Genomic DNA, 60,843 nt, shown 5'->3' on the forward strand with positions numbered 1-60,843 from the left:
TGAAGTTTCAACTTCAGCATCAGTCCTTCCAATAACTATTCAGGACTGATCTCCTTTAGGATGGACTGGTTGGATCTCCTTGCAGTCCAGGGACTCTTAAGAGTCTTCTCCAACACCACAGTTCAAAAGCATCAATTCTTCAGTGCTCAGCTTTCTTTATGGCCCAATAGCCTAATACAGGCTATATGGTTTTCATGGCCTGTATTAATAACTTATCTAGATGGCGTCACACAATACGTAGGTCTTTGTGTCTGTTTTTCTCACTTAGCATAATGTGTTCAAGGTTCATCCATGCTGTAGCATGTGTCAGTGTGTTATTCCTTTTCTGGCTGGATAAAATTCCCTTGTATAGATATACATTTTGTTATCTTCATCAGTTGATAGACATTTGAGTGGTTTCCACTTTTTTGGCTTATTTTTTTATTAGAGAATTCAATCCACTTATATTTAGTGTAATTACTGATAAACAAGGACTTCCTTCTGCCAACTTTGCTACTCGTTTTCTATTTGTCTTAAGTATTTTTGTTCTGGGGAGGAGGGAATGTATACATATATTTTTTACTATCTTATTGGTTGTTCTGTGTATTATGAGTAACATCTTAATTTACAATAATCTAGTCTGAATTAATATGCACAGTTTCAATAGCTTACAGAACTTGGCTCCTACTTGATCCCATCCCCACCCCTGTATGTTGTTTTTGTCACAGGTCACAAGTGTGTGGACCATGCGGTCCTCCCAGGGCCAGGGTCAGGGTGGGGAAGGGGAGGAGGGGCTTCCCTGATGCGCTTCCTTCATCATCTGACACCGAATCTCAACCCCACACAGAGTCACACACGTCCATGGCAAACAGCCCAGTGCCAAAAAGAAGGCAGGACGAAGCCAAAGCTGTCAGCCCCCCCAGGACTGAAAGCCCTAATGGTTGCTTGTTTCTTCCCTCTGGTACCCAAGAATGAAGGCCTGGTTGTAATAAGGAGGCATTTATTTGGGGTTTGTTTGGGGTTTGCAGCCCAGATCCAAGCACTGGAACTGTGTCCTGCAGCCTACAAGATGAGGGCTTAGAAATGTAGCACATGGCTTGGCGGCATAAAATGCTTCCCAAGAATCCAGGTCGGAGCTGGAAGAAGTGAAGTGAGTGTGGGTGGGGACTTTGAAGCTGCAAGGTTGCAGCTGGCAGCTGCTCACAGGTGCTGCTGCGAAGAGGGCTGGTGGTGTCCTTGAGTTTGACGCGCCTCAGAGACCTGCAAGCTCTCGGCGATGCAGGAAGTGTCTGAACCACATCCACACTGGACGCCTGGCTGCTCTGTGGGTGCCTGGACCATGTGTGTGCTTGGGCTCAGTCTCTTCAGTCGTGTCTGACCCGCTGTGACCCCACGGGCTGCAGCCCGCCAGGCTCCTCTGTCCATGGGATCCTCCAGGCAAGAATACTGCAGCAGGTTGCCATTTCCTCCTCCAACCTGGACCATAGCTACTCCATTTTTATTTTTTACAAAAATCATGCTAAATATGTCCCCTCCTCCCACCCCCCTCCCCCTCTGCCTCCCCTCTCCCTCCCTCTGTGACAGGAGCTTGGGGTGTAAGAGCGTCTCAGCACCGCGGCTCTGAAGACAGTTTAGCTCTGAAGACAGACGGTCTTCAGAGACAGGTGGACGGTCCTGCCTGCAGGGCGGAGGAGCGAGAACTGTCACCACAGCAACAGCTGAGCCTCCTGCAGCAGGGCTCGTCCAAAGGGAAGGAAAGACTGCATTTCCTAGTAAGGTGGTGTTCGCAGAGAACTGGGCGGTGGCAGCCGAAGCGGGGCCCTCCTCAGAGCCCAACCAACTTGAGTCACCAGGGCCTCGGCTCAGCAAGCAAAGCTCCTCTCCCAGCACAGGTGCCCCAGGAACCCCCAGACCCACCGGGGGCAGGAAGCCGGTTCTCCCCAGGGCGGTGGGGCGGCCTTGCAGGCCTGGATCAGCTCAGGATCTCCGGGCCCAGGAGTTATTGGGAGCGGACTGAGGTGAAATCAAACACTCACGCACAGAACCAACGGCAGAGAGCTGCCATGTCACGGGGGTGGCACAGGCTATGGAGGCCCCGAAGCCAGCAAATTAGAAAGAGCCCAGACCGCAGGAGGGGGCGAGGATGGCGGGGGTGGGGGTGGGGGGGTACAGGTTCCAGGCAGTGTGGAAGGTGCTGGCTCACACCAGAAACTTGCTCTGAGAGGCACCCAGAGTGACTGGTGTGCGTGGACCTGCGTCCCCCGTAAAGGCACGTTCTACCTAATGTGGGCCGGCAGGTGCAATCTGTTTTGGAAGCTGGGGTCTCTGCAGATGTCAAGTTAAAACAAGGTCCTTAGGAGGGCTTGAGCCAACCTGACAGATGTCCTTATGAGCAGAAGGGAACGTAGACAGACACAGAGAAGCCATGTGGGGAGGGGGCCGGAGATAGGAAGGCCATGGCTGCAAGCCCAGGACTGCCCCAGGCCGCCAGGCACATGGAAGCCAAAGGGCAGGAAGGGCCTGCCCTGGAGCCGCTAGGGGCCTTGACCTCTGGGCCCGGAGCTGAATGAGCGCCCCCGCTGCGTGGCTTTGATGCGGGGGGCTGGCAGAGAGCTCACTCTCCTGTTGCCTTTCATCATCTTTATTCTTAATTTGGAGGGGCTTTGGGGAAACAAGTATCTCTTTGTAGTAGAAAACCCACCTCTGCCTTTCACCAGTCTGTTACATTCCCCTTGCTTTTTTTCTTCTGTTACTTTGATGGAAAACAAAAATGAATGCTATGAAACTAGCACCTGCTTTGCCACAGTCTTGTGATGGAGTCACTTCTGTTTTTATCTGCCCCCTTCATCCTCTTTTTTCCTCAGCATTATTCGCCCCCTAAACGTGGGCTCTAGTGCCCTCCAAAAGGACCCTCACCGGGTGAGAGGCGGACGGCGGGTGAGGAGCTGGCAGCTGCTTTTGGAAGTTTGATACTTCCCTGTTTCCTGGGTTGCTATCATAAGATTGCATTATTTTTTTATTAAGAACAGTACTATCTGAGCAGATTTAAAGAACTTGGACAGACCTGGGAGCTGCAGGTGTGGAGCATGCTGCTGGGCAGGACAGCAGGTCGCTCGGGAGCCAGCGCCCACAGAAGCCCCTCTTTCTCACTGCTAAGTGTTGTTTTGTGCTATTTCATTGATTCAAAAATCTTGAGAGAAAACCATCTTGACCTGGTGTGTTGGTTCCCTAGTGTAACCAAGCAGGGTCCTTCTGGGCCTCGGGGAGGCCACATCCCTGGCCTGCCTCTTGTTTATAGACAAGCTTCAGCCTCCTAGGCCTTCCCTGAATTCCAAAGAGCAAATTTAACTGAAGTGACAAAATGCACAAACAAAAACAGTCAACAAGACAAAATAAGAGTAGCTTAGATGTGAAGTCGAGGAACTTGAGTTCTTCTTCCAAGGCTGCAGGTGACACCCTGAGCCCTATCTCTGAGCTGTCATGCCCACACTGAACGCCCCACCAGGTGGGAGAGGTTATACATCCTGCCTACCAGGAAATGCACTGCAGACCCCAGGCCGCTTGGAATCAGAAAACTGATCGCTGAGATCCTGGAAACGTCTCCCGGTTGCCTCACCCCCTACTAATCAGAGAACATGCAGAGGCTCAGCAGGCAGCCTGCAGCCCCCACCGAGCTGCCCACTCTCCTTGGGGGCTCCGTGCTGGGCGCCCGACAATAAACGCTGCACTTTCCTTCACCACGACTGGGGCCGTGGATGGGCTTACCACACACGGGCTGGAGGGTTCAGGTTTGCTTCCAGAAGTCCAGGGTACCGTATGTGGGTAGCATAACAATGAACCCACAAGCCAGGCGGCTTCTGACAACACAGGTTTATTGTCCTGCAGTCAAGGAGGGCAGAGGCCTGAGATCAAGGTGGCTTTAGGGCCGCACTCCTTCTGCATTCTCCCAGGTAGGGTCCTTCCTGCCTCCTCCAGCTTCTGAGAGTCCCAGTTCCCTGGATAAACACTGCAGACTCCAGTCTCTGCCTCCATTGCCACACATGCTCTCGTCTTTCTTGCCTTCCTATAAGGACACTGGTCATGTTGGACCAAGGGCCCACCCTATTCTGGTATGACTTCATCTTAATTGTATCTTCGATGACCCTGTCTCCAATTCAGGTCACTTCCCGAGTTCCTGGAGGTTAGAACCTCAGCATATCTCACTGCTGGGTGCAATTCAACCCCCAGTACCTGGTTGGGGTCCAACATGCCAGAGGGCCTCTCACTTCCTCAGCAGATCCATCTTCCTCCAGAGCTGTCCATCAGAGCTGGTGGAGATGTCCCCGGCCCCAGCCGAAGATACCAGGTGTGGAGAAGTCCAAGGGTGGGCACTGGCCAGCGACTCAGCACTGCAAGACGATCTGGGGGTCCACTGTTCATACGCGCTTTCTATGCATGTAGGGTTGCCCCCATGACCTTTGCTCACGTGCCCCTTCTATGTTGATATCATCTATAATCATTATCATTATTAAAATCAAAGTCATTATTTTTAAAGGCACAGATAATTGTTTAAAACTTTATTTTTAAAACCCACCAGCTCACTAACATACCCTTAAACTCAACTGTAAACAACAGCAATTTTTTGCTCATCGTTGCTCCTTGTATGCAAGATTTGGTTTTCTTTTCGCTTTAATGATTCTTTCAGAGAGCTTGAGCATTAAATGGAATCCTTGTATGCCAGGAAACAAGGCGTCTCCTGGCCGGTCCTGAATGATCCCTTGGCTGGGCGTAGAATTCCAGCTGCGTGTTCTTTCCCCTCAGCATCTGGAGATACCGCTCAGTGGTGCTGAGGAGAAGTCTGCTGTCAATGAGATTACTGTTCATTTGTGGGCAGTGGACTTTGATCTCTAGTGGCTTTTTTGACGGGATATGCTACCACAATTCACTCATTCAAAAATATTAATTGAGCACTTCCTCTATGCTGGGGCCGCTCCAGGGGCTGGGCACATGGCCAGCAACAAGAAAGACAAAGCCTGGCTCGTGGAACTGCCAGGCCACGGGGCACAGACCACAGATCCCATAACGCCAGGCGCTGACAAGGGCCAAGAAGAAAGGCCAGGAAAGAGCAGCTCCGGGAGGAGGTGGGGCGTGCAGGGTGTCCCTCTGTGGAGAGGGAGGGCGAGGGCTGCCCCCGCCCCTCTGCTCTATTGCAGTTTGCCCCCTGCTCAGCCAGCGGCCCCTGCAGCCTGCTGGTCAAGGCTTAGGATTCCGGAGGATCCAGCCCCTTTGGGTCCTGCCACTCGCGCCGCCCAGCCCCTGCAGCGCTGCCAGAGCGTGAATGCTGCTGCTCTTTGATTTGTCCTTCTTGCTTTCTTACCTGTTTATCCCCAAGTACTGGATTCCAGAAAAACTTTTGTGTGCTTGTGCTGCTAGCTCCTTGGCTGCTCAGCAACACTTTCCAATCAACCCAGCTTAACCTAAAAGAGAGTAATCTCCGCGGGTAATGGATTCTTCCCCACGCCAAGCTGCTCTTGTTTTGCAGACAGAACTCCTCCTGCTGACACAGTGTTTAGGGCATGGGGGTCGAGTCGGGTGCAGAGTAGCACCCAGAATGCCAGCCCTTGTGGCATGGGCATGCCTGCAACCCCAAGGGTCCCCAGCTGCTGGGTTCTGACCGTCTCTCCAAAACTGCTCCCCCCCGGCCCACCTGAGGGAAGACCCCTCAAGCTGGGGGAAGGCGCACAGAGACCGCTGGCCTGGCACTCCTCGGGCCCTTCCTGCTCCAGGCTCCACGTTCCCTCACCCCCCATCCCCGGCACAGACACCCTCTGAGCCACCCCGCCATCCGTCTTGGCCAACTTACTTGCCCACTCGGGGACCCGCCTGCCTGCAGAGCCCTCTGTGCAGCTCCTGCTGCCTTCCCGGCCTTCCTCGGAGTTGGCCCTTCCCAGAAAGGGCCTGTTTCCACTACAGTCCATCCCGAGGGGCCCAGGCAGGCTGAGGACACAGGGCCTCTGACCAGGGGGCCAGCTTCTGGAGCTGGTGGATGGCAGGTCAGGCTTTGGCCAAAAGGGAGGAGGGTGGAAGAGGCCTCTAGCACCTCTGGGTGCCATTGCGGTTGGTCTGCTGGGAGGGTAAGGGGCAGGGAAGCTTTCTCACTGAGCAGAAATTGCTTCTCCTCCTCCAATAGGAAGCGTGGGGTGGTGGTCCCTGGGGATGGCTGTGGCCATGACTCGGGAATGAACATGGGGAGACCCTGGGTTCCCCTGCCCCCACCCCGTCAGGCGCAGAAGCGACTCCACAGGCTCAGGGGAGCTGCTGTCTCCCCCCGGAAACCCTTGCTGGGAGGGTCAACAAAGCTTCCCCGGCTCCTTAGACCCTCACTTCCCCATTTCAAGCTTAGATTGTTCAGTGAGATGAGATCTGAGCCTTCTGCACGGTGCTGAGCACCCGAGGAACCAAGGCGACCAGACATGCTGACCACACGGGAGCCGGGGATGCCACCGTCTCCCCCGCCCTGGGGGCGGCACCAGTGGACATCGGGGCTTGGGAGAGGGCCTCTTCCTCCGGTGGGCAGACGGGGACGGAGCATGGATGAGCCAGGGTCCGCCGGCTGCTCCCAGCAGAGCCCACATCCAGATGAAATCCCTGGAAAGTGCTGTCCTCTGCATCCCTCGCTGGTCAGGAGGCCTTTCCTGCTGTCACCTCCAATCTCTGCTCCCGTTCTCAGCTCCTAGGTTCTGCTCAGATAAACTTCCGGTTTCCTTTCCAGTTGGTTATCCGGCGTCTGTGACATATCCATGTCCACGTTCCTGAGTCCTGTGGAAAGCTGCTGTTGTCAGGAGTGGAACATGGGCCCCAGGGCTCCGTGCCCATTTGGTTCTGAGGCCTCCGCTCAGCAGCAGGTGTGGCCAGGGGCTCATGGTCTCTGAGCCTGCTTCTCCACTCGTGGCAGTGGAGGCCGCAGTAGCACCTTCCTTGTGGGCAGCTGGGAGTTCAGGGATCTTAGTTCCCTGACCAGAGATCAAACCCGTGCCCCCTGCAGTGGAAGTGCGGAGGACTGGACTGCCCGGGACATCCCCTCTTTGAGGGCTGTTGGGAGGATAAAGAGGGCTGAGAGAAGATGGGTGTTTGACAAGATTTTCTTGTGGGCAGCTGGAAGGTTAAAGTACGTTGGTGGGAAATTCACCCCCACAAATTCGTCCCCACAGGTGGGGCGTTGCTGTTGCTCAGTCGTGTTGGACTCTGCGACCCCATGGGCTGCAGCATGCAGGCTTCCAGGCTTCCCTGTCCATCACCAGCTCCTGGAGCTTGTTCAGACCCATGTCCATCAAGTCGGTGATGCCATCCAACCACCCTCTGTCGTCCCCTTCTCCTCCTGCCTTCAATCTTTCCCAGCATCAGGGTCTTTCCCAGTGAGCTGGCTCTTCTGGCCAAAGTATTGGAGCTTCAGCACCGATCCTTCCAATGAATATTCAGGACTGATTTCCTTTAGGATTGACTGGCTTGGTCTGCTTTCAGTCCAAGGGACTCTTACAGTCTTCTTCAACACCACAGTTCAAAAGGATCAGTTCTTTGGCACTCAACCTTCTTTATGGTCCGACTATCACATCCGTACACGACTACTGGAAAAACCATAGTTCTGACTATATGGACTTTTGTCGGCAAAGTGATGTCTCTGCTTTTTAATATGCTGTCTAGGTTTGTCATAGCTTTTCTTCCAAGGAATGAGCATGTTTTAATTTCATGGCTGCTGTCACTGTCCATAGTGATTTTGGAGCCCAAGAAAATAAAATCTGCCACTGTTTCCATTTTTTCCCATCTATTTGCCATGAAGTGATGGGACTGGATGCCATGATCTTAGTTTTTTGAATGGAGCCAGGGGGAAGGAGACAGGAGGGGGTGAAATGGCAATGGAAAATGAAGGCTATGACCTCTTGCCTCTTCCTAGCCAGGCATTGGCAGTGGTGGGCAGGATGTGGTCATTTGACCCCCGCTAGGCCCTGCGTGGGGTCTACAGAGGACCAGGCTGACATGCTTGGAGGGCACAGTGCAGGGAGGGCAGGGAGGAGTGCTGCCTGCATTGGGTTGAAATACCAGCAGGAGTGTTCATGGGTGGACTTGGAAAGGGCTTCTTACCAAAGAGAACCTCACCTGCGCCCTGAAGGGTCGGCCCTGAGGCTGCCGATCTTCTGCCTTTGGACTGGTCTCCAGGGCCACCCGATGACCCTCCCCAGTCTCTCTCCCAGGGTGCACCACACCAGCACCATCTCAGCCCATCTAGCAACCCCCAGCGTCTCTCCCACCCGTGAGCGAGCTGTGGCCGAGCCCACTGGAGAGAACCTCAGGGCCCTTGCGGCACCCTGGGTCTGCGTGTCCTCAGGCTGTGTCTACAGTCTGCCCACTCCGGGACCTCTTTCTTGCACCTTCATCCTTTCCACTGGCCCTCATCATCTCTGTGCATGTCAGATTTTGCTGGCTAGAAAGTGGAATCAGCACAAGAAATATTTAATAAGATACTTAGATTATTCTGAATTAATGAACAAAATGGATCCCATAACAGAACTTCTGACCCAACATGGCTTCAGTGCAGGCAGTTATGATCTTGCCAACAAGAGTCCAGAGGCTCTGGGGTTGATTAGTTTATTTGGTCAGCAAGGGCGGATCTTTGCACCAGCTCCTCTGGGATTCTCCTTAGCTCTTTCCTCACGGTCTCACTTTGGCTGCTACATCTCCTCCCATCACATTCTCCCTACCAGGTCGAAGGAAAATGGTGATGATTGATTTCCACCACCCGCCTTCCTTTAAAGAGATGAAACTTTCCCAAACACCATCTGCCTCCTAAACAGGCCTTCTCTCAGCTCTATTGGGCAGAACTAGGTCACGTGTTCTCCCCACCCCCACCAATTCCAGCAGAGGAAGGAGAGGGCCATGCCTGCTTTCCTCCAGTCAAGATTCATCCCCTGGGGAAGGGCCTACTTTCTGTGAGCCCATTTCATCAGGAGACCAGGACAGCTGACATTTTATGTATTAGTATTTATTGCATTAGGCATAGAAGAAACAGCTGCTGGGGGAAAGAGCAGCAGTGTTTGCAATGGGAGGCAAGAAGTTCAAGCACCAGAAGCCGAAGTAGAAAACAGACTGTAAGGTGGAAAATACAGACAGGAGGGTCGCGGTGCCAGCAAGTGGGGCTGACGTCTCCAAGGATGAGTGCGTGACAGTGAAAGGGCAAGTGTGTGGTGGGGACAGGCATGGGTGCAGCGCCAGGACAACTACTGTTACCAGGCAGCAGTCACCAGGCAGCCACTGCTGAGAAACAGCCGGGGTGGTGATTAAAGGACTGCTAGGCCAATGGTCAGGGGGGTGGAGGTCTTCAGGCAGGGAGGGAGGTAAGAGGCAGACTCCAGCCTTCACTCCGGAGCCCTCCTGCTCACCCGGCCTCAGGCCAGTGGATGGGGGTGGGGGACAGGCTAGGGGCTCTGTCCTGCTGGGCTCCAGAGCCCTCGCCAATGCTGCCTGCTGGCCGGGCCCAGGCTGAGAGGCCGCAGTGAAGCTCTCCCCAGTCCCCACACTGGGACCGAAGGGCAGCAGCAGTTTGCCTGGTGGGCCGTGCAAGAGACCTGACCCCCTGCTGTTTGGAGGGCCTGAGGACCAGCTGGGTCCTGGGTGCCTGGCTCCCTCAGAGATGACAGCTGGACAGGGTCTGGGGACCTGGCTCCAAGGCAGCACCAGCTGAGATCTGCCTCCTCAGCCCAGCCTGGGCGCTAGTGGGAGGACCCAGACTGGGTGCTGGATGAAGACTCCTGGGCAGGGTGACCGGCCCTAGCAGGGACTACCTCCTCTTAGCCAGGACCTGGACCTTGGAGGGTGAAAGTTGAGCCTTGAGACCTTGTCTTTTCTTGTCATAACAGAGGATGGCATTCATTTGGTAGAGATTTACAGGAACACTGTTATCTGACCATGACCTGACCTCAAGAACAAAGGATCTGACACCAGGAAGTTTGCAACGACTTACCACGCCTTCTCTCACTTTTCCCAGGAAAGGGCTTTGCTGAAACCTTTGGGAAGTTTGGGGTTTTTAAGGTGGGAGCCACATGTCTCCTAGCATCGTGCAGCAATAAACCTTTATCTGCTCCAGATTCCGAGGACTGGGTACCATTTGGCCTCGCTGTGCCAGGGGCACACAGACTCACCTGCACCGGAGTGCTGGGATCCGTCTAGGGAGCACACACCCGCCTGACCAGATGGGCCACCCGTTTGTTTCCTCTGCTGCCCCGGACCCTCTGGTGTGAGCCCCCGCCCCTCTTCCCAGCATCTCACCTCCTCTATCCTTCTCCACACCTCCTTCAGCCCATCCCCCTGCACACCACCTCTCTTTCGCTGACCGCCTCTCCTCCATCCGCTATCAGACGCTGTCAGAAGCTGAGACACCAAAGGGAGCCGTTGGAGCGTCAGGATCCAGGCCGGTTCAGTGTCACCATGGCAACCCCTGGAGCGCCCTCCACCGACCGGCTCTCAGATGCACCGCCCCGCCCCCCAGGGTCTCAGGGAAAACGCGGGGAGCGGGGCGGGGCCAGATCTTGAGGGGGAAGGCGAGAACCGCCCCACAATTGGCCCGCGGCGTGTAGCGGTGGAATCCGCCTGGCGATTGGCCGGCGGCGTGCGTGACGTCACAGGGAGGCGGGGTGACGCTGGGGCGAGTATAAATTCGGGGCACCGCCCAGTCTCCTAGGGAGAGGAGAGAGGAGAGGCGAGATGGCGGTTGTGCTGCGGCGGCTGCTGCTGCTTCTCTGCCTCGCCGCCTCTTCGGCCGCCCTTCTGGCGACCAGCGTCCATTCTTCCTGCCCCGGGCCCCTGGCCCATACCGTGCACTCCACGTTCATGTTCGCGGCAGCTTTCGCTCCTCTCTGCGGGCTTGCGAGTCCGCGCATCCGCACGCGGCGCCTAGCGCACCCGCTCCCGCCGACAGAGCTGGCCCGACTCCTCGCCTTGGTGTTCCCCTCCCGCAGCGGGAGATCGGGCGCCGAGAACCGGAGCACAGGGGACCCCGAGACCTCCGGGGTCGCACACCGGCTCCGCACAAGCCAGCGGAGCGCCCCCGAAACGCGCCTGGCCTCCAGCTCCGCGCTGAGCACGGGGCGGCCTCCAACCCCAGCTCTGAGGCTCGTCGATTTTGCAGCAGCGCCGTACAACAGGTCCAGGTGTGGTAGCCACCCGTTCCAGGAAACAACTCACTCAGAAGGACAATGCAGATGGTGGAGAGTTACACACAGGCAGGCCCAAGGCCGTCTCTTAGCCAAGGACCCGACCAGTTTCTGTGAAAACCTAGATACACTAGTGTCCGTGTGCAAAGCCACCTCCCCAAATCCCTTGAAACTAGTCTGGAAAAGGTAAAGAGAGATACCATCGAGGTTAACCCATGGTTCATGTGTCACAAGCCTAGATAGTTAAACAGTGGACATTTATCAATAGGCCTGTGGTCATACCCCGATAAGCATAATGGGATTTACAACTTTGTTCTGTTAGAGATAATTAGTATATTCTTTTGGGCGAGGAGAGTCTAGGTACAAGTCCGAAGGCTCCTTCATCTAGGGGGGGTCTGGTTTTCCATTGGTATGTCATTTCCATAGATACTGGGCATATAGCTCAAAGTCCACAGTCCGGCCCGAGATGGAGTCCTGCTTTCAATAGAGCCTGTTATGTTTCCTCCTTCACAGGGTCTCCACCTGGAACTTCCTGCTCCACCAAGGACAGCTGCTGACTCATAGGGAGAGTTTCTGGGACTCCTCCCCACGGCCAGCAAACCTCACAGTGGGCTCCTTGCAGAGCAGAGGGCAGCCACAGACCAGCGGTCACAGGCTCTTGTGTCGTGACCCACCCAGGACCCTTAAAACCAAGGTCCCCTTGGACTCCAAGCCGGGCAAAGGTCAACCACTAATGCACACTGGGATTCTCCTGGCCCCCGCTGAGCCTGGGGGCCCTACACCTCATCTCACTGTGCTTGAGTGTCCTCAAGTGGCCGGACAAGCCCCATCCCAAGGTCAGCCATTCTGCAACATCTGGGCAGTTGCATGTTCTCTGTCCAGGGTCCCCACCTTGGATGCCCCGCTGAGTAGGAGACTGCCACTCACCAGCACCAGCAGGCCCTTGGGTGCCCGGCAGCTTGGGGAACCAAAGTCCAAGGTCTCTGGCCCAGTCTCCCCCCAGGACAAGGGGCCACCTTCATATCCAGCTGAGAGTGCCCCTGCAGACCCCTGCCCACCACCCACCAAGCTGCCTGCAGTTGAGGCTCCTCTCAGCCAAGGGCCATCCAGGAGGAGCAGACAGAAGCCCATAGACCCTCATCTTCTCATGGGCTGTGAAGCTGGGGTCTGCACCGAGCACTCCCTGGTCAGCAGAGAGCAACAGTCCCCTCACAGTAAGAGCCCCCCGAAACTCTGTCTGCCTGCACAGCCTCCTTCCAACCTCTCTGCACCTGACTCTGCCTTTGGTGGGGGGCTGCCCCTGGCCTGCCCTGAGAATGCCACATGTGCTCGCCCACCTGCATTCTCCAGCCCCTTTATTCCCAAGGTGGGCTCCCCACTCAGCCAAGGGAAACCTCCCGCCCGCAAAGAGGCCCACCTGCATCTCCACAGCCCTGCAGACCCTCCCTCCAAGCCTTCCAACACTGACCCTTCACCCCCTCAAGGGCAGCGGCCAGTCCCCAAGCCCCCTCATTCAGGACACCACCCACATGCACGCTGGAAACCCAGCCCAGAGCTTTCCCTTAATGTCCCCCGAGTCCTTGTCTGCCTGTGGCCTTCGGTGCCTCTGTTGGGCCCAAGGGAGTTGGCTGGAAGGGGCTGCTACCTGGTGGAAGAGAAATACCTCATCCCTGTCATTGTGCGCCCCACCTCTGAGCGCTCCTCCCAGAAACAGCGCCCAGAGCCTGCAGAGTGTGAGAACGGAGGCCTCGGAACCCTCCGGAAGCCGCCAGGCAACCTTGGCCCCCACCAGCTCCCTGTCGCCCCGGGGACGCCCCAACCCCCAGAAAGGGAAGGGCCGGCTCCGGCAGCCCCTTACCCCCAGCAGCAGTTCAATCACTCGGTGAGACTGGCGGGAGACTGGGAAATGGGGACGGAAGAGCCACCTGGATCCAAAGAAGCAAGGCATCCTCACCCAGGCAGGAGCACCCCAAGACCACTGGCCCAGGCGGGCCTCGGCCTTCCACCACTGGGGCCAGGTAGGCGGCTGTCTGTGCAGTCGTTGGTGGTGGCTCTGTCGCTGGGAGACAGGCTTAGAAACGCCAGCGCCTCGTGGCCTGCGCTTGGAGCCGTGCAGGGTGTGGTTCCCCTGGTGGGCCTCAGTGCTGAGGTGCTGCTGGGCCGCGGGCCTGGAGACCTCTGGCCTGGGACCAGGTTTAGCTGGCTCTTCTGGTTCTGTGTCAGCTGGGGTGTCTTGATCTTCTGGAGAATTCTCTCAGGAGGGCGAGAGGGATGCCCTGCCTTCGAACAGGAGAAGCTGGAAGAGCTGTCAAGTGGAATAGCTGATGCTAAGCAGGGCACCCGTGGCCTTGTCCCGGTAGAGCCCCAGGCCCCCAGGCCTCAGGCCCCACGTACAGAGGACTCGTTGGCTGAGCTGAGGCTGCTCAAGGACAGGTTCTCCCACCTGGAGGAGGAGATGGAGGCGTTACAAGAACATGCTGAGCACCTGGGGCGTCAGGAGGCGCGGGTTCGAGAGCTGGAGGCCTTCTTCCTCACAGTGTGGAGCTTCCTGGAAGCCTGTGCCCCAGGACAGGTTCACAGTACGATGGCCAGTCATCCGTGCGCCCCCCAACCCCAGGAAGGAGGCCTGGAAGCGGGGGCGGAGCTGGCCTGACCTTCACCATGGGTTCTGAATAAATAGTTGTGTTAGAAGGCAGTGTCCCGTGATGGTGGCGCCAGGATCGAGGGCTGCTCCAGCCCACACGTGTCCTCACCCTCTAGCCAGCCTGGTCCAGACGGGTCTGAACTGCAGATCCCCCAGGCTCACAGCCAGTGCCGGGGCCACTCTGATGGGAGGGAAGCCAGCAGAGGGGGGCCGCACCCAGGAATTCCAACAGAGACCCTTTCTGGCAGAGGCATCCCAGCCAGTTGGTGGCAGAACTTGGGTTTGGACCTCGACGCTGTGGCAGCAGGTGCCAGGCTAACGCAGACCTCCAGGGAGCAAATGTGGGGGGGCGTGGCGCAGCGAGGCCAGGCTGGAGGTGGGTCGGGGCGCCGGCTTCTCTGTTGGGGACAGAACACGGGGGCGCCACGGCCCGGACAGCCCGCTCTCAGTGCCCCCGGGGGCGGGGCCCAAGGCAGTCCCAAGACGGAGGATGGGGGTGGAGGGTTGGGGGAGCTGCTGGGTTGTCCACTCAGCCCAGCCGCCAGGCCTGGGACGGAAGGAGCTTGGAGCCCAGGGGAGCTGCAGCCCGGCCAGGCGTCCGCATGGCGACAGAGCATGGTACGCCCGCGGCTTGAGGCCTCACACCCCCATCAGGGGTCTCTGTCATGGGCACAGAGCCTGTGGGCTCGTGGCTTCCATTCATTCTCCAGAACTGATGAGGTATGGCTGTGGACAATCTCGGCAGCAACAGCCAAACGCCCTGACCCGCTGACTCTGGTCCCTCCAGCTGTGCACCAGGACCTATCTTTCCGAGAGGACTGGGCGGTCTGGTAGCTCCGAGGCCCGGCCCCCGCCACCCTCCAGGACTCACCTCCGATGGCACGATGGGCGGGGCCGCATTGAATCGGGTTCTCTGGGTGGCTCTTTGGGGTTCCCCTGGGAGTGATTGCTGGGTCCGGTGTCACTTGCTGAGCAGCCGCCAGCCTGGTTTCCACAGCAGCGGCCCTGTGTCCTTCCCGCTTGCAAAGTGGGTGGGCTCCGGCTTGTCCACACCTTCGCTGACACTTGTTACTTTGTTTTTGGATGGTTTTGTTTCTTCCTGGCTTTGGATTCTGTTCCTGGCAACTGGAGGTCAGGCTTCTTTATCTACTCATCCTTCAGCCACATGGATGTAGGACACCTCTGCAGGAGGAAAGCAGGCATGTTTTATTTATAACAAAATTCTACATGGGCGTGGGGGTCCTCAGAACAGCGCCCTGAGAGGTGCTGAGGACTAGGTGTCACTAAGTAGATGGAACAGAAGAGTGGCGATTTGGGGAGAGAAGTGGAAAGATCCGTGGGGGAGATTTCACGTGTCTATGCACGTCTGCTTGCTGAGTCCTCGCCCAGTCACCCCTCTCTGGTGTCCTCTCGCTGCAGGAGGGTGTCCTCCACACAGGCTCTCACCTCTGCTTTCAGAAAGACAATGGCCATGAGACCGCCCTTCCTGCACCTGCCATGTCTCGAGTGCCTTTAACACAGAAGAGCTCAGAGGCGACCCGCACTGCATGGAGCGGCACGTCTGAGCCCCGCCCCAGCGATGCTGAGCGTTCCTTGCTGTCCTGGTCGCTGTCCCTGTGTCTTTTTTGGAGAAATGTCACTACAGTCTGTCCTTGTCACCGAGTCGAAAGAGCTCTTTTGTATTCTAGACACCAAATCCGCGATTTGCAGGTGTTTCCCCCATTCTGTAGGTTGCCGTCTCCCTTTCTTGATGGTGTCCTTTGATGCACAAAAGTTTTAAGCTCTGATGAAGTGTGATCTCTGTATTTTTACATTTTGCCGCTTGGCGTCATATCTAGGCATCATGACCGAGCTGAGTCCTCGGTCTCTTGAGGGAGGCTCTGCCCCGGCCTCTGTCCCACGCTCCCTGCTCCAAGGCTGCACCTCCGTTTCCACGCGTCCTGCCACACGGCAGCGGGCACACGGACAGGCCTCGCGTCTGCGCTCTGTCCTCCCACTTCCACTTCTGTGGCCACCCCGCCCTCCTCCTCTGTCACCGGCCCGCAGCCGACCCCCGGCTTGTGGGGGCCAGGCGCCGGGACAGCTCCAGGGTGGGTGATGGGGCTCCTAGGCTGTGGGCATCTGCAGTAGGGTCTGGGGGGCAGGACAGGCGTGGCCTGAGATGGACGCCAAGGACCACGCTGTCTGATGTGCCTCCATTCGGCAGCGAGAGTGCAAACCATGCTGGACGCAGGGTCACTTTCCCAGCAGGAAAGGGCTGTATAAGTTGAATTAACCATCAGTACAGCAGGGCTTGGGATTCCCAGCTAGCTCAGCTGGTAAAGAATCTGCCTGAAATGCAGGAGACCCTGGTTTGATTCCTGGGTCAGGGAGCTCCCCTGGAGAAGGGACAGGCTACCCACTCCAGTGTTCCTGGGCTTCTCTAGGGTGGCTCAGACGGTAAAGAATCTGCCTGCACTGCAGGAGACCTGGGTTCGATCTCTGGGTTGAGAAGATCCCCTGGAGGAGGGCATGGGATCCCACTCCAGAGTTGTTGCCTGGAGAAGCCCATGGGCAGAGGAGCCTGGCGAGCTACAGTCTGTGGGGTCGCAGAGAGTGGCGCGACTAAAGCGACTGAGCGTGCATGCGCACGTAGGAGGGCTTACATGGAGACAGGAGGGGGGACCTGGGAGACTTATTTTGTCAGCTCAACTCTTTCCTTCTTTGTCTCATTATATATTCCAAAAAGAGATTTAAAATTACTATTAGTGCTCTAAAGAGATTTTCTCAGTAAAATTCTGCCTGTGAGCTAAAGTGGATAAAATAAACAGGCCTGTCAGAGTGCAGTGGTGATTTAGCATGAAAATATCATCAGAAAGCAAGGAGTTGCTGGGGCTTCCTGGTGGCTCACTGGCTAAGAGTCTGCTTGTCAATGCAGGAGACATGAGTGGGATCCCACGTCCCGCAGGATCCTACGTGCCGCAGAGTAGCTAAGCCCGTGTGTTACAACTACCGAGCCTGCGCTCTCTAGGGCCTTCAGGCTGCACCTTCTGAGCCCACACGCCCAGAGCCTGTGCTCTGCAATAAGAGAACCCACTACCGTGAGAAGGCTGAGCACCTCGGTGACGAGCAGCCGGTGATTGCCCTTAAGCACTAATGAAGACCCAGCACAGCCTAAAACAAATACAAAAACCCGGAGTCACAGTGTGAAATGTGGAAAACCTAGAATGAATAATTACCCCTAGAAAGCAAAAGGGGTATCCAACTGCAGATGATAATAAATTTAGTTTTATTGTACTTTAGAAAACCATTTTTTAAAGGACTTTTCCAGGTGGTTCAGTGGCTAAGACTTCGAGCTCCCAATGGAGGGAACCTGGGTTCGATCCCTGGTCTGGGAGCAAGATCTCACATGCTGCAACCAAGAGCTGATGCAGCCAAATAAATAAACACTAAATAAAAACGGGAAAATCGTTAAAGCTAAATCCTTCCTAAAGGCGTTGGACAAGGCGGGGCTCCGACATCACAGCTCCCGGTGGGGGGATCCCAGGGGGGATGCTGACAGCGGGGTGGGGTGGGGGGTTTGATGGCGGAACATGAGGGATATTCGTGGCGGGGGTTGGGGGGGGTGACACGGGGTGCGTGGGAATCTCTATATCTTCCTCTCAGTTTTGCTTTGAACCTAACACTGCTCTTAAACATTTTTTTAAAAGTAAAAGTGATGTTAGGTTGAACTCCCAAAGAAATTGTTGATATTTTTCAATTTCTGATCTATAAAAGCAGTAGATTGCTGTATATATGTTTGCCAATTAAAATAGAGTTTGGTCTTTAAAAAGTACACAAACATCTGGAAGGCATGTCCTTTTGTTAGAATGGAAAACAAGACGAACTAGTGGGAACGAGGAGCGAGTTAACAGCAGTTGTGGATCACGGGGGGTTCTGTGAGCACTCTGCCCATCTGTGTTCTGCGCGCATGCTTGGTCACTTCAGGTGTGTCTGACTCTTTGCCACCCTGTGGACTGTAGCCTGCCGGGCTCCTCCGTCCATGGGGATTGTGAGCACTTGTGTTCTAGCAGCAATTGAAGTGAGTGACCGTCCAGGAAAGCGAACCTCTGGGTGGAATGTCTATAAGGGTCTCTGACTGTCCACCTGGGCTGGATGCAGTAAGGCCATCCTCCCCAGGAGGACTGAGACACCAGCAGGCCACACAAAGGGCAAGGACAATGTTCTGTGGCCCGAAGACGGACTGACCTGAGGCAGGAACAGGAAGCTAGGAGATTTCTGCAGACCGCTGCACTCAGCCCCCTCCTCATCCCCGCACCCACTGCCAGCCCAGGACACACATGTTCAGCCTACAGCACCCACAGAGGCCTGAACAGTGGGGAAGCAATGCCATGGTCATGATTTAGAGGACTCGGTATCTTTAAGATGTCAGTTCAGTTCAGTTCAGTCGCTCAGTCATCTCCAACTCTCTGCGACCCCATGGACTGCAGCAAGCAAGGCTTCCCTGTCCATCACCAACTCCCAGAGCTTTCTCAAACTCATGTCCATTGAGTCGGTGATGCCATCCAACCATCTCATCCTCCGTCGTCTCCTTCTCCACCTGCCCTCAATCTTTCCCAGCATCAGGGTCTTTTCCAGTGAGTCAGCTCTTCACATCAGGTGGCCAAAGTATTGGAGCTTCAGCTTCAGCATCAGTCCTTCCAATGAATATTCAGGACTGATTTCCTTTTGGATTAACTGGTTTGGTCTCCTTGCTGCCTGAGGGACTCTCAAGAGTCTTCTCCAGCACCACAGTTCAAAAGCATCAATTCTTCAGTGCTTAGCTTTCTTTATAGTCCAACTCTCACATCCATAAGTGACTATTGGAAAAACCATAGCTTTGACTAGATGGACCTTTGTTGGCAAAGTGATGTCTCTGCTTTCTAATATGCTGTCTAGGTTGGTCATAGCTTTTCTTCCAAGAAGTAAGCGTCTTTTAATTTCATGGCTGCAATCACCATCTGCAGTGATTTTGGAGCCCAGAAAAATAAAGTCAGCCACTGTTTCCACTGTTTCCCCATCTATTTGCCATGAAGTGATGGGACCAGATGCCATGATCTTAGTTTTCTGAATGTTGAGCTTTAAGTCAGCTTTTTCACTTTCCTCTTTCACTTTCATCAAGAGGCTCTCTAGTTCCTCTTCACTTTCTGCCATAAGGGTGGTGTCATCTGCATATCTGAGGTTATTGATATTTCTCCCGGCAATCTTGATTCCACCTTATGCTTCATCCAGCCTGGCATTTCTCATGATGTACTCTGCATATAAGTTAAATAAGCAGGGTGACAATATACAGCCTTGATGTACTCCTTTTCCAATTTGGACCAGTCTGTTGTTCCATGCCCAGTTCTAACTGTTGCTTCTTGACCTTCATACAGGTTTCTCAGGAGGCAGGTAAAGTGGTCTGGTATTCCTGTATCTTTAAGAATTTTCCACAGTTTGTTGTGATCCACACAGTCAAAGGCTTTGGTGTAGTCTATAAAGCAGAAGTAGATGTTTTCCTGGAACTCTCTTACTTTTTCTATGATCCAATGGATGTTGGCAATTTGATCTCTGGTTCCCCTACCTTTTCTAAATCCAACTTGAACATCTGAAAATTCTCGGTTCATGTACTGTCGAAGCCTGGCTTGGAGAATTTTGAGTATTATTTTGCCAGTGTGTAGATGAGTACAATTGTGCTTTAGTTTGAACATTCTTTGGCATTGCCTTTCTTTGAGATTAGAATGAAAACTGAAAAAAAAAAAAAATGAAAACTGACCTTTTCCAATCCTGTGGCCACTGCTGAGTGTTCTAAATTTGCTGGCATATTGAGTGCAGCACTTTCAAAGCATCATCTTTTAGGATTTGAAATAGCTCAGCTGGACTTCCATCACCTTCACTAGCTTTGTTCACAGTGATGATTCCTAAGGCCCACTTGACTTCGCATTCCAGGATGTCTGGCTCTAGGTGAGTGAACACACCATCGTGGTTATCTGGGTCATGAAGATCTTTTTTTGTATAAGATATCAGTTGTCCCTGAGACTCACGTATAAATTCAACGCCTGTTAATCAAACCCCCAACAGGACTATTTTTTTTTTAAAGAAATTGGCAAACTTATTCTAAAATTTAAATGAAACAGAAAGCGTCTAAAATAGCGAAGACAACCTCCCTAAAGAGTAACTGCCGTGATCGTTTCCATGCCGGCTGTAGGGGGTCTCTGCTGCTCGGGCTCGTCTCCAGTCATGCTGAGCGAGGGCTATGCTCTGGTTTGGTGCACGGGCTTCTCGTTGCGGTGGCGTCTCTTGTTGAGAAGCTCGGGATCTGGGGCACTCGGGCTTCAGGAGTCCTGGCTTCCAGGCTCCAGAGCACCGGCTCAGTAGTTGCGGGGCAGAAACTTAGTTGCTCCACAACATGTGCAGTCTTCCCGGATCAGGGATCAACCCCAGGTCTCCTGCATTGGCAGGGGAATTCTTTACCCCTGAGCCACCAGGAAAACCCTAAAGTAGCCAAGACCATCTTGATGAAAAAAGGGAAGTTGGAGGGCCTGCACTCTGTGATTTCAGGACTTATTGATTACAAAGCTGCAGAAATCAGGACAGCGTGGTTTGCTGTAGGGATAGACCAAGTGGTCAGTGGAACTCAATAAAGAATCCAGGAATAGGCCAGCACAAAAGCAATCAATTGACTTTACATGAAGCTGTCAATGCAATTCCATGGGGAAAGGGAAACATTTTAAATGCACAGGGCGGAACACCCTCCCCCCACCCCCCGCCCCGTGTCTGCTGTGTCACAGGTTGCAAATTAATTCAAGGTGGAACAGAAGCCTTGATGTGAAAACTAAAGTTATCCAGCTTCCAGAGTTAGGATATTTAATCTCTCAGATAGTCAAATGTTTCTAAATAAGAAACAAAAACCCAGAGGAAATGGCGTTTGATCTGGGCTTATAAATGGGATTAATAAAATGGACTATAACAAAAAAAAAAAAAAAGAAACAAAAATCATGCTCCATAAAAGAAAAAAAATAGATACATTAAACTTCATTAATTAACATTATCTGCTGGGTGAAAGGCAATTTCAGTAAATAGTAAAGCCGAGCAGATTGGGAGGAAAATATCACAAAACATGTTTCTGGGAAAAGGCTTGTGTCCAGAATATAAGAAGAACTTCAAAGAACTTGGGCAAGTCAATGATGAAAACATTTTAAACAGAGCATTTTTAAACAGAAGCAAACCATTTAAACAGCCAATTTACGTATGTGTATGAGTCCTGGAGGAGGGCGTGGCAACCCACTCCAGTCGTCTTGCCTGGAGAATCTCATGGACAGAGGAGCCTGGAGGGCTACAGTCCACAGGGTTACACAGTCAGACATGATGGAAGTGAGTTAGCAAGCTCGCACGCTACGTTTGCTTATGGATAGACAATCATCATATGGAAAGATGCTCAATGTCATGAGTCAGGTGAGAAGTAAATTTAAACCACATGCATTAAAACAACTAAAACTGAAAAGGCACATATTGGGAACTGGAACTGTCTGCTGCTGGTGGCATTAGATGTTGGGACAGTCACTTTGAAAAGCAGTTTAGCAGTTTCTGATAAAGTTAACCCTCCTCTCCCAACATCTCACATGTACAGATGTGAGAACTGGACAATAAAGTAAGCTGAGCACTGAAGAATTGATGTTTTATAACTGTGGTGCTGGAGAAGCCTCTTGAGAGTCCCTTGGACTGCAAGGAGATGCAAGCAGTCCATCCTAAAGGAGATCAGGCCTGGGTGTTCATTGGAAGGACTGATGTTGAAGCTGAAGCTCCAATACTTTGGCCACCTGCTACGAAGAGCCGACTCATTTGAAAAGACCCTTATGATTGAAGGCAGGAGGACAAGGGGATGACGGAGGATGAGATGGTTGGATGGCATCACCGACTCAGTGGACATGAGTTTGAACAAACTCTGGGAGATGGTGAGGGACAGGGAGGCCAGGTGTGCTATATTTCATGGGGTCGTAAAGAGTCAGGCATGACTGAATGACTGAACAACGAACAACCCAACACCCCAGCCGTGACCCAGCAAATCCATCCCCGACACGCTCCCAGAGGTCTGAGCGCTGGGGCACAGCAGTGCTCGGCGGGGACGTCCAACTGGAAAGAGCCCAAACACCCGCCTCACCAGGACGGATGGACGAGCCATGTGCTGGCAACATGAGGGGGTGACCTGCTGACTGATGGACTGTGTGGACCTCGCCTGCTCGCTTGATGGTAGAAGCCAGGTCAGAACGTCCCTGTGTCGTGCGGGTCCATCTGAGGGACAGACTGGGTGGAAGGCAGGGCGCTGCTCATTTCCAGAAGCTTCTGCTCTTCTATGCTTCCTGTAGTTCCTTTTATTTCTTAGCGGTTTCCCTGTTGTAATTTCTTACTTTCCATATTTCTGTCATTTTGGTTTTTTCTTTAAAAAGAGTGTGGTCAGCTAGTAGAATTATCTATTTTATTTTTTGAACAACCATATTCTGCATTTATATATTGCTTCTACTGTTGTAAAAATTTTTAACTCTTTAATTTTTTCTTTGTTATTTCTTCTTTCTGCTGCTTCCTCTTACTGTTATCTTGTCTAAAAAATACAGTTCATAGATTATTCTTTCTTTCTTTTGTAATTAATACAACTTTTTCATTGAATGAAAGAGTCTTTAGTGCTTCACTCTTTCTCCTCCCCACTTCCCTCTCCCCACTGGTAACCACTGGTTTGTTCTCTTTTTCTGTGAGTCTGTTTCTCATATATATTTGCTTGTTTTCTTCTTTAGACTCCACACATAAGCGATATCATACAGTATTTGTCTTTCTCTTAGCAAATTTCACTTAGCAAATTGTTGCAAATGGCAGAAATTTCATTCTTTTTTATGGCTAATATTCCATTGTGGGCTTCCCAGGTGGTGCTGGTGGTGAAGGCCCCGCCTGCCAAATGCAGGAGATGTATGAGATATGGGTTCGATCCTTGAGTCGGGAAGATCCCCTGGTGGAGGGCATGGCAACCCACTCTGGTATTCTTGCCTGGAGAATCCCATGGACAGAGGAGCCGGGCAGGCTACAGTCCATGGGGTCACAAAGAGCCGGACATGACTGAGCAAGTTAGCACGCACATCACATGCCAATGTTCTATTGTATATATAACCCGAATCTTTTTTATCGATTCATCTGTCGATGGACACTTACTTTTCTTCCATGTGTTGGCTACTGTAAATAGTGCTGTTGTGAACATTGGGGTGCATGTATCTTTTTTAAAAATGCATCTCACGCTTCTTACTGAACCTATCATGCTTCATGTAAATGCAGAGAGCTTCAATTTTTGTTTTACTTAAAAAGTATTTATTTATTTATTTGGCTCTGCCAGGTCTCAGTTGCGTTATTCAGGATCTTTAGTTGCAGCATTTGGGATCTCGTTCCCCGACCAGGGACCAAACGGTGGCCCCCTGCATTGGGAGCAAGGAGTCTTAGCCTCTACACCACCAGGGAAGTCCTGGGGTGCATGCATGTTTTTGAATTAATGTTTTTGTTTTTCTCAGATAGATACCCAGGAGTGGAATTGCTGGATCATATGTCAAACTATGTGTACTTTTAGTTTTTAAGGCCAAATTCTTTCACACAGCGACTGCAGCAGTTTACATTCCCAGCAAAAGCCCACAGAGATTCCTTTTTCTCCATGTCCTCCTAAGTGTCTGTTATTGTGCTCTTTTTCTAACAGCCGTTCTGACAGGTGTGAGGTGATATCTCACTGTGGTTTAATTTTAATGCAACTTTTTAAAGCTGTGAATTCACTGTGCTCATTTTTTTTTAAAACTGTTCTCTAGAAATTCCATGTTCTGCTCCTAGCTCCTCCCTGGCTCCAGAGACAGGCTTTGCTGTTTCAGGGGTAAATGCACTTTTTTTCTCCTAGTTTGGGTGCAGCATGATCAAGAAAGCCGAGGGTCCTGGTCTCCTTAGCAACCTGCTGGAGTGCGTGGCCATCTTCCCGCCTCTGTTATAAGCGCCGGGATTATCTGCGGGGCTTGGCTGGTTAGAGTTAGGGACAGGGTGCTGCTGTTCCCCTGCTGTGACCCCAAGGAAGAAGAAAACTCTGTCCATGGTGACCTTGCACCCAGAACACCTGCTCTCCACCCTGGGTGCTGTTTTCTCCCTCCCAACACCCGCTTCCCAAATTAAACCCAGGGCCTGTCTCCAGGCAGATCTCCCAAGACACAGCTTGCATCCTTTCAGGGAGGCTTCACACTGGGGAGCAGGAGCTGCGCACACAACACACACACACACACACACACACACACACACACACGCATGCACACAGCTGCCTGATTTCTTTAGCTGGAGCTGCTTGGACGCCTGGACAGCAGCGCCCATCTGCTTGCGGCTGCGAGTGATGTCGGCCACACTAGTGAGGTCTCAACTCTGTCCTGAGTCCTAGGCTTCTTACTTTCAGGCTCATAGCATCTTCAGACGGAAGGCTCTTGAGCACCCACCTCAGGACCCGGGGGCCCCCTTGGCCCGGCAGCGCCCTGGCCTGCAGCCTCACGACCCTGGAAGCTGCTCCCCTGGAGAGTTTATCAAAATAACAATTATGTGGTTTGGCTGGATTCAGTCTCTACAGTTGTCATAGAAACTAACTATAGGTTGTATTACTAAATAATTTCAGGGGGAAACCAAGTGATGTTATTTTCTTACCAGTAAGCAGCCAACTATGTGTAAAATCCATCATTCTGTGGGGGGCACATGTTTAATTGAAGAGTCAGTTTTTGAAACAGAATTAACAGGTGTTGGCTGCCCCCGACGAGATCGAAATGCAGCTCAAAATCATCAGAGGTTAGTTCCAGTTGGACCGGGCAGTGTTCCTGAGCACTGGTGGGTGGTTGACACTCTGCTGTTCTCTGGGCTGCCAAGATGAAAGAAAGCCGTTGGGTCCAGACAGGGTGGCCCCCACCCTGTGACAGACAGCCCGCACCCTCATCTGCAAAGCCCATGGCCCAGGGTCGAGTTCCCAGTGACCCTGAGCCGCCAGCTTCTCTTCTCTGGGTCCCCTGACCTGCCAAGAAGGGGGTCTCAGAACCCTCACGTGACCCACCCCTGCCTTGGCACAGCTCATGAGTGTGGACTTTGGCTATCAAGATTCTGGAAGCTTGCTGGAGAGGACCCAGCAGCTGGTGGGCACTGAGGAATAACAAAGTCGGCTTTGGCTTTTGCTCCTTGAATCCCTGATAGTTCTTGGGTGACAAGGGTCTTCTCTTATTCACAACCAGCCCCTCCCAGCACAGCTGAGTCTATGCCAGTGAGGTGACTCTGCTGGGGCCCCAAATAGCGTCAGGACAGGGCCGGTTACCAGATGGGCAAAGTGACCAGGGGTGAGAACCCCCAGCCCCCACCCTCGGACCTGGGGGAAGAGGATGGGACTGGAGACAGGGTCAGAGCTCTCGAATGGTGAGACTAGAGAATGGTGGGGTGGTGAACAGGGGGCGAGGCTGCAAGGCTCATGGCCCACCCTTATGCCCACCCCCGCCGGCATCAACATCTCTGTTACATGGGCACCTCACAGTCCACTCAAGCAAAAGGGGTAAGAGCATCCCTCATATCCAGCGGGTCGCAGGACAGACGGTAACTGAAGGTGTTTAAATGAGGCATCAACTTGTTTCCTTCAAAGAATGGGGTTGTGCAGTCCCTGGGCCCTCAGAATCGAAGGGGTGACCATTTCCACAGGGCTGACTGGCCAGAGCACTGGCCACAAAGCCTGGCCTGTCATGCAATATGGCTCCAGAAGCTTGGGTCGGGGCATGATTCATCTTTACGGCACAGGGCACAAAGTAAGTAACTTTTTTAATACTAACAAAGGTTATTAAAAAAGGGCCAAGTAATTGAAATGCAGTTTTAGCTTCAAATACAAGAATTCTGAGAATGAATTCCCCCAGACAGACTGTGGGGGTATTTACACAATGTCTATGACGTGCAAACCTCTGGGCGTTCATGTTCCCAGAGTCTTATACTGACATCCCACCTGCTGTATTTGGAGGTACTTCGAGGCAGAGCCCTCAGAGATGGGATGTCCTAAGAAGAGGGGGTGAGCTGGCACTTCCCCGGTGATCTAGTGGTTAAGACTTCAAAGGAGGCCTGGGTTTCATCCCTGGTGGGGGAACTAAGATCCTACAAAGTGAAGTGAGTGAAATTCGCTCAGTTGTGCCTGACTATACAGTCCATGGAGTTCTCCAGGCCAGAATACTGGAGTGGGTAGCCTTTCCCACAGTTCAGTTCAGTTCAGTAGCTCAGTCGTGTCCAACTCTTTGCGACCCCATGAATCACAGCACGCCAGGCCTCCCTGTCCATCACCAACTCCCGGAGTTTACTCAAACTTGCCCATCGAGTTGGTGATGCCATCCAGCTATCTCATCCTCTGTTGTCCCCTTCTCCTCCTGCCCCCAATCCCTCCCAGCATCAGGGTCTTTTCCATTGAGTCAACTCTTCACATGAGGTGGCCAAAGTATTGGAGTTTCAGCTTCAGCATCAGTCCTTCCAGTGAACACCCATGACTGATCTCCTTTAGGATGGACTGGTTGGATCTCCTTGCAGTCCAAGGGACTCTCAAGAGTCTTCTCCAGTACCACCGTTCAAAAGCATCAAAAGCATCAATTTTTCGGGGCTCAGCTTTCCTCACAGTCCAACACTCACATCCATACATGACCACTGGAAAAACCATAGCCTTGACCAGACGGACCTTTGTTGGCAAAGTAATGTCTCTGCTTTTTAATATGCTGTTTAGTTGGTCATAACTTTCCTTCCAAGGAGTAAGTGTCTTTTAATTTCATGGCTGCAGTCACCATCCGCGGTGATTTTGGAGCCCAAAAAAATAAAGTCTGACACTGTTTCCACTGTCTCCTCATTTATTTCCCATGAAGTGATGGGACCAGATGCCATGATCTTAGTTTTCTGAATGTTGAGCTTTAAGCCAACTTTTTCACTCTCCTCTTTCATTTTCATCAAGAGGCTTTTTAGTTTCTCTTCACTTTCTGCCATAAGGGTGGTGTCATCTGCATATCTGAGGTTATTGATATTTCTCCTGGCAATCTTGGTTCCAGCTTGTGCTTCTTCCAGCTCAGCGTTTCTCATGATGTACTCTGCATATAAGTTAAACAAGCAGGGTGACAATATACAGCCTTGACGTATTCCTTTTCCTATTTGGAACCAGTCTGTTGTTCCATGTCCAGTTCTAACTGTTGCTTCCTGACCTGCATACAGGTTTCTCAAGAGACAGGTCAGGTGGTCTGGTATTCCCATCTCTTTCAGAATTTTCCACAGTTTAACTTTTCAAGCCACTGGCAAACCGCTAGGTGGGAAGACCCTGATTCTTGATCAGTGATGCTTTCAAGGAAAGATCTTGATCAAAAGGAGAAATTGTGGAATTCATTAAGGAGTAGTCAGCTAACCTTTGGAGTTAAGGCAGGCCTGTAGGAGGCGCTCTCACACCCACCTCGTATGTCAATTTCCCTAACTGGAAGAGACTTCTACTTACACTTCCCTCCGCCCCTGCCCCAGCAGCCCAGCCAATCAGAGACGGCAGCAACTCAGCTAATCGGTAGAGTCCAAGCTTTGCCCCTCCAGTGGACTCTGGCTATCAGAGCCCTGCCCAGATTTTTTTTTCCTATAAAAACAAGTTCCCAGTGCTTGTTCTGTGGATTTGACTGTGGTCGGTCCTTGTCTGCGTGTTCTGATTTATACTTCCTCCACTGTTTTTATTATAGCTAATCTGGTGGTTGAAGTGGTATCTCTTTGTGGCTAATGGTATTGAGGATCTTTTCATTTGTTCTTTAGCTGTCCATGTACCTTCTTTGGTGAAATGTGTTGCCCACGTAAAAAATTAAAGTTATTGTTAACTTACAGATCCTTTTATTCTGCACTTCCCTGGTGGCTCAGTTGGTAAAGAATCCGCCTGCAATGCGGGAGACCTGGGTTCGATCCCTGGGTTGGGAAGATCCCCTGGAGAAGGGAAAGGCTACCCACTCCATTATTCTGGCCTAGAGAATTCCATGGACTGTGTAGTCCACGGTGTCGCAAAGAGTCAGACACGACTGAGCGACTTTCACTTACTCACTTATTCCTCGTTTTCTGATGAAAACAACTGGCTGTCATATTATTACAGCTGACAGAGGCTTCGTTAGCCTTGAGCTGCGCAGACTCTGATTGCCCTGATGCATTTACTCAGGTTGACACGGTCAGATTCCAGGAACTCGGTTTATCCAGGACAGGAAGCTTCTCATCCTCTTGGGGTTCTGTTATCACCAGGATTTTGCTAGAAGCTAGAATGGTGCAGGGCATGGGGGGGGGGGGGGGGGGGGGGGGGGGCGGGTAGTGAGGCTGGTGGAGATGGGTGTAGAGGGTCCAGGCGGCTCCCCTTGCAACAGTGGATTTCTTGAGTCGCCTCAGGTGTGTATGTGTTTTTAACGCTGTTTCTTTTAAAAAATAATTTCAAAAAAGAGTGTGAAATTTGGCTTAATTTTAAAGTCTTCTAACTAGTGAAACCCAATTTAGTTTCTATTTTTGAAAGGACTAAAAGGGGATAAGTATATGGAGTGGTTTGAAAGGCAACTCGAGTCGATGTGGAAGCCAGGGAAGCCGGAGGCTCTGCCCGCACCGGGCCTTTGTACACTGTGGCGGCCTCTTTCCTTACCCAGTTCAGAACCGCCACCTCCCGTCCGCAACGGGGGTGCCTGGGCCCCGCTTCAGGCTGCAGCCGCACCTCTGCTCACCTCTGCGGAGAGCAGCCCACGGACAGGCGCTGGTGGCATGCAGACGTCCTGGCACAGCGGGCTCACTAGCGGAGGCCGGCCCGCGAGAGCCCAGTGACCGCCACGGCCGCGTTGCTCGCGGGAGCCCGCCGCCCGCGCCGGGACAGGAGCCGCCGGAAACCCGGAGCTTCCCGCACGGATCGGCAGGCCCACCCCGCCTCAGGTTCAAGGAGGGACCCCGCCCAGCCGGGCTTCCCGCTGATTGGCTGAACGGGAGAAAGGCGGGCGGTGATTGGGCGGGCCGGACGCCTCTCGCCTCGCGCCCGGTGGCCGCGCCTTCTTCCTCAGCCGCAGAACGGGGAGCGGAGGCGATTGGTGCGGAAGCCGGCCTGCCCCGCCCCTCGACGTCACTACCCGGCGTGCCGCGCGCCGCACTTCCCCTCCGCCCGCTAATGTTTTGGCCAATCCAAGATGGCGGTGCAGGAGTCCGCCGCTCAGCTCTCCATGACCCTGAAGGTGCAGGAGTACCCAACACTCAAGGTGGGATCTGCGACCGCGGTGCGCCCGCGCCTGTCAGGGGCCGCGGGCTGGGCGGCGACCGGGCGCGGGGGGGGGGGGGGGGAGGGGCGGGGCCGAGGCCGGGGCGCGGCCTGGGGCGCCGGGCGGGGGCCGAGGGCTTGGGGGCCGGGCTTCCTCTGGGCCCGGGAGCGGGGGCCCGGGCTCCCCGGGGGCCGGGCTCCCCGGGGTCTGGGGCCTGGGTGCGGTGCTGTCTGGGGCCCGGGCTCCCCGGGGGCCTGGGGGCTGGAGGTCGTGCCCTCCGGGGGCCGGGGACCTGCTGGCCGGGCGGGTGCGGCGTGTGGCCGTCTGTGCCCACGCCTGCCCCCGTGACAGGGCAGGGAGCGCGTCTCCCTTGCGCCCCACTTCGCCCGCTGGAACCCGATGGTGGCCCCTTCGTCCTAAAAAGAACGCGAACCGCATCAGGGACCGTTCTGGCCGTAGGCAGGCTGGTTGCTTTGGAGGCGGGGGTCTCAGGAGTGTGGGGTCGGGGGCACCCAGCTAGAGAGAGACCATAATCGGCGGTTGTGTCCAGCTTTCGTCCCGGAAGCTTCTGTCAGACGGTGTTGACGGATGGCTTCCAGCCTCTCATTAGGGACCTGTGAGGAGAGGCCTCACGACCCAATGGGAGCCCATTTGCGGGGCGTCACCAAACCTGAAAAACAGCCCTTACCGCTCGGTCGCCAGTTGCGTGACCTTGGATGGTCACTTAGGCAAGTCGACTTAGACTGCAGTGGAATCGCTGTTACTGGGAGAGGGACCCCTACTAGTTCTTAACTAGTTAGAGGATTCAGTGGTAATTGGCTACAATGAAATACCTAGGAGTAAATTCCTTCAACGATCAAGGTTATAACATTCCCAGGAGAGCTGCAGCTGAGCCTGCGTGAGTGTGAGTTCCTTTCCCTGGGGGTCAGGTATTGTCTCTGCTCCTGGAGGGCCCAGCTTCCCTATCCACCAAAATGGTGACAGGTGGTGGATCGATGTGGCAAGATTGCTGTGAGCTCTGTTCACTTCCTGGGAGACCTCGGGAGGGTCCTCAACCCCTCGAGATTGTTTACTCCACTCAGGGTGAAGTGCGGACTCCGGCTGTGGGAGGTAGCTGCCACAGTCCTTACTCCTTGAGCCCTGACGGGAAGGGAGGGAGGGAAGCCCTGCACCGCTGGCCTGAACCAGACGCCTGTTTGCTGGACCCCACTTGTAGGGGGTGGTGTTTTTACATGCAACTTGGGCAAGACCCTGCAACTCAGAGGCCAGGGTTCTCTGCTGCCCCAGGCACACAACTAAATGTTCTCCCCACCCAAAGAAAAAAAAGAAGTATGAGTAGGGAACCGCTAACTGCTGACCTTTTATCTCACTCAGACCCCATCAGGCCTGCTGTTCGACTGACAGATGAGAAAGTTGAGAGATGAGAACATGGGAAACACCAGACAGGAAGGCTGTCTCCTCGGAGTCCTTCTCTGTCGTTTCATAATCATGAACGCAGTTTGAGTTCCAGACTTATTAAATAGACTTTGACTAAAGTAGTCATGCAGGCTTCCCAGGTGGTTCAGTGGTAAAGAATCCACCCACCAATGCAGGCGACACAGGAGACATGGGTTCGATCCCTGGGTCAGGAGGGTCCCCTGGAGGAGGGAATGGCAGCCCGCTCAAGTGCTCTTGCCCGGAGAATCCCATGGACAGAGGAGCCTGGCGGGCTGCAGCCTGTGGGGGTGCAGAGTCGGGCATGACTGAGCGCACAGGCACAGAATAGGCATGGCGACCGTCTTAGAGGCAGAGAAATGATCTAGTGTTGTTTCAGGTGAGCTTGCCAGATAGAAATCTTTCCCTTCTTTATTGGAATGGTTTTGGAAAGTGTAATTTTCACAAGGTACTCTCTCCATCTTTCCCTTACAGATTGTTTAGATCCCACAGAATTATAGCTCTCCTCTTGACACATGTGTCACTGCTGGTAAACCTTTCTCACGACTAGTTCCCGGTGGGTGATGAGGAAGTTTCACTGGGAACAAGGGCTGCTCAGGTGGGAAGTAGAATTAAACAGAGCCCAGGAAAGCGGTTGGCTCGGGAGTTCTGCTAGTCTTGTCCTGAGCAGGGCAGAGGTGCCGTGGGGTGGGGGCTGAGGCCGGTGCTGGCAGGCCGCGCTTCTCCAGCGTGAAGGCAGGTCCTACCGCAGGCAGTGGGCACGAGCATGCCGTGGGCAAGCCTCCTTCAGATAGGAGGGCGGTGGGCGCAGCCTGGCTTGAAGCTGATGGCACCCTCTGGCCCGCCCTCCTCCCCCAGCCCCAGGCCTGGGGGCGTTGGGATGCGTCTCTGCAGCGGGGGCTGTGGGAGGCCCGGCAGCAGCCCTGGGCTCCTCCCCGTCGAGCGAGAGCTGCTGGCCTGGATGCCCTCGCTGTGGGGAGGGCGTTCTTCCCGCAGCGGGCGCGGGGGACGTGCTGGGCCCTGGCTGGCAAATTTCCCTGCGGTGCTGTCGGGTGTGGGGTTGTGGGTCGTGCCCCCCAGGCCTCAGGGAAGGAGAAGCGGAAACCTGTGAACTGGAAACACTGTTTTGTCTTTGGAAGTGTTTTCTGATTATGAAAGCAATTTGTGTTTGTTCTCCAAGTTATTTTGCTGACCATCCCATTCGGTTTTTGGGGTTTTTACTTCTGTTTATTTCCCTTCAGATAGCTGAAGGAAAATCATTTTATAGAGGCCTGTCTGTCACCCCACGGATCAGCGGGTCCGCTCAGCCAGGATCGGGGACGTGGCATTGGTGGTGGGAGACCACCCCTGGGCACATGGAGCCTCGTCTGGGCGCCCAGGCCAGCGGGCCCTGCGTCAGCACCCCCTCCCAGCACCCCCCTGCACCTCACTCCTCCCCTGGGTCTCCCCTGGGCCCACCCCTGGGCACATGGAGCCTCGTCTGGGCGCCCAGGCCAGCGGGCCCTGCGTCAGCACCCCCTCCCAGCACCCCCCTGCACCTCACTCCCCCCGTGGGTCTCCCCTGGGCACATGGAGCCTCGTCTGGGCGCCCAGGCCAGCGGGCCCTGCGTCAGCACCCCCTCCCAGCACCCCCCTGCACCTCACTCCCCCCGTGGGTCTCCCCTGGGCACATGGAGCCTCGTCTGGGCGCCCAGGCCAGCGGGCCCTGCGTCAGCACCCCCTCCCAGCACCCCCCTGCACCTCACTCCCCCCGTGGGTCTCCCCTGGGCACATGGAGCCTCGTCTGGGCGCCCAGGCCAGCGGGCCCTGCGTCAGCACCCCCTCCCAGCACCCCCCTGCACCTCACTCCCCCCGTGGGTCTCCCCTGGGCACATGGAGCCTCGTCTGGGCGCCCAGGCCAGCGGGCCCTGCGTCAGCACCCCCTCCCAGCACCCCCCTGCACCTCACTCCCCCCGTGGGTCTCCCCTGGGCACATGGAGCCTCGTCTGGGCGCCCAGGCCAGCGGGCCCTGCGTCAGCACCCCCTCCCAGCAGCCCCCTGCACCTCACTCCCCCCGTGGGTCTCCCCTGGGCACATGGAGCCTCGTCTGGGCGCCCAGGCCAGCGGGCCCTGCGTCAGCACCCCCTCCCAGCACCCCCCTGCACCTCACTCCCCCCGTGGGTCTCCCCTGGGCACATGGAGCCTCGTCTGGGCGCCCAGGCCAGCGGGCCCTGCGTCAGCACCCCCTCCCAGCACCCCCCTGCACCTCACTCCCCCCGTGGGTCTCCCCTGGGCACATGGAGCCTCGTCTGGGCGCCCAGGCCAGCGGGCCCTGCGTCAGCACCCCCTCCCAGCACCCCCCTGCACCTCACTCCCCCCGTGGGTCTCCCCTGGGCACATGGAGCCTCGTCTGGGCGCCCAGGCCAGCGGGCCCTGCGTCAGCACCCCCTCCCAGCACCCCCCTGCACCTCACTCCCCCCGTGGGTCTCCCCTGGGCCCACCTCTGGGCACATGGAGCCTCGTCTGGGCGCCTAGGCCAGCGGTCCCTGCGTCAGCACCCCCTCCCAGCACCCCCCGCTTGGCACGTTGCTCCTAACTCTTATCTGGGGACGGGTTCGCCTGTGTCTTTTAATTCTGCATACAAGTATTTAAATTTTCTACTTTTAGTGTGGTGACAGTTTTGTTGACCAGGTACTTACCTGCAATTTCAAATCCTGGGTTTGTACTTTTCGTGCCAAGTATATGCCTAAAGTTACAACTTTCAGGTCAGTTTTCCAAACTTGGTCTCAGCTGCACTTGGAGGATCTGCATGGTCTCAGGTTTGAGAGGCGCTGGTAGCATGAAGCATGTGGACTTTAGAGACGGGTGTATGGTGGCCGTGGGCTGGGTCCTTACCTCTTTTTTCTTTGTGTGCGTGCTGAGTCGCTTCAGTCTTGTCCAACTCTGTGCGATCCTATGGACTTGGACTGTAGCCCTCCAGGCTCCTCTGTCTGTGGGATTCTCCAGGCAAGGATACTGGAGTGGGTTGCATCTTCTCCAGGGGATCTTCCTGACCCAGGGATTGAACGCGCATCTCTTACATCTCCGGCATTGGCAGGCGGGTTCTTTACCACTAGCACCAGCCAGGAAGCTTTTTACTTTAGGTTCTGTGATCACAGAGTGACCGTCTCTCCCACAGACATTGCAGCACGGTTGCCCTCCTGTTCTCAGGTCCAACCTCGTCACACCTGCAGAGTGCTGTCTGCTCTCACCCCCGAGAGCGCCCCCGGCCCGGCCCTGGCCTCCCAGAACCCACAGACCAAGCGCTCGGCTGGAAGGCCCGCTCTGAAGCCCCATGCCCACCCTGCACGGTCTCCCGGCCCGACACGCCCGCGTTGCTCACTGACGCTGGGATGTGTGACTTGATGGAGGAGACCCGATGGCGTGTCCTCTGCCCCCGGCCCCCGCAGAGATGCAGCTGGGCGGAGGACGCTCGCACGCTGCAGGCTGGCTGTGCTTGAAGTGTCGTTGTATTTTGAACAGATTCAAGTCTGGGAAAGAGCTTTCTGGGCTCAAGTTCCCTGTGTGGCTGTCGGAGCTGGCGCCGACCCCAGCCTCAGGCAGTGCTGGCCAGGGGCCCGCCGCCACCACGCGCCGCAGGCCCCAGGCTTTAGGCGGGTCTGTCATGACTGTGACCACGGAGCTCATCACCTCTGTGCTCTAGTGAGGCTCAGAACACACCTGGGGCACATTCAGGGACACACCCGGGAGGCGAATCCCCACAGGTGCCTCCGTCTCGGTGCACGGTTTGGGTGGCCATGTGGAGGGCCGGATGAGGCCCCGTTGGGACGTCCCCGTCGCACACTGGGTGGAGGCGGCCTCGAGTGGGGACCTGGGGTTCAGGGAGGTCCTGCGAGGGGGTGGGCCCTCGGGGCAGGCTGGCGGTTTAGGGGCGGCTGGGGAGGTGGGTTTGGGGAGGCGCCGCGTGGGCTGAGTTGAAATCTTGGCAGGCCTGACCCTGAAGGTTTGTGGTCCAGCTGGAGCAGGCGGCTCCAGGCGTCCCAGAAGCCCTGCAGAGGGCAGGGCCACTGTGTGCCTGGGGGCCGGGAAGAGACGGGGTGGGGAGATGGGCAGAAAGGCCCAGGGCAGATGTCTGACACTGACCTGCACGTGGCTGAGCAGTTTCCCCCGTAATGGTTGGTGTTTCTCAGGGGTATGTTATTCAGAATCTTTTGAAAATGAGAACTATTCACTGTTTTGATCACTTCTAGCTGTTACTTAACAACTAAATGTTGCTGAGTAGTAACTGCTGAGTTACTAAAGAGGTACCTTAGTCTGTTCAGTTAAAGAGATCCTTTAGTAACTGTCTTTCACTCTGACGCTGGGATGTGTCAGGCTGAGTGGAGGTGCCCTGGCTGGGCCCGGGGCCTCGTGGACCAGAGACCCAGCCTTCGCCCCCTCCTTTCCTCTCACGGCCGCGGCCCCGGCCCACAAGGGTAAGCTGCCCCTTCTCAGCGGGTCACCGGCCCCGTCCGAGCAGACCTCTCCCGGGCCCCGGCCCCCTCCACACCGGGCCCCTGCCTGTCAGAGCCGGCATCCGGACACCCCAGCAGTGGCTGGGCCTGCGTGCTGCCACCAGGACGTGGCCCCCGTGCCCTGGCCACCGCCACGCCCTGGTGTCTTCTTTCTGTCTTCACTCAGCATCTGGTGCTTTTTCTGTCAGACTCTTCTTGGGACCCTGGTCCTCTTGGAGGGGCCGCGTCTGGAAGGGTGCCTGGCCCCGAGGGAGGGAGGCGCCGGGGCCCGCTGTTCTGAGCAAAGCTCCCCTCTGTCCGAGGGGCCCCTCAGGCACTGGCCTCACTTGTTGTTGAGAGCAGCAGTCTGGGTGTGAGGCCTCGGGGGTCCTGTCTAACCCCTCCCAGCCTGCACCCCTATCCTCTCGGAAGGGTCAGCTGACGGGGTGGGGGGAGGGTCTGCTCACAACCCTGGCCCTGGCCCGAAGCTGTGCGCGCTGTGACCGTCTGGGTGACGAGTGGGCAGCATCTCGGGTCACCTCTGAGATGGCCATGGCCCGGCCTCGTGAGCCGCTGGCTCTTCCCCGTTGCTGCCCAGCAGGGCTCTGGCCAGGGGCTCCAGGTGCGCCCTTGACGGTGTCTGCTGCTCACCTCGCCTCCTGTCCCGGGCCCCTCCTCCTCATCCGGCCCCATCTGGCCCCCACAGTGCCACCCGCGTGGTCCTCCTGGGCTCCCGGCCACGCCTCATCCCCATGTCGGGGCCACTCACGGTCTTGATGACCCTGTCTGAGCACCCCTGTGCATGTCCTGACTCCCAGCGGGACCCCTTCCAGCCCCAGAGCAGTGGCCCGGAGCCTGTCAGATGTGCCGTCTGGGTCTGTCCAGCTTCTTAGCAGCTGGGGGTCTGAGCTTGTCCCCGAGCCCGCTGCCTCCCTAGACCCGCTCCCCATCATCCTAGTCCTGGTGGGGAGACTTGGCTGAGTCAGCCCGAGGGCTGCATCGCAGAGCCCTCCTTGAGCCCCATTCTCACACTCGCGCCCTCCTCACTCTGCCTGCAGGACAGACTCGCACTCTGACTGCCCGTTGCCTCCGCTCCCATGGCCGCCCTGGCCTCGCCCCGGCTCCCTGGGCTGTGGAGCGCCCCTCACTGTCCCAGCGCCGACGTGCTCTGCACAGCTGCTGGGCCGCAGTGGCACCGTCCTCCTGACCTGGCAGCTCAGGCCTCACTTGGGCTGAAGTCCAGCATGGCTCAGACGGTGAAGAATCAGTACCGGATACCCAGGGAAGATCCCCTGGAGAAGGGAATGGCAGCCCACTCCAGTATTCTTGCCTGGAGAATCCCATGGACGGAGGAGCCTGGTGGGCTACAGCCCATGGGGTCGCAAAGAGTCAGACACAACCGAGCGACTAACGCTTTCACTTTCCAGGGCTGTTAAGAGTGGCCCCAGGCCGGCGGGTGACTTGACCCCTCTTCCCCTCCTTCCAGCTCCCCCCACCCACCTCCTCCCCTCCCCCACTGCTCCTTCCCACCCCCCCATCTCCCTGCGCCATCACCTCTTCCCCTCTCCCCTCCCCCACTGCCCCCACTTCCTCCCCCCTTCCCCCATGTCCCCTCCCCCACTCCCCTCCCCCACTCCCCTCCCCACCGGCTCCCCCACTGCTTTGGACACTGAGGCACAGTGGCCTCCCTGCTGCTACAGGACGTGCCATCAGTAGGGGCCTGAGAGTCTTTGCTCTTGTTACTTTGTGGAGAATCCTTTCCCCCATGTCCCTGTGACTTCTTAGCTTTGCTGAGATGGACCAGTGGCATGGAAAGACTCCATGCTGGTGAGGAACCAGCTATCATGCTGAGAGGGCCTTGCCCCCCCAGAGAGGGAGCACAGAGGTGCCAGCGATGCCCTTCCCTCCTCCAGCTTTGTCCATCTTGCCCCATGCCCACAGACGTGGACCAGAAATGTCATTTTCTTAAGAAGCCTGTTCAGAAACAGGGATTTGCAGCCCTTCTGTCCTTCACGAGCCTCTGCAGGGGTGTGCTGCGCCCGGGGAGGCCAGCCCAGGACAGGGAGGGGCGTCTGCTGTGTTGGGGTGCAGCCCAGAATCTCAGAGGACTCCCGCTAGCTTTGTGATAAATGTGTAGAATCCTCTTCTGAGGTTCTTGTGAAAGATAAAAAGGTTCTTGTGAAAGATAAAAGGCCTTGTGCCATTGGCAAGATGCTTCCTTCCTGTGCTTGTGAAAGTGGCTGAAAACATGATGACAGATGAAAATGCACTTCTTTGTCAGCAAATACTGTGAGGAAACCCACAGCAAACCCTGGAGAAGGTCTGAAGCAACACATCCTGAAGCAAAGGACAGTGTGTGGGAGGGCGGCCGCAAAGCTGGAGGGAGTTTCAGAGGCTTCTCGCAGGTCTCAGCTGAGGGTGTTTGCCAGGATCTGTTTCAGTTACGAAAACAGAGTTACTTTCTGTGAGCCACTGAAGGGCAAGGAGGTGCTGGAGGAAATAGTTTAACAGCAGCTGTTTAAGTGGAGAAGCCCTGTAACCTTAAAAGCTGCATTGCAACACGTTACCACGGAAATATGTAGATTTGATTAATACAGGTTTAAATCTTTGGTATAACTAGATAAGATAAAACCAGAATTAATTTTTTTATTATTTATTTTTATTTGTTCTGGCTGCCTTGGGCCATAGTTTTGGAACGGGGAGCTTTAGTTGAGGCATGTGGGTCTCGTTCTCTGACCAGGGGTTGAACCTGAGCCCCCTTGCATTGGGAGCACAGAATCTTAGACACTGGACCACCAGGAAGTCCCAAAACCAGAATTCAAAAGCAAATGACAAACCTTAAAAAAATCCACCACATGTGAACCATAAAGAGCTGGTTCCAGTTGATGAGAAAGCTCCAAGACTCTCTTCGTTGTTGAGTGTTGGACTAGGAATACAAACGTAGAAAGAATACATGTAGAAGGAATACAAAAATGTAGAAGGAAAAATGTGTTGAGTTGAATAAAAAATTGCTCTTTTGTAAAAATGATGACTGAATAGTCAGTAACAAGTAAAGAGATTAAAAAAAAAAAAAACCATAAAGAAAAACTGAGGACCTCATGGCTTCTCTGGTGAATTCTATTAAATGTTTAAAGAAAAAGTAACATTGCTCCCTCACAGAGAACCAAAATACAGGAGAGGTAGAACACTGTTCAGCTTAATGAGATCAGTTTTACCCTGATACCGAGACCAGACAGACCACAAGAAAACTGCACCAGTCTTATGAATGAATATAGGTGCTGAAATCCTCAACAGTGCCTGCAGATTGGATCTGACAACATATGAAAAGGATTATGTACCGTAACTAAGTGGGGTTTACCCCAGGAATGCAAGGTTGGTTCAACATGTGAAAGCCAGTGTATTGTTATCCTATTAGTATAAAGGACAAAAGCCACATGATCATCTCAACAGACACAGATAAAAGCACTTAACAAAATCCATCACCCTTTCATGATAAAAACAGTGAACCAACTAGGAATAGAGGAGAATGTCCTCAACCTGATAAAGAGCATCTCTGAGAAAACCATAGCCATCATCACACTCCGTGGTGAAACATGGAAAGGTGAGCAAAAAGACAAGGATGTCCACTCACCATTTCCACTCAGTGTTGCCCTGGAGATCCTCACTGGGGCTCAGGCAGGAAAAATAAATAGCAGGCAGTCAGACTGGAAAGGAAGAAACGACAGTTTGAAGGTGAAATAGTTGTGTCTGTGGAAGATCCCAAGGGATACACGTGTGCACAGCGCACACACATCTCCCGGAACTGATAATCTGGGACAAAACAGTTTCAGGGTACAAGATCAGTAAATAAAAGTAATTTTTATTTCTCCACCCTAGAAATGAACAGTGAAAAGGGAAATGGAGGAAACAATTTTGTTTACAGTTAAATGATAAATTGGATTTCATTAAACCAAAAAAGCTTGCACTTCAAAGGATGCCGTTTAAGGAAGTAAAAAGACTATTCACAGAAGGAAAATATTTGCAAATAATTTCTAAGGATCTAGTATCCAGAATGTATAAACAGCTCTTAGAGTTCAGTAACATAAAAACAAGCCGTAAAAACGAGCAGATGGTTATGAGGAGACACTTCTGAAGAGAGATACAAATGCTGATAGGCACAGAGGAGACGCAGGCATCATTGTCAGTGAAACAGCGAGACCGCAGTGAGGCCCCACTTTACACCCACAGGAGTGACTGATCAGAAAGATGGACAGTACTCATGCTGGATGAGGATGTGGAGAAACCAAAATCCTTGTGCTTGCTAAGGAATGTAACATGGCGCGACCGCTGAGGAAAGCCTTCTGGTTAAACAGTTACATGCGACCCAGCAGTTCCCCTCCGAGAGAAATGCGAACGTGCCCATACAAAACCCATGCAGGCATCTCTCTGAAGTGGAAGCAGCCTCAGTGTCCATCTCTCTACTGGTACAGAAATGAATGGGGGTCCCGTGAGGGATGCCGTTTGGCCATGAAGAGGAACGAATGGGGGTCCTGTGAGGGGATGCCGTTTGGCCATGAAGAGGAACGAATGGGGGTCCCGTGAGGGGTGCCGTTTGGCCATGAAGAGGAACGAATGGGGGTCCCGTGAGGGGTGCCGTTTGGCCATGAAGAGGAACGAATGGGGGTCCCGTGAGGGGATGCCGTTTGGCCATGAAGAGGAACGAATGGGGGTCCCGTGAGGGGATGCCGTTTGGCCATGAAGAGGAACGAATGGGGGTCCCGTGAGGGGATGCCGTTTGGCCATGAAGAGGAACGAATGGGGGTCCCGTGAGGGGATGCCGTTTGGCCATGAAGAGGAACGAATGGGGGTCCCGTGAGGGGATGCCGTTTGGCCATGAAGAGGAACGAATGGGGGTCCCGTGAGGGGTGCCGTTTGGCCATGAAGAGGAACGAATGGGGGTCCCGTGAGGGGATGCCGTTTGGCCATGAAGAGGAACGAATGGGGGTCCCGTGAGGGGATGCCGTTTGGCCATGAAGAGGAACGAATGGGGGTCCCGTGAGGGGATGCCGTTTGGCCATGAAGAGGAACGAATGGGGGTCCCGTGAGGGATGCCGTTTGGCCATGAAGAGGAACGAATGGGGGTCCCGTGAGGGGATGCCGTTTGGCCATGAAGAGGAACGAATGGGGGTCCCGTGAGGGATGCCGTTTGGCCATGAAGAGGAACGAATGGGGGTCCCGTGAGGGATGCCGTTTGGCCATGAAGAGGAACGAATGGGGGTCCCGTGAGGGGATGCCGTTTGGCCATGAAGAGGAACGAATGGGGGTCCCGTGAGGGATGCCGTTTGGCCATGAAGAGGAGTGAAGCGCGTGCTGCGCCATAGACTGAGCCGTGGGAACATGTCGCTCAGTTAAAAGGCCAGACGTGAAGGGCCACAGAGTACATTATGTGTTAGGTCTATACGAAGTGTCCAGCACAGGCAGATCCGGTCAGGTGGACAGGCGATCCCTGCCTGGTTCCTTGACTGGGGGCAAGAATTCTGTAGGCAGGAGTTTCTATTTTGGGGTGATGAGAATGTTCTGAAAGTAGATGGTGTTGATGGTTGCACGGCCTTGGCGATCATAGTAAACACCACTGGATTGTATACTTGAGTTAAAAGGGTAAATTTTATGGTGTCTGAATTATATGTCAGAAATTTGTAAAATAGAAAGCGATGCAGCTTATTGTAAATTGTCCTTATTCTTAAATTGTCTTTCGAAAGGCAGAAATTCTAGTTTGGATAAAGACTAATTGATTTCTCTCTTCCAGTTGGTGCTTTCTGTATCCCTGCGGGGAGACCTTTCTCTGAGGGTCAGGAAGGTTTCCCGCTGTGTTTTCCAGCTGGGAGTTTTACAGTTTTAGCTTCTACGTTTAGGTCTGTGGTCCGTTTCAAGGGAATCGGTGCAGATTGTACGGGGCGCAGGTTGGCCCTCTGCCCACGAGGGGTCCGTCCTGCACCTCTGCTGTGGGCGTGGCTGGCCCTCTGCCCTGAATCGCCCTGCCTCCTAGGTTGGCCACACAGACTGTGCACGTGGGTTCCCACCAGGTCTGCCCCCTCCTTGGTCTCCGAGCCTCCCTGAACCAGTGCTTTGAATCAGGCGCCGTTGTCCGAATGGTAACAAAATCGTTCAGGGTCTTTTTTTACTGTGGTAAAAGCCAGTTGACCATCTTCGTTCTGAGCACCCGGCAGAGCCGCGTCGTGCTCGGAGCTCCGTGCCGCTCTCGGTCGGCTCCCGGTGAGCTGATGGCACGCCGCAGCGCGCGCGGTCCTCCTGCTCCTGGCGGGGGGTCCCAGGGCGGGGGCCCGCACGCCCCGGCACGGCTGCCCGTCCCTGCCGCGCGTCCCCGGTGCGCGCGCTCTGGGAGGCTTGGGGGCGGAGCGCCCGCTCTCACCTGTCGGGGGTGTCTGTCTGCTTCAGAGAAGTGTCGGTTCCGGCCCTCTGCCTGTTTTTTCGGCCGGCTCTTGTCTGTCTGTCTGTCCTGGGGGCCGTCAGGCTCCTCACGCAGCCTGGATGGCCACCCTGTCCTACGTGGTGCACACACATTTCCTCCTGTTCATGGGTTGCCTTTTCCCTCTGATGGTGGTTTCTTTGGTTTCACGGAAGTTCTAAGGTTGAATGTTGCTCATCCCGTTTCTGCTGCCTGTCCTGTCAGGAGTGTGTTGAGGAGTGACGCATTCTCTCTCTTCCCTGGTGTCCACTCTCACTGCCGTGTCTTGTGTCTCCGTGGTTTTCTTGTCTGCACCAGGACTGTCTCTGAGTAATTCTCCTTCCAGAGGATTTGGCAGCTGAGCCAGGAGCCTCGCCAATCTGAAAGCATCTCAGTTTTGCCTTGTTCTCAGTGATACTTTAGAGTGGTTTAGTCTGCAGCATTTCTGAAATTCCATCCCTTCTTTTGGTAAAAGCCCTTCAGGAAGGCGCCTGTGGAGCTGTTGATGACAGGACAGTTGGGGACAGTGGGAGAGGCAAGGACTGGGTGGCCTGGTGTCCCGGGAAGGTCATGGGTCCCAGGAGCTCGTGAAGGGGTGGGGGGGAAGGCCGTGTCCGCGGGGGGCCCGGGACTGGTAGAAGGGGGACTGGAGCGCTTGGCCCCGGGCATGTGGCTTCTGAGTGCGGCCGGGGTCTGCGGTGTGGCAGGACGGCCACACCTCCCTCTGGAGCCTCTGAGCGCAGATGTGGGCCGAGTACGGCCGGGCTCTGCCAGATCTTGAGTCGGCTTCTTTCCCCAGAAGGGCCGCAGTCAGCTTAGTTACTGCACAGTGTGAGCTGTGAGCGTGAGTCCATCACAGGCGTCCTTTTAGATAAAAGTGAAAAGCCGGGTCCGCAGCCTGGGGTGACCGTGCCGGTGTCCAGGCCCACGGCCGCACGCGTGCCGTGCGGAGGAGCGCCTCTCTCACGGCGGTGTGTGAGAGGGGGCGTGCTCCGTGTGTTCTCTCGTGAGTCCACTCGCTTCACGGACAAGTTGGTCCAGCTCAGGTTGGAAATACACAGCGTGTCCACGCAGCCGGCCAGCAGGGCGCGGGCGGGGGCGGGGGTCCCGCTCACTCGGTCAAGCAGCGGAACCAGCAGTGCCACCTGGGTCTAACAGACTGCCCGGGTTCTCGGAGGGGTTTGCTGCCATCAGCAAACCGTCCACCCCACAGCGTCTCTGGTGCTCTCACCCCGCAGGCTGCTCAGCGGCCTGCTGGGCCAGCGTGGGGGCCGGGTCGGCCTTGAGGCATCTTCCCCAGTGTGGCCGTGCTGTGGTCTTGGGGGCTCTGCCTGCCGCTCGTCTCCTTGCAGAGACGCCCCCAGCCCCAGTCTGGTCTCCCACAGGCCGTGGTTGGAGGCTGGGTGTGCCTCGTCCCTCCAGAAACCCCTGCCGAGGGTGTGTCTGTGGGAGTCACTGGTGGGTCGTCTGCCTCGAGCCTGGTTCTGTGTTGGGTGCTGGCGCAGTGGTCACTTCCTGAGCAGTGGACCTCTCAGGAGCCTCCACTTTTCTTACAGGAGTACTGGGTCCAGAGGAGGCGGCAGTGGGGGGTGGACCAGGGGACCAGTCCATGGTCTGTGTGGGGAGCCCGTGCTGTCCACCACTAGCAGGGGCCTGAATGCCCTGTCAGGCCATCGCCCATGTCCACTGGGCCCCCTCTCGTAGCTCAGTTGTGTTTTGAGAGCCGCCACTCCCCGCCCGTGGTCATCAGGGAGCCCAGGGCCCGGCAGGTTGTCTCAGCCTCCCACTGCTGAGAGCCGAGGTGAGGGCAGGCATGCTTCCACGCTGAGGGGCGTGGCAGCCGGGGGGGACAGGTGGTGGCCTTGCCGGGTCTCCCGGTCTCCTGGCCAGCCCCCGCCCCGGCCCCGCCGTCGCCCGGGGGTCTCTGCTCCTGGGAAGCCCAGGCTCTGGGTCAGGCCCCGTCTCCTCCCTGCCCAGCACAGCACCTGGCACGGGGTGGCTCCCCCTGAGTGTCGGGCGGCTGGCGGGGCCCCCGCGAGCAGCCCTCCCCGGGCAGGGCGGGTTGGGGCAGCCGCTGCACAGCTCCGTGGAGACCTGCCCTGTGAGCTCCATGTGCTGGGGGGAGCCCCCCTCGTGGCGGGGGAGTCCCTCAGAGTCCCCAGGGCTCCTGACTTCAGAGACGCTTCACGGGTTGTGTGCCGTCCTGTGTTCTGGGGAACAGGCGTCCTCTGACTGAGAGTCCGTGGCCTGTCCTCTCTTGTGAGCACTCCCGCCTCCGCTTTCCTGACCGACGTGTCCACGGGGCTGCTTCCTGTCTGTGCTCCGGGCCTCAGCAGCGTCCCGGCCGCTCCCACCGGGGCCATCACAGGGTCATCGTGGGCTTTCCCGCCCCCAGCATGGCTCTCCGTTTTGGTCTTCTCCTTCACTCTGTGTTGTCGAGACGAACGCGGGGGCCCTCTGGTCACCGACAGGTGGAGGTTTTGGGGACAGTGGAGGCTGCCCTGCGTCTCGTGGGCCGGGCGCAGCTCAGCCTCGTGTCCTTGTCCAGGAACGCGGGTGACCCTCGCTTACATGGGCCTTTTGTGGGGCTCAGACAGGTTTTAGAGGAGACACATTTCTAGCGAATGAGAAGCCGAAGCCTCTTGCTTCCAAAAGTGCCACGAAGGAGGCCACCGTTCGCGTGGAGGACAAGCGGCCCCGCCCGCTGAGGGCACGGGCGCAGCGGTCTTCTGTCTCCTGCAGGTGCCCTACGAGACACTGAACAAGCGCTTCCGTGCCGCGCAGAAGAACATCGACCGCGAGACGAGCCACGTCACCATGGTGGTGGCCGAGCTGGAGAAGACCCTGAGTGGCTGTCCGGCTGTGGACTCTGTGGTCAGCCTCCTGGATGGTGTGGTGGAGAAGCTCAGCGTCCTCAAGAGGAAGGTCAGTGCTCTCCCGGGCCGTGCCGCCTGCCCTGCCCCAAGCTGCGGGCACCCGCGGGCGCCCCCTTCCCCGCCTGCCCCTGGGGGAGCTGTGGTGGAGGGTGGCCCCCACCCTGTCCTGCTCTGTCTCGGGAGGCAGCCTTCCTGACCCCCCTTCCAGTTCCTGTCTCCACCTGTCCTGGGCCCAGGGTGGGAGCAGGTTTATTATTTCCACCATTTCATCTTAAAACAGCACATTGGCTTTCTTGTTTCTGAGGATGGTAGATATACCCCCAAAGTGAGATAAGATATTTGAAAACATTTTGTCGAAAGTACCAGGAGCTCATGAGACAGGAACATCAGGTTTGGAGAGCACGCGGTCCTGGGTAGGGTGGGGCAGAAAGCGAGGGACCCCTGCTGCCTCGGGACAGCCCCCCACCAAGGGCCTCCCTGGCCCGGGCGTCGGGCCGTTAACAGTGGGGGTCTGATGGCAGGAGCGCTGTACCTCGGGTGAGAGGGCCCAGAACTACAGCCACGTGAGCTGTGCGCCATGGCCCCGCCCCCAGCCCCCATCTGGTGGGCGTGGTCCCAGCAGCTGCTGCCTCGGGGGCTCCGGTGGAGTGAACGTGGTTCTCCCCTGTGGAGGCTGCTTTCCGCCTGAGCATCAGGTTGTTCCGCGACAGTAGCCACCACAGTGGGAGGGGACAGGGACACAGGACACCGTGACTGAGACTCGGCAGGAATAGGAGATCCGCACAGACTTCAGAGGTAGAAACTAGCAGATACCGCACTTCACTGTTTAAAGGGTGAAAAAACAGCTTGGAGATATCTGCAGGGAGTAGATAGTGTAAGTGATTTGAAGTTTAAAAAAAAAACAGTAAAAATTCAAGAAAAGAAAGATAGCAAATGAAAAACTCAAATTTTACTTACAATAAATATTTTAACATTTAACAATCAGATCCAGCTAAAAAGAGAGTTAAAGAGCTGGAAGGTGGGTCTGAGGAAATTACCTGGAATACAGCACAGAGATGAAAAGAGGGCGAGAGACTGTGAGTGGGCCAGAGCTCAAGGAGGGGCAGACGGGAGCCCCGAGTGCAGGGAGAGTGACCGGGAGGTTTTCACCGCCGGTCCGCAGCTCAGAGACCTCAACACGATAAACAGAAACAAGTGCACGTGGGATTTTCACTCAGACTGAAGACGTTAAAAAAGCAGGTAGAGGAGAGTCCCCTTGTCAAGGAGCAGCAAATACCCTGATAGCTGACTTCTGACGGTGGGATGGGCTGGGAGCAGTCAGGGGCTGACCGGGACTCCAGACCTGGCATCCAATGCGCAGCCACCAGCCACCCGTGCCACTGACGTTCCCATGGGAGATTCACAGACCCACACTTCAGGTGGTCGCCAGTGGCTGCTGCGTGATAAGCAGGTGTAGGACACTGCCAGTTGGCCGTCTTAATTCTGAACTAAACAACCTTTAGAGAAAGTAGTATAAAAGATAAAATGTCAGGTTATAATGACAGGTGGATTCATTAACCTGGAAGCTGGAAAAATGTAAAGTTCTGTGCCTCGGGCAGTGCAGCTTGAGTAGGTAAAACAGAAAGCAATATCCCTGTGGGGAAGGACAGACCCTGCCGTCGCCTTGGAAACGGTAGCTCCTTTCCTCCCCTCTCCTCTTGTGCGGCCCAGGGGCCTGCTTCCCCCTCTGACCTCCCTTCCACCCAGTCTTCCGTGGTCTAGGTGGGCGGCCCAGGTGGGAGTCTGGTGGGCAGTCCGGGTGCAAGGTCCGGTGGGCGGCCCGGGTGGGAGTCCGGTGGGAGGTCCGGTGGGCGGCCCGGGTGGGAGTCCGGTGGGAGGTCCGGTGGGCGGCCCGGGTGGGAGTCCGGTGGGAGGTCCGGTGGGCGGCCCGGGTGGGAGTCCGGTGGGGGGTCCGGTGGGCGGCCCGGGTGGGGGTCCGGTGGGAGGTCCGGTGGGCGGCCCGGGTGGGAGTCCGGTGGGGGGTCCGGTGGGCGGCCCGGGTGGGAGTCCGGTGGGAGGTCCGGTGGGCGGCCCGGGTGGGAGTCTGGGTGGGATTCCTGTGGGCGGCCCGGGTGGGAGTCCGGTGGGAGGTCCGGTGGGCGGCCCGGGTGGGAGTCTGGGTGGGATTCCGGTGGGCGGCCCGGGTGGGAGTCCGGTGGGAGGTCCGGTGGGCGGCCCGGGTGGGAGTCCGGTGGGAGGTCCGGTGGGCGGCCCGGGTGGGAGTCCGGTGGGAGGTCCGGTGGGCGGCCCGGGTGGGAGTCTGGTGGGAGGTCCGGTGGGCGGCCCGGGTGGGAGGTCTGGGTGGGATTCCGGTGGGCGGCCGCGGGTCCTGAGTGCCTGAGTGTGTTGCAGGCGGTGGAGTCCATCCAGGCGGAGGACGAGAGTGCCAAGCTGTGCAAGCGCCGGATCGAGCACCTCAAGGAGCACAGCAGTGACCAGCCGGCGGCGGCCAGCGTGTGGAAGAGGAAGCGCATGGACCGCATGATGGTGGAGCACCTGCTGCGCTGCGGCTACTACAACACGGCCGTGAAGCTGGCGCGCCAGAGTGGCATCGAGGTGGGCAGGGACGGGCCCCGCTGTGTCCTGAGCCAGGCAGTTCCTCCCTCACGTGATGGCTCGGAGGAGCAGGGGTGTGGACGGGGTTGCCCCGCGCCAGCGGCCTCCTGTGTGTGCGCCTCTCTCTGGGCCCGGGTGTGCTTTCCGTCAGTCCGTCTGTGGTGGCCCCAGGGTGCAGGTGTGGAAGCGCTCAATGCCCCAGGCTGGGTGCAGTGGTGATCGGGCCACCCGTGCCCTCCGCTGGCCTCTGCGGGTCCACCCGCACCATGCTGCACCCTTCATGCTGCTGGCTGGGTGCTGCGGGGGCCGATGTCCTGAGGGCGGCCTTCACTGCAGCGGGCCCAGCAGTCAGGGGTGCCCGGCAGGTGGCTGCACTTGTGTGCCCACTTCCCATGGGAGGAGCTTCTGGTGGGAGCACCTCTGTCGAGGGCGATGTCCTTCTCGTCTCTCCTTCCCGTGTCCCGCCCCAGCCTGCTCCTCTGCTGCACTGGGGACCCCCAGGCCTGAGCCTCCTCACCCTCGTGTCCTCAGGCCCCCTGGCCCCCAGCACAATCCCATCCCCACCCAGTGTGCGTGGCTCCCGCCCTGGGCCGACGGGGCTCAGCTCTGGTGGCTCTGAATCCCAGTGTGTGACCCTGCTCCCATCCCAGGAGGTGCCTGGGGTCCCCAGCAGCGTGCCCGGCCCAGCTGCTTCCCACGGGCTCCGTGTCCTTGCCTAGTTACAGCTCCAGGCCTTTCCTCCGACGTGGCTGATATATTTGTGGGGGCGTCAGGGGTGGGCATCCTCCCACTTGCACCCCAGCCCTGGGCAGCTCCTTGAGCTGGGTGTGCCCGGCCCCAGGCTCCTGCTGTGGGTGACGGGGCTGCCAGTCTCAGCTTGGTGCACGGTGGTCCCTGGCGCCCGATCCCTCACCAGGCATGCCAGCTTCCGCCTCACCACAGGCTCTCCCTGCCTCACCTTCCCGGCAATAGCCTGCCCGTCTGTCAGGCTTCACTCCTGTGCCCTCCCCTGCACCTGCGAGGGCGTGGCCAGGCTCACCCACCCGCACTGGCTGGTGAGGCCCAAGCTCCCTGTTCCTCCTGGCCCCCAGGTGTGCTCCGTGGGGGGAGAAGTGTGAAGCCAGACCAGATGTGGTGAAGGTGAGCTGTCTGCAGAGGCGCAGAGGGGCATCGGTGGTCACCTGTCTGCAGAGGGGCAGTGGGGGGCGGGTGGGGGCCGGTGGTCCTCAGAAGAAGGTCAGTTGGCGTGAACGTTGTCTAGGAGCCAGTCCCAGAAGGTGTTTCCCCATGGAGCCCCCAGCCTCACGCTGAGCACAGAAACTCAGCTCTTTCTGAAGCAGACACAGGACGGCATTGTCCTGGCCTTGGGGTGGGTGAGGCCTCCCAGGAAGAGGCTGTAGCGCTGGGGCTCCTCCTCATCCAAAGACACCATGAAGAGGGAGGGGAGCGCGGGCCACGGCAGCGGCTGTGGCGGGCGGAAGGCCTGGTGGAGTCAGCCGTGGCCCCGTGTTAGCCGCCTCCATGGTGGCGCCTCCTGGGAGGGGGCTGTGGGTGGTGCTTGCTCGCTGTGGCTCGCCTCTGGCCAGCTGGTTTAACATCTTTACTGGGGCTCCTGTAGCCCAGGGTCCATGGTCATCAGAGGACTGTGCACAGGAAAGGGAGAGACTTGGAAAGGCCAGACTCTGGGGGTGTGGGCGGGAGAGGCCACCGCTTGCAAGTTAGAAAAGGCCTGGAAAGGATGGGACACAAGAGAGAAGGAAGACAGCGTGTCATCTGGGAGCCTAGCCTTGGCCTAGCGGGGAACATTCAGGAAAAAGAAGACTGTGGCGAGATGGCCAGGGAAGCAGCACCAGAACGCGGCTCCCTCTGTAGGGAGGGCGGTGAGTCAAGGTCTGGATTAGTGAGTCCTGGCTGGACAACCACAGGAGACTTCCTCACCTGAACCCCATGCTCAGGGCGAGGCTGGGGGAGCAGCTGGGCAGAGCATGGGCTGTGGTGGGAAGTCTTGGAGTCTGGTGCTGGCCCAGCCACGCTCCAGCCCTCTGACCGTGTCCTGCCCTGGCAGTCAGGACGTGGAGCTGAGGAGAGGTCGGGCTGGGGCGGTTGAGGGCACATCATGCGAGCCCCAGCCACCGTCCGCCGCTGTCCCTCCTGGGGACGCAGGTGGAGCCTCCCTTCTGTGGCGCCTGCCCTCGCGCTGTCCAGAGCGGCCCCAGTAGCAGCACACCCCGGGCCCTCTGATCAGCTGCTCTTGTGCCCGTGACCAGTGCCCATTTGGGTCCACAGAGGATGCCCCAGGAGCTGGTCCACGGGCACCATCTCGCTGCCTAGTAACAGTACTTGATTATTTTTTCTCGTTAATTTTGCTATAAGTGCCTGGTTTCGTGGCGACGTCATTGACTGTATGCCTCCACTGACTTTCTCTTGAAGTAGAGCAGGTGTCTCTTCCTCATACCAGTAGGGCTCTGCTTCCTTCTGCAGCTCCTGCACGGAGCTTGAGGTGGCTCTGGTGCTGCACATGGAACGTCCGTGGTGAGCTCCAAGCTGCTCTGCGTGGCCGGCCTTGGCCAACAGAGCGTGGGTGAAGCGGTGTCCGTGGACCCAGTGGCCTGTGAGGCCCAAGTGGAGGCTGTGGAGACAGGAGAGTTCCAGGGCTGTTGTGTGCTGGGTGTTCCTCTACCGGATAACAGAAAATGACCAACTCAGTCTGTGCCTGAGGGAAGAGAAATTCACTTTCTGAAATTTTCTTCCAGCCACCCCTTATTTGTCATGTCGGAACATGCATCACCTGCCCAGTGTGGCCAGGGAGGTCCTTCTTGCTGGCTACTCCAACCTCTTGCTTGGGCCCCACACTTCCTGCCCCACCCCACCCCCCTCCGCCGCACTTCCTGGCACCATAGCGCCCCCTCGACTTGGACATGTGGGCACTGGAGTGGGTGGGTTGGCTCCTGTGGGTCCCTAGCTCTGCTGGGCTCCTCTAGCTCAGCGGCACTGGGCCTGCCCGCCCAGATTGCACTCCTCGGGGTGGGAGAGAGGAGCAGACAGTGGAGGCGAGAGACGTGCAGCCCCCCAGCTTGCCCCTTCTCAAAAACCTAAACTCGAAATCAATCTGCAGAGCAAAACCCGTAGAAATTGAGAGTATGGACTACTGGGATCTCCATGTCGGCCCTGTGAGAGGTGGTGGGGCCCCAGATTCTGGCAGGACCTGGCCTGTCACTAGGCCTGCGTGCTGTGCAGACCCGGCCCGTGGCGGGGTGTCCCAGCGCCAGAGAAGGTGTTTGCGTGAGAGGAGGCGCGGGATGCCAACTGCCGGGCGCCATGACCGTCCAGCCTTGGGCGGATCTGGGGTCCAGTGCTCTGAGCCATGGTTCCCTTCACTGCAGGATTTAGTGAACATCGAGATGTTCCTGACTGCCAAAGAGGTGGAGGAGTCCCTGGAGAGGCGCGAGACCGCCACCTGCCTGGCCTGGTGCCATGACAACAAATCGCGGCTGCGCAAGATGAAGGTGCACGGGCTGCGCCGGGGTGGGGCTCCGGGGAGGGGCGGGGCCGCACAGGGGCGGGGCTCCTGGAGGGGCGGGGCTGCACCTGGCAGGGCTCCTGGAGGGGGCAGGGCGTGCCTGGGCAGAGCTTGCAGAGTCGGCAGGGCGGCGCCACCTGCACCAGAGCCTGTTTCGGAGTTGTGTGGATTCATAACGGGCGGGTTGTTGGGTTTGGTGTGGGTTTGGGGTTTTTATATAAGAGGGTGGTGTTGGGTTTTAGGGGAAATTCTCAAAAGGGCACTCTTTGTATTATGGTTTGAACAGATGTTGAGTGAAGTTCTGAAGGCACGTGGTGTGGACCACGCATGTGCTGCCGGGGATTGGAGCAGGGTGGGCCCAGCTCCTACCCACCCACTCACTGACTCGGGAAGGCACCCTGCGAGGAGTGGGTGCCCGCCTGTGAGGGTTCAGAGTTCGAGGCTGGGATTTTCTGGCATACAGCTTCTCTTGAGACCCAGAAGCAGCTTAAAAAATAGACACTTAAACATAAATTGCAGAATTTAAACATGTTTCCTGAAAGGTATCAACGCCTTAGGGCTTGCAGAAATGCTTGATTGTATTAACCTTTCCTGCCTCCATTAGAAAAACTGTGTTCTAAACTGAGTGCCTTTAACGCCGCCCCGTTGAGCTTGTCGTGTGCACATAGTCACCAGCCAAGGGTGACACTCTCTGCCACTCAGGGCCGCCAAAGCGAGCACGACGCGAAGACGGGACGGAAAAGTAGAGTGGCCAGTGGCTCCCCTAAAGAGAGTGAGGATCTTGGTATGGAAACCATAAAAGGAAAGCCAGAATTGGTATGTAACACGCGCCCGCGCTCTGCTCCACCCCCACGGCTGTGCGCTCGGCGGGAACCAGGGCAGAAGGAAAACAGGCCTCCGGTGCAACAGGCAGTTTCTGCACGCCCTGCTCCCTCCCCGAGAACACTGCTGCTTGGCCAGGCACGCCACGGGGGTCGGGTCGCAGCGGGGAGCCTTGCACCTACCTGCCAGGGGGTGGGCTGGCGGGGCGAACCCACCACGGCACAGTCCTGTGGTGTCGTCACGTAACTGAAGGAGCATAAGTAGTTGTCCAGAAGTGCACCTAGAGGATGAAAGGACGTCAGGACGTCTCATTACAAAGTTCCGGCTGAGCACAAGCCAGTGTGCAGGCTCTGCACAGTTTGTACCCTTGTGGGCACATGTGAGCTCCGGTACTTGATCACACATGCAGGCTGGGGGTGGGGGGTCAGGGGGCCCACGCCAGATGCCAAGGGTCCCTCAGATCAGTGGTGAGGCTCTAGGCGAGAAAAGAAAGTTTGAGACCCACATTTCCCATAGTTGAAAATACCTCCAAAGTAGTGAGTACAGCCCACAGAAGTCTCCTGAGTTGAGGCGGGTCTCTGGACACGTCAGGCTGGCAGAGGCAGCGTGCGTGCTATGTGTCTGCAGCCTCAGTGCGGCCGTGAACAGGAGCGCGCGGAGCCTCGCAGGTCACGTGTGATGTGGTCACCAGATGCTGGCCGTCCTTGTCCAGTCTGGACACCTGCGTGTGTCCACCTTCTCAGTGGACTGTCTGAGAGTTAACTTGGAGAGCAAAGAGCCACCATAAATAAGGAGACGCATTTCCACGTGTCGGTTTTCTAGAGCTGACCTAGGGCTTACTGGTAACGCTCCACAGCGGGCAGCCCCAGATGGAAGTGCTCATCGCTCCCTGCGAAGCAGGCGGCGCCCCGGCCTCCGGTCCCGGCTCAGCCCTGCTCGTCTGGCCTCTGAAAGGGGCCGAGTTTTTCTTCACTGGTTTGTGCGGCACCTGCCACGCCACCCTCGCCCTGCCTCATCCATTTGGGGTCAGGACAGGCTGCTGCCCGGGGCTCAGTGCCCTGCACGAGGGTGGGGAGGGGGGCTTGGGCAGGGAGACAGACCACGTTCTCTGAGCCCCTGTGGAGTGGACATGTGGGTACCAGGTGAGTGGTTCTGCACCTCTGCCGTGCTCCTGACGCCGGCGGAACAGCCTGCAGTCAGGTCTGCCCGCCCTCCACTTGGTGTGCCTGGGGCCGGGCTGGGCGCTCGTGGAGGGTGTCCTCCCAGGGTCCCTCCAGCCCAGGTGCTTCCCCAGAATGCAGTGTGTACGCCAGGCTGGGGGGCAGGGAGCAAGTCATGAGGTTGGCAGGCTTTTGGAAGCAGCAGGCGCAGGGCAGCGTTTATACCATCTCCAGGCCGGGGCACTGTGGGCGGGACAGTGAGCGGAGGTCCCAAGCTTGGCCTCCGTGCTGTGTACTGCATGTACTCTGCTTCTGGTTGGAAACACATTTCTGAAGCCAGGTTGAAGATGTTATAGTCTTAGTTTTTTTGTAAAATAATCCAGATTTTTCATCTTAGGTCACAAAAGTTAATTTTACCTGCTTGCCCTCTACCCCTAGCTGCAGGAGTTTTAGCCCAAATTGGGTTGATATTGCTAAGGTTTCAAAGTTCACTTGGGCTCCTTACAAGCTACCCTGCTGATGGCGGCCGTATTAGCATCCCCTGGGGTCTCCTGTGGAGCTTCAGGATAGACGCCTTCCAGATGGAGCTGGGCCATGGCTGCCTCCCAGCACAGCAGACCTGGCCCTGGGGCCCTTGCACCCTTGACATGTCCCGGGCTCTTCCGGGAGCCGGCCCTGACCTGCTTGCCCACCTCTGCCATCTTCGCCTGGTCCTGGCCACATGCTGAGGCCCTGCCCATCCAGGGCCTCTGAGCTGGCTCGTTCCCAGAGTCGCTGTGGCCCACACTGTGAGGGTCCTCATGCGGTGCTCCGTCCCCCCCAGCCTTCAGCGTGGCCCGGGGCTGGAAAGAGGAGGCCTGCGGGTAGGAAGGTGTAGCGACGGCACTGTGCTGACTGTGGTGACGAGGCTGTCACGTCCGCGCAGCCAGCTGCGGCTTGGGAGCACCGCCGATGCTCCTCGCCCCACGTCCCCCGGCCCTCCCTGGCCTGGCCCTGAGAGATGGGGGGTGGGGCTGGGCCATGGCCTGTCAGTACCCAGCAAGTGTTGGCTGCAGGTTGAAATTAGGATTTCAGCAGCAGCCCTGCCTCCCCGGCAACGCCGAGCTTCTGTAGCAGTGCCTGCAGCCTCGAGCCGGGACACAGCTTTGGGTGCGCCTGACTAAGCTGGTCATTTTGTTGTCTTCACCCTCAGAGCTGCCTGGAGTTTAGCCTGAGGATCCAGGAGTTCATTGAGCTCATCCGGCAGAACAAGAGGCTGGATGCGGTGAGGTAGGACCCCCCCCCCCGCCAATGTGCGGGGCAGGCTTCTGGGCCCCTCCCTGGCTAGCTTTGGGCAGGCGCAGCTGGTGCCTGGGTGGGGGTGGTGGGAGTGCAGACGTCTTCAGGCTGCACTGTGTCTTTGCAGACATGCGAGGAAGCACTTCAGCCAGGCTGAGGGGAGCCAGCTGGACGAGGTCCGCCAGGTCATGGGCATGCTGGCCTTCCCTCCGGACACGCACATCTCCCCCTACAAGGTACGGCGCGCCCCGGGCCTAGGGTGGGGCCGGGCCTGCCGTCACTGCCACTGACCAGCGTGGCCCGCACACCACCCAGGCCTTTTTCCCCATCTTGTTCTCATTTTGCTGGCAAAATCTTTGATCAGAATAGCTCCTAAAGCACTTCAGTTGGAAAGTGCAATTCTGAGTGCCTGCTCACTCCTCTGGAGGCCCAGTCAAGGCTGGACAGGCCTGGCCTCTGCGTGGCTCTGCTGGCGTCTTTCCTGACCTCACTTGTTGCTGCCCTGTATTCTCTTCCCTGCGTCAGGATCACTGGGTTCATCTCCCCTCATCCCCCCACCCCCAGGCTAAACACCCAAGAGAAGCCAAGCCACCCCTTCAGCACTCTGCCAAGAGACAGCTTCAATAGCAGCTAGATTCATCACCCACAGCCCCGTCCATGAGCTCAGCTCTGCCAGGCCTGCCCCCCTTTGTGCCCAGGAGCCTTCTCTCCGGTCCCGTGACTCGGGCTTCGCTGGGCCTGAGGCCTCAGCACAGTGGGCTTGACGGTGCGCAACTCTGAGGCTTCTCTCCAGAGACTGGGGTGCGATCTGCCATTCTCGTCTCTTCTGAACCCTCACTTTTAATGGTCCGTTCTGTCGGGCATTGTCTCCAGACGTTTAGCTGCTGCCCTGTGTTGTGAAGCTCCACCCCCGTGTTTAGGTACTTGTTACCACAGCATCCACTTCTGGTAGCCGTTCTCTGTGTTAGTTCCTTCTGGCCGCTGCAACAGCATACCAGAGACCAGGGCTTATGAATGTACTGTTGAGGGTTCAGGAGGCTGGAAGTCCAAGGTCAGGTGCCAGCCTGAGTCACGACTTCTGCTGGGTCCTCTCATAGCAGAAGGGTCAGGTGCTCTCTGGGGGCTCTTCTTATAAGGGCACTGATCCCATTCGTGAGCCCCCCTGCCCATGACTTCATTCCCTCCCAAAGGGCCTCTCCCGACCATCGTTTTGGGCCTCAGCATTTCAGCGGGTGTACTTGTAGGGGAGAGAATAAAACCCTTGGGTGGTGGACCCACCCTGTCCTTTGGGCCTTGAAGCTGGCCACTGTCCAAGGCCGAGTGTTGCCCTGCAGGCCTGCTGCCCCTCGGTGTTCTGTGGGAGCCTCTGGGCAGACCCTGCCCCCACCGCCCAAAGTGCCTGCAGGTCCTTTTGAAAGCTGCTGGAAGCTTCTTGCCCACCTGAATTCACACTTTCTGTGGTGTTTGGGAATATAATAAATCAGCAGGTCACAAAGATCTTCAGGTCTAAACTCACATTTTAACTCAGAGTGTTTTCTCTTCAAAGTGCAGCAAGGGCCAGCCTCCCCTTGGGGGTGAGGTTCCCAGCTCAGGAGGGTGTGGATCACATCTCTTCACTTCTTGGTGAGGCCTCACAGCGGCTGTAAAGAGCCAGGCAGCGATGTCATCGCTGCTCTGGGATCCAGAGGGACCGAGCCTCAGAATAGGCCCCAGGGCGGGCATCCCCTCCCCTGGGCAGAGTTCTCCACCAGCTGGAACACGACAGCCTTTGGCTGTCAAGGTTGGTCTGGCAGGTTCAGTTCAGTTCAGTTCAGTCGCTCAGTTGTGTCCAACTCTTTGTGACCCCATGGACTGCAGCACGCCAGGCTTCCCTGTCCATCACCAACTCCCGGAGCTTGCTCAAGCTCACGTCCATCCAGTTGGCGATGCCATCCAACCATCTCATCCTCTGTCGTCCCCTTCTCCTCCTGCCCTCAATCTTTCCCAGCATCAGGGTCTTTTCCAGTGAGTCAGCTCTTCACATCAGGTAGCCAAAGTATTGGAGTTTCAGCTTCAGCATCAGTCCTTCCAGTGAATATTCAGGACTGATTTCCTTTAGGATGGACTGGTTGGATCTCCTTGCAGTCCAAGGGACTCTCAAGAGTCTTCTCCAATACCACAGTTCGAAAGCATCAGCTCTTCCACGCTCAGCTTTCTTTATGATCCAAGAAAGTTGGCCTGGCAGGTTAAGCGGCACCAAAGAGGAGACCAGGATGACAGGAGAGCCGTGACTTCGAGCAGGTGGAGGTCTCAGGTGCAGGAAGCTCAGAAACAGTTGGGACAGTGTCCTGGAAGCAGGAGCAGGGGACCAGACACTGCTGACACGAGCTGGAGCAGCCTCCTTAAGGGAGCGAGGCCTTCGTCCCTCGTGGCAAGAGGTCACAGACACGTCCAAATGGGTCACGGTGGGAATGGACAGAGCGCTTTGTTTTGACAGTGGCTGTAGCAGAGGCTGCAGGGCTCAGCTGGCGCTGGGCGTGGCCACCCAAGCGTGGGCCTCCTTCACCATGGACTACTGTGGGATAAAAGAAATGTTAAAAATCATTTTTTAAATGTTGGGAGTGTGATCGTGTCCTATGCCAGGGCTCTGAGGAGCTTACAGAGCCTCTGACCACACTCTTGCTTGGCTGCCTCCTCCTCCCTCCCCACCCGCCCCCACCCCTTCTGAGTCTAAAACTGGGTGGTTTTAGGGACCAACATGAGTCAGATTTAATCCTCTGTTCTAATAAGCTGTTCCCTGGCATAAGGCTTCTCCTTGCAAACCTTAATGCTCTTAGCAAGAGGTTCTGGAGCTCGCTCCATGAGTGGCTTTCCTTGCAGCCCTGAGTCCTTGACTTGTCTCGGGGACAAAGGACACACACTCCAGGGCATCAGCATAGGCTCAGAAGGAGTCGGTGTTCCAGAAAGGGAGGCAGCAGTGGCCTGGCTGTGGGTGGAAGTCGAGGCTGCCCTTTGGGCGCCAGCGCGTGGCTGATCGGGGTGGTGCTCATCTTCGTCTGCAGGGAAGAGACTTGGGAGTTTGTTTGCTGTTGTCACGACTCTGCCCGCTTCTTCCAGGACCTGCTGGACCCGGCGCGGTGGCGGATGCTGATCCAGCAGTTCCGGTACGACAACTACCGGCTGCACCAGCTGGGGAACAACTCCGTGTTCACCCTCACCCTGCAGGCCGGCCTCTCGGCCATTAAGACACCGTATCCTTCACAATGCGAGTGCTCCCCGTGTGCACCCTTCCTAGTGCGGGGCTGGTGTGCGACCCCGCTCCTTACCAGCCTTGGTCCCTGCCCTTGAAACAGCGTCTGCGAGTGTCCCCCAGGCCCAGATCGTGCCTTGACTGCGTTGCAGCCGCAGTGTTGAGACAGTGCCGGGAGGGCTCCCTTGCCCAGATAGGGACCATAGTGCTCAGTAGCCTTCATGGGGTGCTCAGGACCCTGGGACCTCGGCCAGCCCGCCCTCCTTAACCCGCACCCAGGCAGTGCTACAAGGAGGACGGCAGCTCGCGGAGCCCGGACTGCCCGGTGTGCAGCCGCTCGCTGAACAAGCTGGCGCAGCCCCTACCCATGGCACACTGCGCCAACTCGCGCCTCGTCTGCAAGATCTCGGGAGATGTCATGAACGAAAACAACCCGCCCATGATGCTGCCCAACGGCTACGTCTACGGCTACAACGTGAGGGCCGGGGGGCGGGGCCTTGCCGAGGGGCCGGGTCAGGCGGGCGGGGCCAGGGCAGAGCGCGCGGGAGGGGGGGTGGGGCGGGTTGGGCCCTGAGCTGTCCTTTGCAAGGCGGGTTGGGGGACTGTGGAGAAAGCCCAGGACTTCTTGGCAGGGGTACTTGCAGGAAGTGACTTTTGTGAAATGATTTGTTTCCAGAGAGTTGGTTCTGTGGGTTTCTCATAAGAAACTTTGATGTAAACTGGATCGGCCCTTCTTAATGCGCCTGGTCTTTCTTTTCAGTCCCTGCTCTCTATCCGGCAGGATGATAAGGTCGTCTGCCCGAGAACCAAAGAGGTCTTCCACTTCTCCCAGGCCGAGAAGGTGTACATCATGTAGGCAGTCGCCACGCCGGGCGGCCTTGGGCCCCTGCCTACCTGCCTTTCTGTTTCTGCGACCAAAGATCAGTGAGCAACGACAACACTCCTGGGAAGAGAGGAAGAAAGATTCAACAAGCGTGCACTCGACTTTGAAACACGTCAGCTGTTGATGCTTCTGAAGTGTTTTGACCTTTCAGAGAGACTTTACAGACTGACCATGCGGAGGGAGGCTGGAACCTTTCACCACAGGAACTGATTCCTTCCCCGTGTTCTCACAGTTCCTTCCCTTCTGCTGACAAGGAGCCCCCGGGACGGACTGGTCCTCAGCCATGGCCCGGGAGCACTGGTGGCCACGCCAGGCCGACCTGTGGCGACTGGGTGCCATGAGGGACCCTGTCACTTCTCTGTAGAGCTGCTGCCAAAAGGCCGGCACCACGGCTGCAGGTGGGGCTGGCCTCTAGGACCGCCGCCTGCCTGAGGCTGCACCCGGGGGCCGCGTTTGGCCGTGTAGGTTCAGTGTCACGTCACTCGTGCCACCTCGTCTCCTGCCTGAGAATGTATCTCGTGGAAACCCACTGGACCAGTGTCTGCAGAGGCCTTGCCGACGGCTCAGTGACTCTAGCTCTAAACACTATTCATTACAGAAGCCAGTAGTTCAGTTAAAAAGTAACCACCAATGACTTTTCAAATCAAACGAACTGTTGTAGTTTACACGAAACCGTATGGTAGAGGTTTGTATTCAGCGCTTATTTTTGCATGTTGATGTTGATTAGCTAATAAACTGTAAACGTAAGACTCGCCAGTAAAGGCGTTGCTACTTGTTTTGTGTGCGGCAACAGCACGTTGGACACCGTGGGTGGTGTCTGCCACCTGCCTGTCAGTCCAGGGTGGGCCCCGGGGCACTCAAGAACTGCACTCACTTGATTGCGTCCTGCCCCAGGGCCCCCTCAGCCTCATGGCACCCCTAAGCAACCCCCGATTCTGGGGGGGGGGTCCCCCTGGGGTCCTTCCTGGCATCTGAAACGCCACTTACTGAGCGGGAATGGGGGTCTGCTGCTCAGCCCTGCCTGCTGATCGTCAGCAGGAATGGTGCCCTGGGGGGTTAAGGATTAGAACTCAGGGGCCACATGGGCCCCTCCGTCCACCACTTTGGCCCCCGCAGTTCAGGAGTGCCCACTTCCCTTGGGCAAATTCCTCTTAATTGGTACAGCTTCTGTCACGGTGGCCAAAGAGGGCTCGGAAGCAGCTGAGGTCGTCCTGGCCTGGTGAAGGCAGGGTGCACCTCCTGGGCCGCCTGGTCCACCAGGTCCCCAGTGCCCAGCCCAGGTGAGCTCTGGTCCACTCACCTCCGTCCCTGTTGTCCTGCAGACACCTCCTGTGAGGATCAGGGTGAGCTCTGTGGCCTCTGCTGACGACTTCCTCACACCTGTTCTCTGCCGTGTTCCCTGGCCACCTCCTTCCTGGACTCACCGCTGCACTTCGCTGGCCCTCAGCCCACCTGGGCTCCTTGCTGGTGCTGGCCACTCTTGCTTGAAGCCTCGGTCTGGCTCTCTGCTCCCTTGCCAGGTGCCCACTCTGACCCCTGTGCCCTGGATCCACGTCCCAAGGAGACCATGGCCTCCAGGTTGTGATTGTGCTCTGCTTAGTTGGGGCCAAGAATGGAGCACTATTTAAGTGGGGTCTCCCTGGACCCCAAGTCCACATGCCGCCCATCAGGCCTGGCACACGTGTGGGCTTGCAGCTCTGCAGACACTTGGGCAGAGCTGTCAGTGGGTTGACGGGTTCTTTGCTGCCATCCATACCCAGGGAGGGGGACAGTGGGGGTCTCTGCTGGCCTTGCCCCCATCTCTGCCTGCTTTCTTGCTCTTTCCTGTCTGTGGAAGTGGGTCTTAACTGAGCATGTGGAGGAGATGGGTTTCTGCCACGCATGCTGGTGTGTGTGGCCTGCAAGCCAGTCCAGCCCTCCGGGCTGCCCCCAAGGCCTTCCCAGGCCAGTGTCCTGGGCGACCCTGGTTCTCGCTGAGAGTGACTCAGCCAGGCAGCTCAGGCATGGTGAAAACAGAGCCCCGCTGTCGGGTCCCTGGTGGCTCACCCACGGGCAGGGCAGCTCATCCTTTTTCCTGCCCATGGTTCCCACTGGCACGTGAGGGTGACTTCTTGTCTGCACACCGGTGGACATTGGGTTGCTTCCAGGTAAACTGGCCACGAGCATTCTTGGGCACTTTTGCTGAGCATGCACTCGCGTTCTATGGGAGGATGTGGGGTTGCTGGTTGTGTGTTAACATTTGCTAGACAGACAGCTGGATGAGTTTTGCTGAATGTTCACACACCTCAGCCAGCAGGCCCAGGTGGCCAGGACCCCGGCCCCCACAGACTCTCCACTCGCCCCACACAGCCATCGCTCCTGTCTTCATGACTCAGGTGAGTTTCGCCTCCACTCAAAACGAATCACAGACTGAGCTCTGGGTCTCTGCCAAGTCTCACCCAGAAACATCGGTAGTCCCTGCAGCCCTGCTTCTCCACGCACACCCAGCCTGGCTGTCCATCCGCCATGGGCATGCAGGCGGTTTCCCAGAACAGTTGGTACCCATGACAGCTGGTACCCACGACTCTGGACATTCCTTCATTCCGCCTGGGTAGACGCCTGGAAGTCTAGTTGTTGTGTCCTGGTGCCCCAGAAACCGTGAAATCGGGGAGCGTGGGTCCCTTTTGTTGACTTATTTTCTAGGTTTTCTAGATTGCGTTTTAGAATCAGCTCATAAGGGTCTACTGGGAAAAAACCAGTCTGTGGGGTTTAAACTGGAATTCTGTAGAATTCCTAGGTTGACTTGAGGATGGTCTCGGTCTACTTGAGATGGGAGGATATTCCTGTGATCCTGGAGGCCACAGGTCCAGGAATAAGGTGCCAGCCGCTGGATCCTGGCAAGGCCCTGTCCACACAGGAGGACACTGGTCCTACAGCATTGCAGTACCACCCTTGCACCCTTCTGACCTCACTTAACCTTCAGTTCAGTTCAGTTCAGTTGCTCAGTCGTGTCTGACTCTTTGCGACCCCATGAATCACAGCACGCCAGGCTTCCCTGTCCATCAC

General features: G+C 56.5%; 2 protein-coding genes and 1 long non-coding RNA gene across 5 annotated transcripts; all 3 read left to right on the top strand.

The window, feature by feature from the left end:
* Positions 1-10,570: 10,570 nt before the first annotated feature.
* On the top strand, positions 10,571-13,853 carry LOC122696237 (serine/arginine repetitive matrix protein 1-like). 2 transcript variants are annotated; one of them, XM_043905941.1, is made up of 2 exons: positions 10,571-11,348; positions 11,676-13,853. In XM_043905941.1, the coding sequence occupies exons 1-2, from the start codon at positions 10,714-10,716 to the stop codon at positions 13,813-13,815; spliced, it is 2,775 nt and encodes a 924-aa protein (XP_043761876.1). In that variant the 5' UTR covers positions 10,571-10,713; the 3' UTR covers positions 13,816-13,853. The 2 variants fall into 2 exon arrangements, with proteins under 2 accessions (XP_043761876.1, XP_043761877.1); XM_043905942.1 differs by having other exon boundaries at positions 10,573-11,159.
* A 15,096-nt stretch (positions 13,854-28,949) lies between these two features.
* MAEA (macrophage erythroblast attacher, E3 ubiquitin ligase) lies at positions 28,950-58,554 on the top strand. Of its 2 annotated transcripts, XM_043905947.1 has the most exons (10): positions 28,950-29,084; positions 44,178-44,360; positions 46,703-46,906; positions 50,290-50,412; positions 51,129-51,242; positions 53,601-53,677; positions 53,814-53,922; positions 56,783-56,916; positions 57,195-57,390; positions 57,676-58,554. In XM_043905947.1, exons 1-10 carry the CDS (start codon positions 29,016-29,018, stop codon positions 57,769-57,771), a joined length of 1,305 nt encoding a protein of 434 aa, XP_043761882.1. In that variant the 5' UTR covers positions 28,950-29,015; the 3' UTR covers positions 57,772-58,554. The 2 variants fall into 2 exon arrangements, with proteins under 2 accessions (XP_043761882.1, XP_043761883.1); XM_043905948.1 differs by lacking the exon at positions 51,129-51,242.
* LOC122696241 lies at positions 29,321-30,622 on the top strand. Its single transcript, XR_006341716.1, has 2 exons — positions 29,321-29,982; positions 30,459-30,622. It is a non-coding gene; the product is annotated as an uncharacterized LOC122696241 (long non-coding RNA).
* Positions 58,555-60,843: the final 2,289 nt, after the last annotated feature.

The sequence above is a fragment of the Cervus elaphus genome, chromosome 6 (genome assembly GCF_910594005.1).
Source record: "Cervus elaphus chromosome 6, mCerEla1.1, whole genome shotgun sequence".
NCBI classification, from domain to species: Eukaryota; Metazoa; Chordata; class Mammalia; order Artiodactyla; family Cervidae; genus Cervus; species Cervus elaphus.

Coding starts and splice junctions, on each gene's coding strand:
- MAEA (XM_043905947.1), top strand. CDS start 29,016: ATGGCGGTGCAGGAGTCCGCCGCTCAGCTCTCCATGACCCTGAAGGTG. Junction 51,243..53,600: donor TAAAAGGAAAGCCAGAATTG/GTATGTAACACG, acceptor CTTCACCCTCAG/AGCTGCCTGGAGTTTAGCCT. Junction 57,391..57,675: donor GCTACGTCTACGGCTACAAC/GTGAGGGCCGGG, acceptor CTTTCTTTTCAG/TCCCTGCTCTCTATCCGGCA.
- LOC122696237 (XM_043905941.1), top strand. CDS start 10,714: ATGGCGGTTGTGCTGCGGCGGCTGCTGCTGCTTCTCTGCCTCGCCGCC. Junction 11,349..11,675: donor TTGAAACTAGTCTGGAAAAG/GTAAAGAGAGAT, acceptor CCTCCTTCACAG/GGTCTCCACCTGGAACTTCC.